Below are 66,781 nucleotides of genomic sequence, written 5' to 3'. Positions count from 1 at the left end.
ACTTGTTTGTGGTTATTTTAACAAACAGTTGAGTGAATGCATATGGTTGCCAATCTGTCTGAAAGATGTAAAGAACTGGAAAAAACACTTATAATTTGGGACTGATGATCAAGCGCTCTAGAAGTATTTTGTATAATAGCCTATCTCTTTGCTTGGGCTCCATTTTGGGCTCCATTTTGGGCTCCATTTTAGAACCCCCAAAAAAATTGGGCTACTTTTGGGCTACTTTTTGCATAAGCTTGGGCTCTTTTTTTATATTAACGTCTGGCAACCCTAGATACTTCCTTTTAGTGATTAGCAGTAAGCTAGCGTGCAGCGTATCTGCAAGTGAGAAGTAACCAAAAGATTGTTGCTGTGGTACTTCAATTTGGAGAAGTTAAAGGAAATAAGTTGTTAACTATACAAATTTGTTAAAGTGCTTTTGAGAAGTACGTTAGCCCAAGGCAGGCTTATAGTTTGGTTGGCTTTGGACTTTGCTAAAACAAGTTATAATGTCTGCATTGAATCTATGGCCACCTTTTGCTTATGGACTGTAGCATTCACTAGTAAAGCCTAACACGTTAATTTGGTGTGGGATATATCATATAGGTATCAACTGTGGCAACAATTTGTTGGTGTGACTATTGCACTTCAAACCAGTTAACAGTTTAGCAGTGGTGACTATTTTTAAACTTTTCTTTAGTCTTATAGTCTGCTCTATATTTTAGTCAGTCAGTGACAGTAGTCAATTAGTTTATAATAATGATGACATCGAAGGTATGTTGGTATTTGTTAAACCTTAGATGTCATGTCATGTAGGTAATAAATATTATTAGATGTCATGTAATGTAGGTAATAAATAGGCAGTGGCTATTTGACCGGCTCCGGTCTTTGAATCTGAAACACTATTTGACCGGTCATGACGTCACTACATAAGCACTTTTTTCTTTCAAAGCAAAAGACGATAAGCGCCTTAAGTTTTAAATTCAACACGTTTTCTTCAACTGAGTCCGTGGCGCATGCGTAACGTCTCGGGCTGCCATTCTAGAGGGATTGAGTTCGATACTATCCGGAAGCGTTCTTTTTTTTTTTTTTTTTTAACTATAAAAGGAAACAAACTGATATGAATGAATCAACAAGTGAATAAAAAAGTTTCAAAACGAATTAAAAAAGTTTTTTCTAGTCTTTATTTTTAACAAATTCCTTTCATTTCTTAGCACAAATTCTCTGAAAAAACCACACCTTCTAATAGGCTGTAAGATTACGTTTCGCTGAAGTCCGAAGTTAAAAATTAAATCCAGTCTCATTGTCGCACAACAATCAGTCAAGTTTCAAATCATCATCTCAACCAACGCTTCAAGACAACTTTCCACTTTACTACGCTACGCTGAAGAGGTCGGGAGATCGAAACACTGGCCTTTGTCCGTAGTTGCTTTTCATAATGTCTTTTTAGACATTCTTTTTGGGTCAATAATGTCTTTTTAGATATTACTTTTAAGGAAGTGGCTGCATTTACGGCGCCGTAAATACAGCCGCTCCATGCCTTTTTTCTAATCTTTACGTCGCTTTTAGTGCGCATGCGCGCTGTTGCTGAAAAAAGCTGGATATATAACTAAATTCAACTGTTTTTGCCAAGTGATTCAGTGGCGCATGCGGTCTGCGTCTGACTCCTGCTCGCAAGGATATGAGTTCGATACTTCCAAGAGGTGTGTTTTTTTTTTAAGTTAAATTCTCACTTGAAGTGACTCAATCGTTAGGCTGCGCATTTTTGTGGCCGTTTAGTTTGTTTTTAATTCTGAACATCACAACGAAAAAACAGTAGGCTATATGACAAACATAGCAGAGATCTAGAAAAAGGTAGAAGTGACAAAACGCGGACGTTATACCGTGCATGATACCAGATAGCCGAGTGGTGAGAACGTGGCGTTCGAAAGGACGCGGCTGTGTCTCGGTAAAGACACTTAATGGCAAGCCAAAATAAGGGGAACAGCTGACTCGAAGAGTAAATGTGTCACTTTGCTGCTTCCTGTTGTCTGTTGTATCGCATCTGTGATCGCAGTGTAGGCTACTGTATGTTATCGCAATGGGCGCAAATAAAAACACGATTATTATTATAAAGCAGGACAATCAGTTTAAAATATGGCGTCGTCGTCGTGTGAGCCTCTGGGGCCGAGGGTCTATCCTTTTACCACCCCAGATTCACGATGTTCCCGGACTACACTGGAAGGCTACTAGAGAGCAGCCAGTCTTTGGTTTCGTCATCCATGACACACAGACCTTCCGCTCCGTTAGGTGGCTTGAAGATGGAACAGTCATTGATGATGTGGTCTGCGGTCTGTTCCTCGGCACCACATTCACAGAAGGAGGAAGAGGCCATTCCCCATTGGTGCGTGGTTGAGCGGAAAAGCCTGACGTCCTGTCTTGGTAGTGTTAGGCCGATTGGGCGTGTGTCGGCGTCGGGGATGAACGAATAGAGTTTGGTGGCGCTTGACTTCCATTCAGAACTCCATTTATGGTAGGCTTATCATATTTTCATCGCCTAAAAAGAGGACACGTTTCGCCAGCAAGTAGAATTTTACGCTTGAAGACTCTTTTACATGTTTTAGATCATTACAGTATAGGACTACGAAGCAAAAGTTACCAAAAAAAAGCAAGAAAACAGATTGACTGAACGTTTAACTTATTTTTCTCATTTCTAGTGCTTCCTTGAGACAACAAATGATTTTATATTTTTAAAAGTCAGCAAAAGTGAAAAAAAATACCTAATTTTTAAACAGTTTCACTCAGACAGCAATGATCGCAAAAATGTGACAAATCAGGCACGACCTCCAGGTATCCAAGCCATAACTTTTTTCAACAAGGAATGGTCAGCCTTAACGAAATTGTTAAATTATTTGCAAGAAATATGATTTAAACAGTAGGCTGCACAAGTGCACATAACCGTTAAGATGCTAAAAACGGCGTGAACTAAAAAGTTGTTTCTACCCTTTTCTCGACCTTTGCTATGTTGACGTGTAGGCTATTGTTTTGATATGATGGTCAGAAATAAAAACAACTGAACTGTTGTTCCTTTCCTTGCAAAGCTGTAGGCCTATCCATGCCACGATTTCTTTTGCTGTAGGTTAGGTGTTATTACTGTTATACACATTGCACTTTTAGACATTCGTTTCGATTTGGTATAAGCAACAAACGAGCTAAACTCAGTTGGTAATCAACAACGTCTACAAGCGTTGTATCAATATAAAACGTATGAAGGTAAAAGAATAATTTTTGTGAAAGTCCCAGAAAGTGTGAGCATGGCCTTTAAAATGTCGTTTAATATCTTACAGTGAATCAGGCAATGAACGTTCAAAAACAGTTCCATAAAATGCGCCAATTTCTTGTAGAATTTATAAATCAGCAAGTTACATTGGTATACAAAATGTTTAGAAAACAAATAGCTTACAAGCCGTCGCTGAAACGTCATCAAGCAATGTAATTCCGTTGAAAATATAAGCATGAAAACCCAAACTGTCAAAAAAGAGGACATTTGAGCATTTTTTAGTGTACTCGGAGGACAATATATTTTTCTTGAAAAAAGAGGACAAATCCTCTTAAAAGAGGACGTATGGTAGTCCTAATTTATGGTCCGCCCAAGCAGCCGCAGAGACGTCTTGTTCTCAAATCTTTAGTTAGGCTACGTTACGATTCAATCGTTAGGCCTCGCATTTTTGTGGCCGTTCAGTTTATTTTGTTTTTAGTTCTGACCATCACAACGAAAAATCAGTTTAAAATATGGCACGGTCGTAAACACCTAAAAATTTTATGAATAAGTTCTAGAATTTTAAAGAAAAAAAACTCACTAGCCTTTTTTTTCTCTTCTAAATTTATAAAAAATTTATTAAGGTGTTACGACCGTGCCATATTTTAAACTGATTTTTCGTTGTGATGGTCAGAACTAAAAACAAACTAAACTGAACGGCCACAAAAATGCGAGGCCTAACGATTGAATCGTAACGTAGCCTAACTAAAGGTTTGAGAACAAGACGTCTCTGCGGCTGCTTGGGCGGACCATAAATGGAGTTCTGAATGGAAGTCAAGCGCCACCAAACTCTATTCGTTCATCCCCGACGCCGACACACGCCCAATCGGCCTAACACTACCAAGACAGAACGTCGGGCTTTTCCGCTCAACCATGCACCAATGGGGAATGGCCTCTTCCTCCTTCTGTGAATGTGGTGCCGAGGAACAGACCGCAGACCACATCATCAATGACTGTTCCATCGTCAAGCCACCTAACGGAGTGGAAGGTCTGCGTGTCATGGATGACGAAACCAAAGACTGGCTGCTCTCTAGTAGCCTTCCAGTGTAGTCCGGGAACATCGTGAATCTGGGGTGGTAAAAGGATAGACCCTCGGCCCCAGAGGCTCACACGACGACGACGCCATATTTTAAACTGATTGTCCTGCTTTATAATAATAATCGTGTTTTTATTTGCGCCCATTGCGATAACATACAGTAGCCTACACTGCGATCACAGATGCGATACAACAGACAACAGGAAGCAGCGAAGTGACACATTTACTCTTCGAGTCAGCTGTTCCCCTTATTTTGGCTTGCCATTAAGTGTCTTTACTGAGACACAGCCGCGTCCTTTCGAACGCCACGTTCTCACCACTCGGCTATCTGGTATCATGCACGGTATAACGTCCGTGTTTTGTCACTTCTACCTTTTTCTAGATCTCTGCTATGTTTGTCATGTACTGTTTTTTCGTTGTGATGTTCAGAATTAAAAACAAACTAAACGGCCACAAAAATGCGCAGCCTAATGATTGAGTCACTTCAAGTGAGAATTTAGCTTAAAAAAAAAAACACACCTCTTGGAAGTATCGAACTCATATCCTTGCGAGCAGGAGTCAAACGCAGACCGCATGCGCCACTGAATCACTTGGCAAAAACAGTTGAATTTAGTTATATATCCAGCTTTTTTCAGCAACAGCGCGCATGCGCACTAAAAGCGACGTAAAGATTAGAGAAAGGGCATGGAGCGGCTGTATTTACGGCGCCGTAAATGCAGCCACTTCCTACTTTTAAAGAAATAAAAAGGAGTCAAAAGGCATGTAAATTTCACTCTGTGTGGAGCTACATGTACTTGAGAGGTTAACTGTTATTCTTTTATTCACAAATTAAAAAAACTTAACTTTATTACTCACATTTGGAAAGATTTAAAAAAATGGGCTGTAGGCTACTCAAATTAAAAATTGACCACAAAAATGCACTTTGGGTCAAAATTTAGTTTAAAAAAAAAAAAAAAGAACGCTTCCGGATAGTATCGAACTCATTCCCTCTAGAATGACAGCCCGAGACGTTACATATGCGCCACGGACTCAGTTGAATAAAACGTGTTGAATTTAAAACTAACGCGCTTATCGTCTTTTGCTTTAAAAGAAAAAAGTGCTTATGTAGTGACGTCATGACCGGTCAAATAGTGTTTCAGATTCAAAGACCGGATTGATTGATTGATTGATTGATTTTATTTCGTTGTAGGCACTGGCGCCGACTTACGGGGTTACGGGGTGGCCACGCCACCCCGTAACCGCTGTGGCGGGGTGGCAGCCACCCCGTTTAGGTTACATTACTTACTGCTAATAAATGTAATTTGAACGGACGTTTAAATCTTTTTTTGATCATTGGTTTTCGCTTCAAGTCAAGTAGAGCAAGAGGTGAACCAATACAGTATTGCGAAGAAAATGATTGTTTTTGTCACAAGCATGATACTAGCGTAACATCAAGCAAGCTACGTGAAGATTACGCAACACGTGGCTACAAGTTTTTTTCCTTGTTGTTGTTGCGATCGTTTTATTTGTTACTTGTCATAAGTCATTGTTACATTTGTTGGGTTTACAATGGGATTTATTAATCAATAAAATACGATCTTTCCCTTGCCTCCCTCAAAAATCTTTTTTGAAAATTTTTAAACTGCTCATAATATCGCTATAAATTATGACAGCTGTAAAATACTTGGAAATAAAATTATCTCGATGATTGATAGCTCCACCCCCTAAGTCAGCGGTTCTTAAACTGGGGGGCGCGCCCCCCTTGGGGGGCGCGAGCGATGTCAAACTATGTGACTAAACGCATGTGACTAAGTGGATTTATTGCCAGGATAAAGCGAAAAAGTCCCAATGCCATTGGATCTCACTACGTGATTCACCGTGAGGCTCTGGCCTCCAGGACTCTACCAGCTGCAATGAAAGATAAGCTTACAGTAATCATACGAGCCGTCAACTTCGTCAAAACCAGTGCCTTCAATACGAGACTGTTTACCAAGCTGTGCAAGGATATGGATTCGTACCATAAGACTCTCCTCTTCCTTACATCTGTTCGTTGGTTATCGAAAGGTAATCAGTTAACCCGCGTGTATGAAATGAGAGATGAACTGATGCTATTTTTGGAAGCTCATGGGAAGCAAGATCTCTTTCTGCCATTTTCATCAGAGAAGTTTCAGCTGGAGTTGGCATACCTCGTGGACATTTTCGAGGCCCTCAATAACTTAAATCTGCTCTTGCAGGGCAGAAATACTAACCGGATTAATAGCTATGATTCCATTCGAGCATTTGTGGCAAAGCTGGGGTTGTGGCACCGCCGAATACAAATAGGAAATGCAGCTTCATTTACCAACCTAGATACTGCACTTGACAAAAAGCAACTTGAACTGAAAGGTGAGCTTAAGGCTGAAGTGGAGGCTCACCTTCAGCTTTTGAAACAAGAATTCGAACGCTATTTCCCAGACTTGGGTGACACCGACCTTCCAGAATGGAAGATGACAAGAAATCCCTTTTGTGCTAACGAGGACATTCTTCCCGACGGTTTGCAAGAGGAATTTTTGGAAATAAAGTTTAACTCCACTGCAAAAGACGATTATGAAGCAATGCCACTAACTGATTTTTGGGTTAAATATTTGCACATATACAAGGGAGTGGGTAGCGTGGCGATACGCACACTTCTTCCGTTTTCGTCCACTTATCTGTGCGAAAGTGGCTTTTCTACAATTTTGAACATAAAAACAAAACATCGAAACAAACTTATTGATTATGAAGCCGATCTGAAGTGTGCATTATCAGCTACAAAGCCTCGAATTAAACTTTTGGTTTCCGAAACACAATTACATCCCTCACATTGATGAAAGCTTAATATAAATTCCTGTAGTCATTACACTTTAATGTTTGCTAATTTTGTAGTTTGGTGGGGCGCAAGTTTGGATGGCACGTCAAAAGGGGGCGCGGCTCAAAAAGTTTAAGAACCCCTGCCCTAAATGAATACCAATTTTCAAATTTCATTAAAAAAATGCAATTTTCGAAACTTTTTGAGTTTTATTTAAAAAGTGCACTTAGTAAAGTACCAGTTTTAACGTTCTGCAAATTTACACGTTTACATGATTCTATTCGAGGAAAGCTACACCCCCTGCCAATTCCCAATAATAAAAGCAACCTTTTTCAATTACTCAACATTTTGCATTTTGAATTATTTTCCGATTTCAATTGGAGTGTACTCTCATCTACTTCATGCTTTAATTTCTACTTTGTTATCTACTTCATGCAGTAATATTGCGTCACCGTGTCAATGCGTGACAAACTGTGAGGCGGGAATTTATTGGTCTGACACAGGAGTTGCTTGTTACATTACATCATAGAAAAAATTACGAAAAGTCGTCCAGTAAAAGTTTTCGCCGACATTCCAGTTTTATTCAGCTTAAAGATGCCACTGAAAAAGCGTTCAAAATTGCAGCCCTCCATTGAGTCATTTTTTGTTGCGTCTACCGTCTAGTCAGGATTTCAGCCAGCATGAAAGTGACCAAACGCCTGAACGAAACGAAAGTGTGCCACTGCCAAAAGGCGTTAGCATTATCAGGGAGGTGGAAGAACCGAGCACGAGCAGGATAATCGCTGTTGAAGGGAGGAGCTATCAAAAATCGTGGGAGAGCGACTTCCCGTGGCTAGAATACGATAGATGCAAAGATAGAGCATTCTGTCCGATTTGCAACTATGTCGCAACTGCTTGATCTATTTGCAAGCAATGAAACAATTTCATTAATGCTTCCAACGTGGTCTGCATTGTGAAAATATACTTATCGTTGCCTTCCACCACCTGCGAGGCGATAGTTTAGTGCACTCAGGCGCCTAAAAACCTACTTGCGATCTACCATGACGCAACAGCGATTGAACCACGTCCTAATTGTAAATGTTTATCAAGCTGAAGCTTCACGGTTACAACTTGACCAGTTGATTAACAGTTGGATTGACAGAGCTGCTGTTCGCAAAAATACTTTTGCCAAGTGTTAAGTGTCAGAGCAGCAACGTAACAATAAAATTCACGACATACCTCCTGTGCTTTGTTTTAAAGTTGCTTTGTAAATTATCGAGCTACAAATCAGGTGTGAAATAACAATTGCATCTACGAAACACGCTTAGTAAAAATCAAACAAAAACATGCAGTTTGAAAGTTATTAGGTTGCCATATTGTGCTATCCGCCACCCCGTGCAAAAATAAAAGTCAGCGCCTATGGTTGTAGGTAAATATAATACAATAAATACAGCAATAAAAAAGGAATTTCCAGCAACGGGAATCTGCGAAGAGACCATGGGTCTTCGAGTCAAGCAGATACCCCAGATTCTAATAGAAGTTCTAAAATTGCGATAAGAATAATTCAATAACAAAAATTGAGACAAGGTGTTAGAAGATGGTCACAGAGAAATATATTTAGTAGTCTATCGGTAGCATAAAGGTAATACAAAATTAATCGTGCTAATATTTGGCGATGAGTGAATATTTGTGTTGTTTTTTAAAAGAATAAAATGACAATTTACGCAAGCTCGTTGGTAAGGAGTTCCAGACTTTCACTCCGGCGTATTTAATGCTGCGCTGGAGTCGGGATGAGGCGTAACGTGGGACAAAATAACAATCATTGGAAGAGTGTCTAGTAAGACGTGCATTATACATGAGTTTGGTTTTTTCAAAGTAGTGTACGAAAGGCAGAGGCAATACATCCGTATCAAATTTAAACATGAATTTAGCAATTTCGTGTTCGTACAAATCTTTAAGCTTGAGTATGTTAAGTTTCTTATAGAAAGGTGTGACATGATCAGACCACCTGCCACCTGCTACTATTCTGACAGCCTTATTTTGTAAGGTGCTAAGCTTGTTCATTTGTGTCTTGCAGCATGAACCCCAAATCGTTATCCCATATATGATATGAGAATGTACCAGTGCGTAGTATAATTGTAATAATGTTTTGTTTGGAAGAATGTATTTGAGTTTCGACAAAATTCCTACAGATATAGAAAGTTTCTTGTGGAGCATATTAATATGAGGTTCAAAATTTAGACCATTGTCAAAAATAATGCCAAGGTATTTGGCAAACTTAACTTGTTCGATCTGAACACAATTATAAAGTACATTGATATCTTCTGGGTAGCTGCATTTTTTAGGAGGGATTACAATGACATTTGATTTGGAAGGATTGATAACTAATTTATTGGCATTAATCCAGTTCTTGATGTTAAGTAATTCAGACGATATTTCCTTTTCTAAGTAGGTTGGATTAGGAGCGTTAATTACCAGGCAGGTATCGTCTGCAAAAAGTCTTGGAACAGAAGACGTGCAGTTTGGTAAGTCGTTTACGTACAATAAAAACAGTAATGGACCCAGCGTTGAACCCTGGGGTACACCGTGTGTTATGCATCTCTGTTCAGATTCCTGTTCATTAATCGCGACATACTGCATTCTGTCTTTTAGGTAGGAGGAGAATAATTCGTTTGCTGTACCTCGGATTCCATAGTGGTTGAGTTTGTATAGTAGAGTGGGATGGTATACCGTGTCAAAGGCTTTTTTGAGATCCAAGAGAACCAAACCTGTGTACAGGTTGCTTTTTACGTGTTCATAGGTGGCACTTATAATATCAGTAGCGGCATATGAAGTAGAGGAGCCAGACCGAAATCCAAATTGCGTAGGAGCAAGGACAGAATGTTTGTCTAGAAAGGAAGAGACCCTTTTACAGCTACCGCAAAATGACTTGAGACCTACCTTATTTTTAAAGAAAAACACAGGTTTATTTGTAATAACGCTTTTATTAAAAATAGTCACTTTTGTTAATATTTTGTCATATTGCCCTTGTTTTTGATAACCATTTGCAAGCGTTTGGGCATAGAGTCGCTTAAATTTCTAAAATAATCCGGTGTCATTTCCAGACACCACACTTTTTTCAGCTCTTCTTTAAGAGTATCCAGGTTAGGAGTTTTTTTTTTCGGCCATTGTTCTCTTCATTTTGTGCCAGCAATTTTTGATGGGATTTAAATCCGGGCAGTTGCCAGGCCATTCAAGAACATTTATTTGTTGGTGTTCAAGGAAGTTGTTACTTTTTTAGATTTGTGGCAGGGTGCACTATCATGCATGAACACCTCAGAGCCATGAATGTGGAAGAAATTGAGCATATGCTCCTCCAAAACTTGCATATAGAGATCAGCGTTCATTTTTGTGTTTTTTGGAAGAAAGTGCAGGCCTCCCCTTCCCTTCTCTCCAGAAAAACTTCCCCACACCATGACTGACTGTGGGTGTTAACAGTCGGAACCGTATATCGAGGATCAAAATGATCAGATGACCTTGGACGCCGAACCGTAGTAGACCCCATCTTAAAGACCTGGAAGTTGTTCTCATCAGAGAACATTACTTTTCTCCATTGCTCAGTGGTCCAATGGGCATATTTCTTGGCAAATGCTAGCTGTTGTTTTTTCATCCGCTCATTGATAAGAGGCTTTTTGACAGCTTTTTGACAGCTTTACGGCTCGGAAGATCCAAGTCCTTTTGGAGGCGGTGCTGAACTTCCTCTGAATTCTCATCACTACTTTATTCTAATAAAATGCCCAAAGCAATTCTACAGTAACATTGTCTTGCTAATAGCCCATTGTGTACGTATTATACATCATAATTGATTTGAGTGAAACAATTGCCTTTTATGCAATACACAATGGTTTAATACTTATTGCAATTAAAAACGTGTGAAAATGATCGAGGTCTCAAGTCATTTTGCGGTAGCTGTATATATGAGCTTTTCCAAAATTTTTTCGAAAGACGATAAAAGGGAGATAGGTCTATAATTATTTACCTCAAGTTTGTCTCCAGATTTGAAGACGGGTACAACTTTGGCAAGTTTAAATGTATCAGGGAAAATACCGAACTGAAAGGAATAGTTAATAAGATTTGAGAAGGGCAGGGCAATAATCACGGAGGCGATCTGTATGAAATATGCTGAAATGTCATCGTAGCCAGTTGCTTTGTTGGGTTTTAAATAGGGTGTTGCAAATTTTACAACCTATGTTGAAAATATGATTTTCTGACCGGAAATGGCGTGAAACGACACCAAAAAAAAAAATTTCGAAAAATTTTAAGGTTTAGGTGTCCCACGCTCACTCTGAAAATTTTGCGTTTTGCCGCAAATGAACCTATTTTCAAACGCATGCAATTTCTACATTTTACATCATAACCACACCATGTTGGGTATCATTTTGATCAGAATTTTATGGAAAACATCACTAAACTATCAAAAGTTAATTTTCTGCAAGAATGTAAAAATTGAAAATTTGGCCTGGCGTAACATTTTGACAAAAATCCATTCGAAAAAGGTGGAAAAATTGGAAAATTAGACACAAAATGTTTTGAAACATACGGTATACACAATACTACGATAGTCTTATCAGTTAAATGCCAAACAGTGTCAAAACTAAGTGTCAAAGCTCATTGGGCTTGTCAATCATCCTTGAAAATCACCATCTCATCCGAAACTTTGAAGCTATCCAACTCTTGTATCATAGGCCAATCTAATTGATATTTGCTGGTACACCTTCTCTTTTTCTTTGAAGTGTCAAAACTGTGTGATATCCGAACATATTAATGTGACATAAGCTCGTATTTTGTCATCAGTTTCTTTTATTTTGTCGTCTGACATTGTATCGTTACTGTCTTCAACCTTTTGGTTATTCAAACATCTGGTGATGTTGCCAATCAGCCTCTCATTCGCCATCTGGTTGTTTTTGAAGGACACCCAATCATTAGGCTGGCCTAGTGACAAACAAGGAGAGCACTGGCTTGTGACATCGAAAAAGGCAGCCAGGGGACGGTTGCTCCATAGTAAGTGCTTGATGTCCACAGATGTAGTTGAGATATTTGCTACATCTGCAGCTTTTACCAGAGGATGACATGAAAAACACGATAGGGCAACATTTTTTGGAGATAGCCATGTCATGCCGTGTTTTAAAAAGCATGGCTTTGCATGCTTAACTACATCAGGTTTTGACGACTTCATTAAATCGCGATTTAGTACAACTAAAGCAGGTCTTTCCACTGCACTTGCTCTGGCATAAATCGAAAAGAACATTGGGACATACACATCGAGTACAAACTGACAAATACATTCAAGTGCTCTTTTCTGATGATTTGTTAATTTATTTTTAAACAGATTAAAATTTATGATCCTTAAATAACCACTAGCTTTCGTTAGGCATCTGGCATGGTGAAGCTTTTCTTGCTTACGAAACAGCCTGGTCGTCTCTCGTGGACTTGGTGCTGCTGCCAGAAAGATTCTGAATTAAAGGCTCCAAGCATTCCTTCATCACTTTTTGTGACAAAGCACTTGGCTTGATGCTTGGTGGATGGAGATTAGATTCAGTTAAATCTTCTTTCTTGATCTCTGGTACAAGATTAAACACTGAATCTTTGACAAGTTTGTCAGGGGCTTTGGTGTCTCCATCAAACTCACTCATTTGCTCTCCTTGTTTGTCACTAGGCCAGCCTAATGATTGGGTGTCCTTCAAAAACAACCAGATGGCGAATGAGAGGCTGATTGGCAACATCACCAGGTGTTTGAATAACCGAAAGGTTGAAGACATTAACGATACAAGATACAATGTCAGACGACAAAATAAAAGAAACTGATGACAAAATACGAGCTTATGTCACATCAATGTGTTCGGATATCACACAGTTTTGACACTTCAAAGAAAAAGAGAAGGTGTACCAGCAAACATCAATTAGATTGGCCTATGATACAAGAGTTGGATAGCTTCAAAGTTTCGGATGAGATGGTGATTTTCAAGGATAATTGACAAGCTCAATGAGCTTTGACACTTAGTTTTGACGCTGTTTGGCATTTAACTGATAAGACTATTGCAGTATTGTGTATACCAGAGATGGGGAACCTTTTTAGTATTGCGGGCCACATAAAATGAGAAATAACATAGGCGGGCCACTAAAAATTTTGAAATTTTATTTACAGATAAAAAATGCAGCAAAGTAGACAATGATTTATTTAACTTTCACAGCTAGTGGGATGGCTGAAAGTTTTTATTTTTGGTGAGTCGTGTGACGTCTGCTGACACGGAAGATGTTGCAATTCTTTACTGCATCTCTTTGTTACTTTTTGTTAGATTCAATTTGGAAAAAAATTGCTCGCAACGGTAGGTGCTTCCGAACAGAGACACATGTAGCCTATCAAAGCATGTTTCCGCATGACTGGAAAATCATCAGCATTTATGTAGCGTTGATAAAAGTTGAGCAGTGAAATGTTTTGGTACATCGCTTTTAACGTATTGTCACTCTGGAGCTCTACTATTTCATGTTGGAAGTTACTAGGAACATCAGTTGCAATCACATTGAAAGAAGAGGCAAAAATATCTAACTCCATTTCTTTACTCTTTATGTCCAAAAATCTTGCATTAAATGTCTCCATAAGACTGACACATACATGGGCATATTTGGCTGTTGTAGAAGGCTTTTGCCCTTGCAAGGTAGGGAAATGTGCGGTGTTATTGTTTTCAAGTTGTACTTTCCACAGATGTAGTTTAGCTTCAAATGATTTCGCTTTTGCAAACAAGGAGCCCAATTTTGACGCGGGCCACATGGAACAGTCTCGTGGGCCGCAGGTTCCCCACCCCTGGTGTATACCGTATGTTTCAAAACATTGTGTCTAATTTTCCAATTTTTCCACCTTTTTTGAATGGATTTTTGTCAAAATATTACGCCATGCCAAATTTTCAATTTTTACATTCTTGCAGAAAATTAACTTTTGATAGTTTAGTGATGTTCTCCATAAAATTCTGATCAAAATGATGCCCAACATGGTGTCGTTATGATGTAAAATGTAGAAATTGCTTGCGTTTGAAAATATGTTCATTTGCGGCAAAACCAAAATTTTCGGGGTGAGCGTGGGACACCTAAAACATAAAATTTTTCAAAAAAATTTTTTTGGTGTCGTTTCACGCCATTTCCGGTCAGAAAATCATACTTCCAAAAAGAGATTCAAAAATTTTTTGAAAAACGCAACACCCTAGTTTTAAAGCTCGGATTTCTTTGAGTACCTCATCGCTAGGGTGGAGTGAAAAAAGTTTTTTGTTTAAATCGAAAAAAACGGGGTTCTTAAATCCCGACAAATGACCCAAAACTTCATTAAAAATTGACTTTAGGGGGTTGCCCCCATTTTCCAGCCGGCAACCCCCCAATTTATGCGGGCGAGGGGGTAAAATTGTCTATCTCGGTAACCACTGGTCGTAGAGTTATGATATATAGCTCAAAAGCTGCTAAAACATCATGTTTCTATCTGTCCTAAGAAGAAAGTTTGCTCTATTTACAATACAAAACGAGTTATAGCCAAAAAACCAAAATATACACACATTTTTGTTAAAATTCAGCATTTTTTCTGACAAATTGTGATCTGTCATAAGTTGTTTGAAAAAAAAATCTGATATGTTGCACAAGATATAGTAACACACTGATAATACCGAAGATTGGGCCCATAATCCAAAAATATTCACAACACAGTCCTTTTAACATCAGTCCAAAACATCATAATGAAGCACTCACATTAAGCATAATGTTAATTGCAGCAGTGCAAAAATATCACACGTGTTTGGTGATGAACTTGAAAGAACTCATATTCATTTAGCAAAAACAAGTTGCTTTGCCTGGTGTGACATGTTAGCGACATGGCCGAGCGGAACTGCTCGTGGTTTTCAATACTGCAGCGGCAAAGCACGAGTTTGATTACGGCTGAAGGCAGATTGTGTTTGACATATATTTGGGGGGCTGGAGACTCGAAGAGTGGTAAACTCATATCCCAGTCGCCTCCAAACTTAACGTTTTTTCATAATTTTGTTGATTTGTAATTCCTCAGTTGAAATATTTCAAGTGTGAGCTTTGCTAATCCTAAAAGGCTCTGTTTTTAAAATGACAATTCAGGCTTTCTGATGGCATGATAATCACAAAAAAAAATTGAATAGGTATGTCAATTGGATTAACACGGCTTATTTAAAATGCATTTTTGTGTCAAATTTTTTCATCAGTTTACGAGACTTAACTTTTTGGCGAATGAGTCCATCTCGTCTTTCAAATCCTGAAACTTGTGCTGATGCTTCTGTTACGAGCTTCACATGTCGTTCCACTGTTTGATTGTGGCATGGATAAAACAAAATCAGAGGCTTCTCGCGGCATTCTTCCAACTCTGCATCGGTTAAGTGCTCAATTGCTGGAGAAAGTTGTTGATAAGGTTCAATATCAACTAACTCGTGGTATGCTTTTGCTTCCAAGTTCAACTTTGGAACACAGAACAAACGAATTGGACTGCAGTTCAATGGGTTGGAACTGCTATGACTTTCAATGTCCATAAGTGAATTTGTTTCAGCGGCATGTTTGCGAATTGCAAGCACCTTGGTCACACCCTTATTTCGTATGTCTTCATTATCATCTCCCAGCATTGCAATCAAAATATTTTCGGGCTGTGCGAAATAACCGTTTCTTGTCACCACATTCAAAGCAATTTCCCGAACGTTTTGGTCAGAAAAATTCAAAACTCGTTGAATCAAGTTGAAAAAGTTTATGGATCCATTTGTTATATGGTTGTTTAGCTTGATTTCAAACCAAGTCGGAAAATATACTTCAAGGCAAAAACGAACCAGAATCTCCAGGTTCAAAGACAGTTCATCCATTGTCACATAATAACGTAAAATTCTGCATCCCAAAGTTAGCCATCTTGAATGCACAACTGGTCCAACCTCCAAATAAGCCAGATCATCATCAACGTTTCCTTCAATAATTGCCTAGCAAATTTGATAAGCATAGAACTGGTCCGTACTTAAGTCATTCACAACTTAGGATGGGAGCTTTGGAAAAGCCAAAAGTGGTGGCGAGAGCTCTTTGAATTGAGTAATTGGCCAACAGGATACAGTTCCATGTAGTTTTTTCCTATTGGACCCGCAAATGTGTCTGGGCCACTTGTAGCACCATCGAGACCTGCAAACACATGTCCCAAAGGCAATTCATTAGCTGTAGCCTATGTAGCAGACATACTGTCCATTAAAATGGCTTATTCAGCAACTCTTCCAGGCCTCGAATGCATCCGTTGTGTTTTCCTGTCATTGATACAGTGCCATCAGTACCAACAACTGCCAGTTTATTTTGCAATTCTGTACCTTGTAATGAATTGAATAGATGTTGAGCTATGGTTCTGCCCTTGCCATCTTCAGGTGAAAAGTGGGTGAGGTAATAACTCCCCGGCTCGCCAACTGCAGTATAGTGTTCTTCCAATTGAACAGATCTGTAGTGCTTTTCGTTTGGACCTTGCACAACCGTTTGTGTTGTATCTTTACGTCCATCAAAGTATAGACCATTCACTATACTGAAATTTTGTTGCTCTTCTTGCGTAGTTCCTCCCTGCATCTTTCACATTAGGTATTACCAGTGTGTTACTATATCTTGTACAACATATCAGGTTTTTTTTTCAAAAAACTTATGACAGATCACAATTTGTCAGAAAAAATGCTGAATTTTAACAAAAATGTGTGTATATTTTGGTTTTTTGGCTATAACTCGTTTTGTATCGTAAATAGAGCAAACTTTCTTCTTAGGACAGATAGAAACATGATGTTTTGGCAGCTTTTGAGCTATATATCATGACTCTACGACCAGTGGTTACCGAGATAGACAATTTTACCCCCTCGCGCACATAAATTGGGGGGTTGCCGGCTGGAAAATGAGGGCAACCCCCTAAAGTCAATTTTTAATGAAGTTTTAGGTCATTTGTCGGGATTTAAGAACCCCGTTTTTTTCAATTTAAACAAAAAACTTTTTTCACTCCACCCTACTCATCGCCAGTCGTTGGTTCAAGAAAAATAGAAGAAGGAACGTGGTTTGTAAGGTAGGATGTGAAGTTGTTATCGTTGGCAAGCGAAACGCTGTCAGAGATCTCTTTTCCAACGTTGCAGAAGAATTTATTGAATTGGTTCGCCATTTCGATGGGTTTGTTTGATGACACTCCATCAATATTAATGGAATTGATTGTTTGCTTTGATTTTTGTTTATTTGGCAGCAGTGAGTTAATGACTTCCCAAACTTTACGTGGGGAAGATTTGTTCAGTTCAATTTCCGAATGTATATAATTTTGCTTGGAAATGTATTTCAATTTAGTGAGCTTATTTGCGTATTTTTTGTACTCTAGCCTGTCTGTTTGATTCCCTTTCAGGTAGTGCGATTGGTACATTTTTTGCTTATTTTTAATTGAAGTAAACAACCCACTGGTAATCCACGGCTTCCTTTTTAACTTGCACATTTTCCTTGACATTTTTTTCAGTGGAGCGTATTTGTCAATTGCGTTTTTTAAAATCTGTAATAGTTCGCTATATTTATAATCCAGTTCCTGAGGTTGTAATGATTTAATACCCAACAGAAACGTGCCTAGTTGGGAGTTCAAGTCCTCAATGAAGGAAGCCGAATCAAGGTTACGCTTGTCTCTGTAGAAACGAGGTTTGTGTTGATGCGAGTTGTCAACATGGGAAATTATACAAAAAGTAGGGTAATGATCAGAGATGTCAGACTTAATTATTCCAGGTAATACGGAATGAGAAACATCGTTCGATAAAATGTGATCAATTAGTGTTGACGATTTATCAGTAACTCTTGTTGGCTGAGTAATTATAGGGCAAGTACCATTGCTGTTAAGCATATTTAGATAATTTGTGACCTGTGAAGGGAGAACGTCATTTAAAATATTGATATTGAAATCACCTAATATATAGTAGGTTTGATTCATTTTGTTTAAGTTACTTAGCACACTGTCCAGAGCATCAACAAAACGTTGGATATTGGTGTTTGGGTGACGGTATACTACGCCAATTTTCATGTTAGCGCTTGTTGTGGTGTTACTTATATTAACAAATAAGCTTTCACAGTCAACACAAGGCACTTCAAAAGGTTTCAAGGGTGTGATATTATATTTGTCTAATGCGTAAATCAAAACTCCACCTGCAGAATTAATGGAGTTAACGTATTTATACTCGTACCCAGGTAGAGTAATATTTGACAGAGGAGTGACTTTAATTCGAGTTTCAGTTATGCAAATAACATCAGGAAGTTTGTCGAAGTTAGCAAGAAAATCGTACAAAGAGTCTAATTTTTTTTGTAATGACCTGATATTTACATGAATAACAAATAATGATGCACTACGAATTGTCTCAAAAGTAGGAGAGTTGATGTTGTGGTATTCGCAGTTATTGAAGTTGCGAGTTAGTGACCGATTAAGAGAATCGCATAGATAGAACGCATTTTCTGCGTCTGAATCAAGAGCAGCAGCCCGACTCGAGGACACATGGGTCTCTGAAATGTCATTATTGGTACAGTTAATTACGAGATATGTGGATCAGCACAGTTTGACGCGGTAATCAGCACGCAGGGTTTATTCAAGATATGAAAAGCACGCAAAAGAATAGCATCACGTGGCATCGCGGAAGGCCAAATGTTGAATTGAATTATCACTAATAATCCACGCAGATGCATGAGTGAAAGACATTAGACAAATAACAAGCAAACAAATGATAAGGTTTTGTAAAAAATTAAATGTTACTATTAACAAAAATCAACACAGAGAGAGCAGAAGTTAATCACAGTTCGCAGGCAAGTATGCATAAGGCTATTCATGCCAGGGTAATGGAACATAAAGAAGTAGGCTATAGTACACATTCGTGTCTACAAAACTAGGTCGTTGAATGAAATGTCCGAAGTATTCAAGCCAGTCAAATAGCCAAATAGCCCGGAGCCGGTCAAATAGCCACTGCCTAATAAATATTATTCATTTGTTCAAATAATAATAATATTTATTTGCATCAGACAAAGCTGTCCATATCCAAAACAACGAAATAATACACAAACTGCAAACATCGAACAACAACAACGAAAAACAACGAATAATACACAAACTGCAAATGCACAAAATCTCACTAAATATGCTATCAACTGTTACAAGTTTACAGACAATGGTACGGTAGTGTTACAAGTTAGAAGAACTGAAAGTATTCAGAACGATAAAAACAATCAGATGACATGGCAGCCATCAAAACTAAATAATAGAATACATAGAATTATTATACTGAAGACGGTAATTTGATTTACGATGGCAGTCGGACCTCATCAAGGAGGCAACAATAGAGTTAGACGATACTTCACATCTTCCAACAAAAGAAAAAACATATTTCCGAAGGAATGCATCAAATGTTATGATGGTGCACAAGACTTGATGTTCATTGTTCACGTACGCTATAATGTTAAGGCAAATTGTGTAAAATTCTAAATTCTATTGTGTAAAAATTGTAAAGTGTAAAAATTGTATATAAAAGTGTAAAATTCTAAAATTGTGTAAAATTCTAAATAAAGCAGAAATCCTGTTATTAGCAGAATGAAAACTAAGTGGATTACCCATATACTTTTTAATTGTTTTATTTATGTAAAATCTGTCACTTGTCTCAAATAAAACAGTTTTTATACCAGAAAATGCTTCACACATAAAACCTAGGCAAGGTATTGATGTCATAGGTAATTCTGTAGTTTTAACGTACTAATCATTCTTATACTTTTAGTACTATTTATGTATAACTATATAATGCATTTGACCATTAATTCATAAAATGGTTAACACTTGCTATGTACCCGGATGTACAACTGGACAGCTGGATATAAATCAAGTAGCGAGGTTAAAACTTCTCTGTTCAAATTTCCCAATGATGTTGAACTGAGGAAAAATGGGTGCGAGCAATACCATGAAAAAATTGGAAGTTGATTGCTTGATTTTGATATTCCAACTTCTTGCTTTGAACACATTTTGGAACACTCATGCAAGCCATGTTTTTCTGACACATGCTCTCAGTAAGTCAAAAAGTATGTTTACAGTATTTTTTGTTAATCTAAGTAACTGAAGTTACTTTGTTTTATTTCTTTACAAAACTACGCAACAATTAAATATCGAACGTTTTCGACATCACAAGATGTCCTCTTCAGGAATAACATACATACAACTTCAGGAATAACATACATAAAGTTGTATGTATGTTATTCCTGAAGAGGACATCTTGTGATGTCGAAAACGTTCGATATTTAATTGTTGCGTAGTTTTGTGTTTTTGTAAATATAATAATCTTTAAATATGCTAAACTTGATAACGTTGCTCGGCTTCGTATGCCTATGGTTCAATATATATCTTGGTTAAATACACAAACCGTTTTATCGCATGAGATTCTTGAATACTAAACCATAACACAATTGGATAATCGCATGTATCATAAAAAATTTGACAATTGGACTATGCAATTATCCGGTTTTGTCTATTTTATATTGTAATCTAATATGCTTGTTTGCAATATAAAGAAATATGCTTGCTTATCAATTTTGCATGACTGTCATTTACATTAACTTCAGTGTTCTTGAAAGTTGCAATGTATTAACTCTTAAACATATGACACATTTTAAGACATTTTCCATGAATCAACTAGTCGAGGATTGGAATTTTATGCTGAGGATCACCCATCTTTTCTTGAAACCGCTCGATTTATCAAAATGGTGGAGAATTTGTGGAAAGTGATGTTTGTGAAACATCAGTTTAAAGGTTAGAGCAACTTCACATAAATATTATATAACATTTTGCTGCAAAGGCACACATGAAGAAGTATATTTGTTTATTCTTAATTGTTTAATTATTTGTGGAGACTGAAGCTTTCTGGCATGTTACCTCCAAGATTTGTATGACTGATTACAAAGAAAAAATATACATATTAGAACACATTATCTTCATAAAGTACTGTCATTACCCAAAGATTATGCTTATGCCGAAATTAGTTGAAGCTTCTTAGATAGATACTACATTTACTCAATGTTTCAGGTAATAAAATACAAGATGATGCTGTCTTTATTACTTCAACAAGAAGCTTTGCTAGCTGGAGCCAAATTGTCATCCTTAAATTTCCCAGCAATTACAGCAACAAAAGTTGCATTGTCAGTAACTTGGCTGGTTGATTTTTTTAGGATTGTGACATTAGATGACCTATCCACATCTGACATGAATGTGGCATACTATGTTGCTGGGTATATTGACAGAAGCATTTGTCCTCGTAGGAAATGTAATGCTTGCAAGGAACTTCTTGTTGCCGGTCAAGATGACACTTTAGTGGAAGAAAGCAATGAGTGTTGCAAGCTTCTTGCTTTAGCTGATCGTGGTGGTTTATCCAAGCCAACAGAACTATGTTTTATTGTAACCTCTCTTGCAGTGCACCATTATTATGCTGTGTTATTAGAGTGTTAGAGTGGAAAATTAAAAGGAATTTAAAAGGAGGACTGTTCACTATTGGAAATCAACGTAATATTTTTGTTTCCGCTCTCACGGAATGCGCAGTGTCTCAGTTTAATTACCTTCTTGTCATCGTATCTTTAAAGTGTGATTCTGGTCATGCAAGCTTTAAAATGATTGTAGAAACTGCTTTCAATTGTGTCGCAAAGAATGAACTTAACGTTTTGAAGACATTAAAAAAGATTTGGTTGCCAGTTCATCGCGAAAAATTCAAAAACTACCTTCAAAAAACTAACTGTAAGCAATCATTAAATATATATTGAGAAGAGGTTGCTTGGTTATAGAAGAACCATATTTATTATACATTGTGTAATTGTTTACTTATGTTATGTACATGACAATGTTTGATATGTGAATATTGTTTATAATGCTCTGGTATGTGAAATGTATGCAACATAGCTTTATATAGCCTGTAGCATACAATATGCATAGGCCTATGTCAGTTTATTAATAAATGTCATATAAGCGTTTTGATACATTTATTACTTTATTAGAACGTTGTTGCCATTCTTTAGTGACAATACATTCATATGTTCAAAATTGATGGTGCTGTTCGATGTGACTGCGTATCTACTTAAATTGTGCAGTGACCCTTCTAGTGTTGGCGGATAAGCGGAGTTTCGCGTCCCGTAATATAAAGTCCCTAGTTATGATGCAGATTGCAGAATGAGGAGTTTTACGGAAAGAGGAATTTACTAAAGCGGATAGGCCAGGCTTTGCCGCTTTGGCCGTGTTCGACTACTAAACGAAAAGTTTTATAAAAAATGTCCACTTACGAAATTGTATTTGTAGCCTACGCTACTGTATTGTTTCCTGTTATGTTTTTTCAACATTTATAGACTTAATGTTTTGCAACATTCCATTTTTCACTTGTGTGTGCATTGAAGCCATTAGTGAAGTCAGGTGAATTGATTTTGTTTCAATAGCGCCACAAAAAACAAACAATTCAATTTATTTTTCTTTGTCGGAAAACAACAGCAATGAAAAAATTACAAATAGTAAACGGGAACAAAACCAACAAAAACAAGCAGGTTAATAGATAAGTAAAAACAATGCATTGCAAGTTATAGCTGTTGGTTAGATCAACGAGATATAACACAATGAGTGGAAACTCCTCTTTTTGCTCCGTTTTACGTGTCGGCCGTCACGCTTCACTACAGACACTTGCGCAGTAGTTTAAACGGACATCACAAGAGTTTTAGATGGGATGTTCCTTCGATTTTATGTGCGTTGAGCTCTACCACTGAGCTATCTCACCGCCTAAGGTGCTTGGCTAATTAGTAATATAGTTTTGTACCATGGGTAAGGTGCTATCCACATTCCACATGTTAGGCTATTTTCAACCTATTATTTAACATTATGTTATTGTCAGAAGCCTAAAATTAAACTCTAGTGCAGCCCTAACAAAATTCGACTGAGTAAAGTTTGTTGCACAGTAGCCTTGATGTAAAATCACTGGTATTGCCCACAACACTAATTCGGCGCTCGCTAAAAGCGGCCACTCCATGAAAAGTACCTTATGAAAAATGACGTTCCATGAAAAAAACCGTAGTCTAAAGCAATGGGAAGGCGTAGCACTACAACATAAAGTACTTTCATTTACATTTTATTGTAAAACAACGAGCAATATTCCGTACATTAGTGTCTTTACTGTAACGCTTTACGCAGACTGATGTTGTTTTTCTGAACATCACCAATGACTTTGAGCTTTAAAATCTTCGTTTTTTGATAGGTACGAATTTTAAAATATAGCTTGCAAGTTGCAAATGTGGTTTACAATATATGACACAATGTCCCAGTCGTTGGTTAATAAATACAAACTGTTTATATCAATCTCCTTAAACACAGTCTGCATTGTATTACAAAAGCTGAAATGTTTTCGAAAATCCACTTCCAGCCTCAGCAAAATTTTTATCAGACTAGGACTTGGCTTCAGTAATGTTCCGTATTCGTCGTTTTGTAGTGTGTCAATCATAGATGAACCCGCTGTGCAACTGGTGTCACTTTCTAGTTTAGACAACATGCCTTGTTGTTCATCTGTGGCACTGCGCTTCAATTTTCGTAACACGTATCCCCCAATATATTCTATTATGTGTATTTCATCAGTTGTAAGCACCGTATTAGTCGTTTGTTGTTGTTGTGAAACTTTGCTATTTTCATCTCTGAAATGTAAATTTCAAAACGTTAATGTTTGTGTATTGAACATAGATGCTGGCAAGAGTATTTTGACATGATTGAAATAAATGTAAATCACTGTTGATAAGCTACATTGGTTAAACAAGCTATAGCATCGGTATAGAATGAAAATGCCACTATATGTTTGGTTTTTACCTCAAAAACACATCAAACAATTTTCTTGTTTGCTCCACTGCTTCCATACGTTGAAGTTTTCCGTGAAATAAACCTGGGATCACTTCAATTGCATCACAGCTAAACTTGTGAAAAAGTTCGCTCCCATTTGTGGTGGATTCGAATGCACGAATGTAATATTGAAGAGCTGCATCAGTGAAGTTATCAAGTGAACCACCAATTTGTAACCACATCTTCTGTACTGTTGATTCAGACACTAAAAAAATACAAAGTGTGTAATGAATACTACATGTAGTGGCGGATGTCCCGGTAGCACCTTTTGAAAGTGTACCACAATACGTTTCCTAAAAGGAAACTTGTCAACAAATTCCCAAATCAAAGACATCTTAACCAAAATAGAGGATTCAAACCAACGACCTCCAGTCTTCTGGCCAATAGCATACTCTCTACGCCATGTTGGTTGGTCGAAAACTCGATCTTAGCAACTATATTATTACTATCCTTTTCCCTAACCCTCTGATTGGTCCATTCCCTCTATACACCTATGTAATGGTACATTTTGGAAAATGCGTCCCGGTAGCTTATGTTTCCATTATATATTTGTGTAATGACGCTATTCAGTAGAATCAGGGCTCCCGAGAGGGGGTCAGGGGGACCAATGCCCCCTCTGCAAACGAAAACGCGATATATGATGTCTTAGTTGCAACCTGAAGGAGGTATGGGCCTCCGTTTCAAGAAATTAGGGGCCTCATTTTGCTATTTTGACGTCTGGAATGTGGTCTAACAATTTCCCCTTTTTACGTCGATTCGACGTAAGTAGGTGTTGAATAGATGCAATATTTGCGATATGTTTTAATTTGGCAGACTGGATATGCCTACCACAGCAATTGTTACACACAAGTGGCTGACTGCAGTCAGATTTTAACGTTGATCCGTCGTCGCCAGACGTAGAAACGATGTGTAAATGGACGATTCAGGCTATAAAGTTGTCTTGCCGGTCTACAGGCAGGTAATATGCGGAACTGTAGTACCATACCTTTTCTGGTGTTATTACATGTGTTTCCAGCGTGCTTTGACTTGACATGAAAACGCAATCCCCCGTTGGTTTTGTAAGTTTTCGGACATAAGTGACATCTGCAAAAATACCGGATAATATATCCAAACAATTTTATTCAGCTTTCAACACACAACTGCACAATTTGATTAGAGGTGCGAGGTCCTTTGAAACGCTTTCTTACCCAAATTCACGTTGCACTGTAGACGCGCTCGTTCTTCTTCTTCTTCGTTTGAACCTTCTTCGCCACTCCAAGGGTCGAGGGGCTCTGCCTTTTACCACCCTTGGGCAGTGGCGGCGACGCGGTCTAGATGTTTGGGCAGGTGTCGAGCAGCCATTCAATTGATTTGTCATCCAGTTCACGCAGACCACGCACACCATTTGGCGCATGGTAGATGGCGCAATTGAAATGGGAATACTTTGAAATTCTTCATCTTCGATTATTTCCACAAGATACTCGACGGTTAAATTATCAGAACTGTTTTCCATTGCACTGTTATAAAAAGCCAAACTTCTTCTAGCCCTGTTGGTTGTTTATAGCTGGATAAGATAAACTTTGATAACCATATAGCCTACAGTCAGTCGTTTTGTATCGTATTTCGTAGACCTTTGCTACCCTATACTAATTTAATATTGTTGTTAGCAAGAGCCTATGTATTTACCCTGCTTATTGACCCGTAACATCCTGATTAACCTACTTCAAAATTTCACACAATAATCTGAAAAGACAAGCGGTAACGAAAATAAACTTTTAAACCACCTAACAATAATACTATGGTCGGAACAGTCCAATTGCTTCGTGGTATTCGCCGTCACTTTAGCCTTGCTTTAGTGCATTCTTAGCACGCCGTACACCCGTACGGTCGCAGTCTGTAGCCTTCTATGTGCAAGCAGTGAACCATGAAACGAACGACGTAGAGAAACGAGAGAGATAAAAGAGAAACACTAAGAGAAGAGTGAGTTTCCACTCATTGTGTTATATCTCGTTGGTTAGATTATGGCGCAGTACCAACTTAAAAATGAACAAAATTTTGAATGAAATGCGTAGTTTCAAGTATTTTTCGATCATTGTAGATGCTACTTCAGATATTTCTCATCGAGAAAAAGTAATTCTCGTAGTCTGATGCAAATAAATAAATAAAAATAAAATAAGGTAGGCTATGTTAAACTACTCCAAGACGTAAAATATGATGCTGTTAAGCCTACTGATTTCTGTAGTTGTTATTGATATTTTAAATTTATAAAAAAAAATTATTGAGATGTTGCGACCGTGCCATACTTTAAACTGATTGTCCTGCTTTGGTATCATGCCCGTAATAACGTCCGTGTTTTGTCGCTTCTACCTGTTTCTGCTATGTTTGTCATATATTGTTTTTTCGTTGTGATGGTCAGAAATAAAAACAATCTGAACTGATATTGAAGAGTTTCTATTGTTTTAACTTGAAAAGTAGTGCTGCTGCCTTTGGCTAAGCATGTAGCCTACTGTATTTTTGCTTGGCCAACTTGCATATTGATCCAACATGTTTGGAAATGTAAAAGATGTTCAAACAAAACTACAGAAAGTAAATAGTCTTGCCTATCTTCTGCTTTTGGATGTCATTGCTTAAATTCAGTTAGAGTTCACTAAAAAAAAATATATTGATTGCTTTCAAAAAAACTTTCAAATATTTTTGTTGCTTTGAGAAATTTTTACGTAAACTGGTAGGCTACCTTCAAGGGTAGAGTTGAAAATGTAGTTTAAGGGCACTTAAATTTGTAAAGAATTGTTTACGATTTGACATGACTCAAAACCGATTGAACAATTGTGGATCAAATCAGACGGTGCAAAATCTTCTTCACCTGTACTAAAATTACCAGCTACAAGGGATAGCCTATTCTCAGTCTCAGCAGCCCTAGATGCCCAGTTGCCCACACTGCGAATCCAACATTCAGGACGACGATCTCCTGGACAAGAATTGCCCAACCACCAAAGTCAGAGGCGGATAAGGAGCAGCAAAGACTACTCATGTGACGGCATTATTAAACACTGGTTAAACGTTAAAGTGTCAAAGGCACCGCATATGAGATGTAGCCTACAAACCATACGATGCTAGGCCTACTACAATTTTTTCTAAAAATAGTGAGCAACAATGGCAATTTTGCTGCAAGTGTAGTCGAATGATTTTGTTAATTTCATATTGAACAAAGTTTGTTTTTTTCATATCGATACATTGTTAAAATCTAAATTTTAAACAAAAAATTTAACTTCACGCTGAGTAAAGTAGGCCAAGTTCAGCTAAAAACATATGATGCAGCGCATGATAAAATTCGTTGCTTTTATTTTTGCTAAAAAAATTTTTTTTGGGGCCCATTTTTCTTATTGTTTTCCGACCAGTCCTGACTTCTTTCGGAGGCTCTGGTCCAGAGCTTCCGACTGTCTCTTTTGCAAGATCACGGGCAGGATATTAAAAAAAAATGCCTGAATGAATTTTAAGAAGGTAGATAATTTAGGCCAGGGGTGACGAATCTTTTTGCGGTCGAGGTCCATTTGTCAATTACACACGAGTTATCGGGCCACACAACTTTTTAATCGTAACCTACTATGAAATCTTTTAGAAACGACTCAAGATATTAGCCTATTCACTAAAAGTAACAAACGGCAGATGAAAGTAATAAAACCCACACAGTTGAAATTATCTTACGCAAAATCGAAACATACAACAATAAAAAATAAAAACAGATCAACTTGAGGAAAAAGGATAGAGCAACAGTAGCCTACTTGCATAGGGCTATCATATGTCCTCTTTTAAGAGGATTTGTCCTCTTTTTTTGAAGAAAAATAAATTGTCCTACGAGGAGACTTTTTAGTAATTTCCAACCATTTCTGTGCCATTGCAACGTGTTGATTTATAGGTTTTCAAAAAAACATTGGCGTAGCCTACTATTTGATCTGTTGTTCTAAACAATTCTACACGTTCATTTAAACACTACATTGCTTTGCGATTGTCGTAGGTAGCCAAATGGTCAGCGATGAATCAGTGCCGGTCTTTGGAGTGTGCGAACTGTGCGATCGCACAGGGCCCGTAATTTACTCAGAAAATGCAGTAATTTTTGTCGTTTCCAATGGAAAAATTCAACAAGTGAATTCCACGAAGGAATTAGCAACAAGAAAACATAGAATAACAACACCTATTTCGTCCCTGAACATTTCGTACCCTGAAAAGATTGAGAAAAAAACAACTTTTAGCCGAAGTCGCTGATCGGAGTTGCCGCAAACATTTCAAAATTTCTCTCGATTTTTTCAGGGGGCGAAATAGGTCAAAATTCGACTTTGTTAACAGCGGACAAACATGTCCGGTCTGAGCAGCTATCTCGGCGGAAAAATTAGCTCTCATGGCGGACACACCATATTTAACTTCGATTGTCATGCTTAATCACTTTATGTTGATAATTCTTAACTCTGAAAGGCCTTCATCAGACCAGACCATTGAAAAGTCAAAGCGCCCTGTAGATGCCCAATACACAACATAACTGATCAACTTCCACCGAACAAGGTCGTGTGGCTTCTTGCGTCACAATGCTCTGGGCAGGAGTCGGGAAACTTCTGCACTAACGTTACTGTTTTCTGCTGTGCAAAGTTTCACTAGGCGTTTATCCTTAGGTTTATTTTTGCGTGTCATGTGAGCGAAAGTGATAGAGAGCAAGTACTGTAGGTTCATCGTATCCATTCTCACTTATAGAATTTTTCCTGGGCTTTTTCTTTCTTACTGTAATACCAAAACTTAGCCTACTCGTATAAATTAATTTTGTAACCAACCTTGCCTTATCAATATTACCCGGAGATCAAAGCCAGACATTGTGATGTAACACTTGAACTAAATTGCGCGGATTAGTGTAGAAGTAGGTAGGCTACTCCCATCCATTCTTAGCGAAGAATTCAGCGTGATTATGCTGATTCAATGTCATCAAACGTTGAAGCAACCTAAAAATCCAAGGCTTTTCTGCTTAAATGGAAGCTAAGGGATACAGTATTAACATTTTATAGATGCGCCCTAGAATGTGCTGGAAAATATACTCTCTCAACCAGGGGCTCTATCCACTTTTAGAATTCGGGGGGGTGATTTTTGGACAGTGGACTAAGATCGTCATAGTCATTTCAACTTCTGGGGGGCTGCGCCCCCCAGACCCCCCATTGCAGCATCAGCTTCTTTCTGATCGAAGCATAGGGTTTTCAAGTCGTTTCACAAAGTATGTTTCGGAAAGGGCCTTTTTGGGTAAGCAAACTGGTAGTCACTTAACAAGAAATATTTCTGGCACTGCAAATGAAAACTCGAACCAATCATAAACTACGTTTTTCGTGACGTGAAAAAGGGCGAAAAGAAGATGATACAAAGCAAATCAAGTGCTGGATTTTCTATCAGCTGTTTGTTTGTTTGTTTATTTGTTTTTCATATTTTTACCCTGCATTGCGAGAAAGCGGACTTGAGCGCTATGCATCGATGTACGCCTTCTGACGTACACCTGACCCACGCTGCAGCCGACGACAATGTCTGTTTCCGGTTGTCTACTCTACTTATGACTTAAATTTGGTACTACCCATTACTCGAAATCGATCACTGAGTAGAGGCAATTATACTCATAGTGAAGTTTCTTCCCCAGAGAAACAACAGCAAGTGCGGGGGGTGGAGTCGAACATGCAGGCTCTCGATTGCGAGCCCAACACGCTAACCACTCGGCCACTGCTGCCGACTAAGTTGGCAGCTGGTTGGCTTTTTAGGGGTTAGGGCTACAAAGTAGTCATTTCATTGACGTGGGTTCGATTCTCACAACTGCTATTGCTCTTTTTTCTTCTGTAATTACCAAATAAAGTTCAAAGTAAAGATTAACTCTCTGGCTAAGTGCGAGAAAGTCACAATTGGACGGTAGCCTGAGGGGGGTGATCACCCCCCTCACCCCCCCTTAGATAGAGCCCATGTCTCAACCATTGTTCGTGCTATGCAATCACGTCAGGGTTAGAAATGTTTAAGGATTCAACTTATTTCGTACCAGGGTTAGGGTACGAAATCGGGATGCGAATTGTTCAGGGGACGAAATAGGTTGCATCCAGACTCAACATAGACACATAACGTTTAAGTTATTTTGGCAGCCGATTGTAGCATCGAATAGACAGCGATAGACACGTGTTTCGCCCATGAGGCTGGGCTCATCAGTATCGCACCGTAGTGTTAAACTGTTTTATTTGCATCAACAGCGCACGGGTACAAATAATTGACACGACGAGAGAGCACAAACAAACATAGCCAGGTCGAAGACTTTAAGAAACCGGCCTGCCACACCCCGCGGCGGCGGGGAGCGGCGTGATTTATGGGGTGACGATGCACCCGGAGGGTTAAGTCCACCAGCTTAGGTCGCGAGGGCCAGGCTGGGGAGTCGAGGTACCTGTGGAGGGAGAGTGTGGATCGAAAAACTATATGGCCCGTCCGCAAATTTAGAATGGCGGAGCGGGCCAGGGAGACAGGCTCTTTCTGCATAGCCCAGAAAGAAGCCCTGCGACGAACCGGGCGACCCGTCGTGTGTGGACGCTGGAACCGGCAGTAATTGACCGCCGGGCAGCGCCCACGTCTCCTTCACGCGTCCTCGCGCAGGTACTTTGACTCTTATACCCGGTCTGCCAGTAGGCAGAGCGGATAAAATTGGGGTCTCCCACGAGGAAGAGAGTCGAACCATTTAAGGATAATTTGGCTCTCGTGGCAGACGAATATTCAATAAAAATGTGGAGCAGAGGCTCGATGAATCAATATACTGTAATCAAAAAAAAAAAAAAATATATATATATATAGGTGGGAGTGTAATTAATACTCACTGGAGAAGAGTAAGCTTTCATTCGGCGAGCACGGATGTGCACTGGCCAGACGTTGAGGCAGGTTCGCCCAGCTGGGTCGGGGAGGCTAGCGATCGAAACCAGAGGCACTGATAGGCTGCATTACCGGTAAAAATAGAAAATTGGGGTAGAAGTTTTGAGGCTGCATCGAGTTGATCAGGGGATCGTGTTGATCAATGCATTGAAAGCGGAGCGATGTTGATCCGAGCGGGCAAGAACAGCGTTACAAGGCGAAAGCAGCGTATGACAGTTCGAAACAATTGATTGATTAGTACATAGAGAATCTAGTGAGGATTGAAATTGCTTAATTGCTATTAAACCAGTCTCAAGTCACAATGTACATGAGGTATTTTATTTCCTTCCTTTTTACTTTAGAATGGTTGTTTTTGAAGAGACTGGAGTATCATATAAAAGAAATGGCGCAGGTTTATAGAAATAAGGTGATGACATAAGGTGATCAATTTTAAGCCAATATTGTTATAAGGTTATAACGTCTAAACGGTTTGCTGTCTTGCACGCCCGGATACTTACTGCAACGTTATTGGGGAATAAGTTTCTGATCGCTGATGTCGTCTTTTCTATGACGTAGCCCCTCCACAAGTGAGCCCGGCGTTCCAAGCTTTCCAGACGCGGAAGGATCCTTTGATTGAGAGGGAAGCCACTTTTCTAGCCACCTCTGCTACCCCACGAGTAGGAACGCCCAAGGCCGTCAGAGCTCGAGAGCTCATCGGGGCATAGCTCCCGAGGGAGCCTACGACGAACGGAAGTGACAGGACGTCCCTGCAAGGGCGCTTCCTGTCTTCCTTTATGTTGACACATAACTCGCCGTACTTGTCGTGTTTCCTGTCGGCGGCTTTTCGAAGAGAATCCGCGCCGTTGTCGAACGGACATGTGACGTCACATACGACCGTGACACCGTCAGGGCGTTGCAGGACGATGTCAGGACGCAGATCGGCACCGCCCGCTTCCACGTGCTGTGGAACCGTACTATCTATGGAAAGCCCGGGTTGCCATTCGGCAGGCACATGCCCCACGATCTCCCTTAATACCGAATTGTGTCGTTCCGTGATGACAGTCATCACGGTAGGGCAGTGATTCAATATGTGGGGGAGAGTCTCTTCCGCTTTCCCACACGCACGACACATGGAAGGTAGGTAACGGCGGCCATGGCTTGGTTTTGATTCAAGTGGCATTAGATTCAATCTAGCTTTGTACGCAAATACTCGGTCCGCGTGATCCAGGAGCTCCGGGTGCCGGGTCCAGGAATTTGAAAATCCGGACAGGCAGTGGGCACTGACCGTCTTGCCTTGGTCAGGTTTGGATTCCCACTGTCTCCTCCACCACAAGTCATTGTGTTGATGGAGGGTCGGCACCACTTTTTTCCTTATAGGAGGGGTGATTGTGGAGCTCCCCGCGGCCAACTCAAGGCCGCCATCCGGGCGGGCGGACCAACGTACGTTCAGGCGACGGGTGGCCGCCGGGACACGGCCCCACAGGCTCTCGCCTGTAGGGCACGGTTTAGGACGGGCGCCGTCAGGAGGGGGGTCACTATTCAGATAACTGGCCAGGTGGTCAGTCGTGGGATCTGGAGTGCCGAACCTCAGACAGGCATGACGCCTAAGCTGCCCGAGAGCGACGGCAGAGACAATGCTGTCAGGTGACGTCAGCATCTTGAAAGCATGAGCTAGCGAAAGCGTGTCACTTTCGCGACACAAGTTCGTGATGCCCAAACCTCCCAATGCAGGCTTACAGTAAAAGAACGCGCTGCAGGCCCACTTGGGAAGACGCCACGCCACCTTCAAACACCGCAAAACCAGTCGGTCAAGCTTCAGAAGCTCATACTGTCTAAAGCGCCGCACTCGCAGATGGTATGACGCGGACGGGAGAATGATGGAAGTGAGTGCCAGAAGTTTCTGGCTTGGGGTAAGAAAGGATTTCATCAATAAGGAAATGTGCTTCTCCAGAGTGGAGATGAAGGGTTGGGTTAGGGATGCGTCCGAGGCGTAACCGGTTCGAGCGCCGAGGTATTTATACGTCTCGCCTTTGGGGATGACTCGAATTTTCTCCCCGGCAAGGGAGAAAGGTTTCGGGTCGACCCGCAGACGGGACGCCGACACTTTCCCATAGGAAAGGGTGCCACACTTGCGTGGGTTGAACCGTAGCCCGGACCAGGAAGAGAAGGGTTCAGTAGCAGATAGAAGAGAGATCATCTGCTCGCGATCGGAAGAAACGAGACAGATGTCGTCCGCATAAGCCATACAACGCACTTTGATGTCGTCTTCTTTGGCAGGAAGGTTGTAGCCGCAATCCGTTTTGTCACGGACGCCCCTGAGGAGCACCTCGATGACCAAATTGAATAGCAGCCCAGACAACGGGCAGCCCTGACGGACTCCCCGCCCCACAGGGATACGGTCGGTTTCACCATTGCCGCAGCGGACGGTGCAGGTGTTGTCGACGTATATGTCGGAGATGCACTCAATAAGGTCTGTGGGGGCGTCGAAATGACGCAGGACCTCGGCTATGCATTCGTGCCGGACACTGCCAAAGGCGTTTCGAATGTCCAGAAACGCAACCGACACAGGCCTTTTGCGTGACTGTGCATCCGAGAGGATGGTGTCGAGCATGAACACATGCTCATAGACGCCCTCTGTGGGCATGAATCCCTTTTGCTCTCGGCTGATAACATTCCCCTCCACCGCCCATCGCTGCAGGCGCCGGGCCAATACGGCGGCGTAGATTTTATAAATGTTTCGGCAGATGGAGATGGGCCGCCAGTTGCTGACGTCGTGCAGGTCACCCTCAGGGTCTTTACATATGAGTGTGATCCTGCTGGTTCTCCACTGGTCCGGTACACGACGGTTGATCCGGCAGGTCTCGAAAAGGCTGGCCAAGAGTCCCCCTCTTGGATCCAGGGTCTTCCAGAAACCGTAGGACAATCCGTCAGAACCAGGGGCGGAACCGACATCAAGCGACTGGAGGACCGCCTCCACCTCCCGCGCCGTAATGGGACCTTCACCGTCATCGACGGGGAAGAGGTTCACACTATCATGCTCGTAACGGTGGGAGTTCATCCACTCGGGCATCTGCGAGCAACTCCCAGCTTCAGGAGCGGTCATGTCGCGTCGAAATCTCTCCTCAATTTCTTGAGGTGGGATTTCGCAACGACGGTCACTGTTTTTTCCTTCAACGATCCGGCGAACTGTTCCCTTCGCGTCCCGTGAGAAGGCGGCTCGCAACCCCACGCCCCTACAATATCGGGCTCCGTTCCCGCGCGAACCCCCGCCGTCCGACCGAGGAGAACCCCCGTTCGAACGACGGCGAGCCGCGCGAGCCCGGGCGCCACGATTGAAGCGTGGTTTGCGAGGACGTGTCCTCTTGGGCGGCGAAGTGCCAGCGGTCCACTCTTCCAATTCAATGCAGAACCGGTCGAAATTTATGCCACCCGCTAAAGTAAGGTTCACTAAACTGCAAAGAGCCCGCCTGGAGCTTTTCGTCTTACTTTCCCTGACTGGTTCAACAGGGTCTTGGATGGATCGTTGAATGTTGGGTGAGATGGACATCCCTGGGGTAGTCTGTGGGAGTCCGGAGTCAATCGTGGCTTGGTTGCATGTCATGGTGTCACTTCGGGGTTGAGTCAAGGTTTGGGAAGAGATAGTTGGCAGGAATTTAGAGTGGGTGGTTTGGGTAGGTGGGATAAAAGGTTGGGCTTCAGCAGACAGCGTCGAGGTACAAGGTTGTATAGGACAGATGGGAGCAGGATTAAAGGGTAAGGAGGAGTGAGATGAATAGCGCTGAAGAGAATTAGGAGAAAAGGTTTGCATGGGCGGCTTGGAGGAGCTGATGGGGTCCCCAGCTTCAGCTCCGGTGGTAGCCGTCAGAGGCAGAGAAGAAGAAGGGCGCGAAGCCGGCTTGGATAAACCGAGCGAGTCCACTGCCACGGCTCCGGTGGAGGTCGGCTTGCGCAGAGGTACATGTAGAAAATGGTTCGCGCTAACAGTAGGGCCATAACAGTCCGTGGTCGGGCTATCGGGCAAAGAATTGGAGGAAGAGGAAAAAGATTCACTGTTCGACGAGTCAGACGAGTCGGAAGAGTCCCCACTTTCCGACCCAGGTCCGGCCGAAGACAGATGAGGAAGAAACAACACATCTAGGTCAGGCAAGCTGTCAGTGTCAGCAGGGCTGAGCGAAGTCTTGCCTGGATGAGATAGAACAGTACGGAAAAGTTCAGGCATAAAGTCAGGTGGGGGGGGCAAAGTGGGAGTGCTGTCTAGGCCTTGGCGCCAGAAGACTTGAGAACGGATGACAGAAGAAGGGGGAAGAGGGGATGACCCCTCGACCGATGCGCCTGCAGTCGAGGGCCGGCGCCTTCCACGCCTGACAACAGAGGTGTAGGAAAGCCCAGGCTTGGTCATCATAGGGGGTCTGGTTTGGCTCTCCGAGGGTGTCGGGTCATTGCTCAGCCAGGGAAGGCAGGTTGGCAATTGAAGGCCCTCGGGGCAGGATCGCCAATGCTCTTGGGCCCCATCCAGCTTGTAAGCTCGAGGGAGAACACGGCAGCACCTGCTGCAGGTGATCAGGAACTCGGCGCGCGAACCATGAAATGCTCGAATATGGTCCTGATACGCCTGCACATCTCGGTAAGGTTGAGATGCCCTCCTGCAAGTGGAGAAAGGACAGAGAAGGGGGAATAGATTGGGGAGGGTGAGGCGAATAGGGCAGACGGACTGCAGTCTATTCGACCTCGGGAAGGGTGACTCGAAATGGGTGGGGTAGCCACGATGTGGTGCGGAATTGCGGATCGGACACTCGTCACCGTGACGAAGTGACGAGTTCGCAAAAAGCAGTGAGTCTACCGGGGAGGCTTCACCATCTGGGTTGAATGAGTGACCACTCACAGAAACCTGCTTCCTCGTCGGCGAGCCTAAGCTAGTGGACTGAGAAGATGGAAGGGAGAAACCAACACCGGCCAGGTTATCTCTAAAAGTCTTCAAACCTGCACTACTTGAAAAGCGAGACATAATTCAAATGAAATAATTATAAAAAGCTGGTTATTACAAAGATTTAAAGTTTACGGCGACGTTTCTAAATTTAGAGATTTAAAAGTGACGATATAAGAACTGGTAGCAGATTGTGATGAAATTGAATTTAAAAACCAACGATTTACTAAAGATTTGGCTGATAAAAAGCAATTTACGTTGATTTAACGTTACAGGATAATATTATAATGTAAAAATGTTAGTGACAGATAAATAAACTAAAAAAAAAAATTTTAATTACGAATTGGTGGGAGGAATAAGAGGAAAATGATAAAGCTTTAAGAGCAATTGAATGAATGTACAATTGTGACGTCAGTTCGTAAACTTTACTCCAGCTAGCAGAGTGACCCTGCGACGATTAATAAAATACAACAATTAAATATAATATAATACGCCAATAGTCGTTACAATTGATTGGAAATAAATCAGTTAAATGGTTTCGGATCAACGATTAAGGATTCAGAATAAAACAATTAAAAGCGACACGTAATTCAAGCTTAAAAAGAGAGAATATGGAATTGAATTTGGGGAGCACTGGCAACACTAGGTTTTTTTTTTTAAATTGATGCTAAAAAGCTATGAAGAAAATAATCAAAATGGGTGGAATTTGGGTAATTAAATGGGCAAAATAACTTATTTTTACAAAAATTTGAAGACACAACAGGCTGGTTATACAAATTAACTAAAATTATTGAAATTGGTAAAAATTGAGAGACAATATTGGTACAGAGAAGATCAAAAATTAGGCTAGGATTTTTTTTTTTTAAATATTGCAACTGTTTTTGTTTTTAAATTTACAAATCAAGGTGGAAATAAAATTAAAATAAAACACAAATAATTACGGTTTTTAAAGTCTTTTTGTCCTTTCTTCTTAAGCTAAAAATACTGTCTTCGGGGTAAAGATGGAGAGTAACAAGACCGGGCTGGAATTGCGAATCCCGGTGCTTGTTAAGGGTGGGAAAGGTTAACAAGGGTAGAGGTTGGGTACTGAAGTCTTTTCCGTTGATTGGGTAGGGGTTGATTATTAAGCTAGTCTTCTTGGTTGATTGCAGATGAATTTTTCTTGAGCTTTTTTTTTAGTCTTTAATTTTTCCGAATGGCTGAAGACTGTGTAGGCTACTTTTGTACTTGTACTGGCAATTTTCTTTATCCAAAACTGTCTACTTTCCTGGCCAAGTTTGTTTTGCTTAATCGGCGTAAGCCAAAGAGCCTATCCTTATTGATACAGCGCTTCAACCATGCATGACCGCCGCTTTACCAGTCAGTTTAACTCTTGTCTTTGTGGAAAGAAAGAGCCAACAAAACCAGCAGGTGCCAGGGGTAGGTCAATGTGAAGAAAGGCGTTCTTCCCGGCTATCAGCACAAGGCTGATTACTCACTAGCACAGCGAGCTGCAGTGACGCTTCGCTAACCAGAACGGTGTAGCTTCCACGCCAGCCATTGAGACCTCCAATTAAACGTTTAAGTTATTTTGGCAGCCGATTGTAGCATCGAATAGACAGCGATAGACACGTGTTTCGCCCATGAGGCTGGGCTCATCAGTATCGCACCGTATTCTTGCCACTTGAGTAATCGACCGCCGCTTTACCAGTCAGTTTAACTCTTGTCTTTGTGGAAAGAAAGAGCCAACAAAAGAAAGAAAGAAAGGCTGGCGTGGAAGCTACACCGTTCTGGTTAGCGAAGCGTCACTGCAGCTCGCTGTGCTAGTGAGTAATCAGCCTTGTGCTGATAGCCGGGAAGAACGCCTTTCTTCACATAGACACATAACTTTATTTCCGAAAAATGCCAAAGAAAACATGATCTTATCCGTTTGCTATGCCACCGGACAGCACCATTTTACAGTAATATTCATACCCAAATTTTTGTTGAACATGCTCTCAGAATGCCCCAAATTCAAAGCAATTTTTCAAATTTTTCTGGGGGAGACCCTCTGCCGCTAGGTGTCGCCTTTGGGGAACACACAGCCAGGCTTCGCCCGCCGACCGTCAAACCACTCCCCTTTCCCTTTCAAAATACCTAGCTACGCTACTGAATTGGATCATTGTCATTGGGGCCCGCAAAGCATATTCTGCACAGGGCCCGAAATATCCTAAGACCGGCACTGGATGAGTGCGAGTGGAGCTGCAAATCCACTTGTGAGGGAAATTCCTCATTTGAGGAGATTTGATCAACAAATTTATGAAAAAGAAAAAATGGGACAAACTAAAAAAAAATTGAGAAAATCAAAAAAATGAGTAAATCACAAAGAAATAAAACATTAAAAACGCAAAAACTTGCAAAAGAGTTTGACATGTTTACATTTTAAGCTTCTCACACTTTTAAAATAAATTATTGTTTTACCCAGATCTATTTATATTGATTCAGCGCTTGTAGGCTAAACGTTGCTGATTACCAACTTAATAGTTTGGCTAATTTGTCAAGTGAAGCAAATCGAAAAAATAATCCAAAGTGCACTAATATAGGCTATATATAATCTATTTCAAAATATATCGTAGCATGGATATGTGGGTGCAAATGTCGAATGAATTTTATCTGCTGTGATGTAGTCACAATGGTATAAGGAAGGAATCAGCCTTTTAGTTGAGTCTGTCCTTAGCATCTCATTAACAGCTGTATACAACTTCAATCATATTTCGTGCAAGTAATTTTATGATTTCGTTAAAGCTAATCCTTTTTTTCCGAAAAAAGTTAAGGCATGGCTACCTGCAGATACTGCTTAATTTGTCACATTTTTATCACATCATCCCATCACATTTTTATTTTGTCACACAAATCGGCTTGCGAAAAACAAATTTGTCTGTTTTTTTTTGCTTTAAATTGTACTGCATAGGCTACGCGTATAATTATCCAAATAGATGTAAAAGTTCTTCATGCGTAACATTCTATTCCACGTATTTTGCTCGCTGGCGAAACATGTCCTCTTTTTAGGCGATGAAAATATGGTAGGCCTATACTTGCACTGATAATGAAGATAATTTAATTTTCGAAACGTTTGCTTTCATATGAGTATGAGTATTCATATGAGCGTTTGCTTCCATTTCGACCATTATGCTCCGAAACAACAAATCAGTTAATGAAATTTCTTTTTCAAACAACAAACAAAAACCCATGCGAATCGTAGGCTACAGCTGAAGCTATCTAATGCAGCATTGAAACATCAAATATTAAAAAATAACATTGAAGCATTGAATTTTGTTGCTTAGTTGGATTTTTGGAAAGATTTTTGCTTGACTAAGCGTTCAATATTAAGTCGAACAGACGATGTGGCAACTCTCAACTGGAAAGGAAAGGTGTAGGCCTACCAGTGAAGGCATAAAACAGCTTTGAGATGTCTTTTGTCTTTAGTGCATGAGCGATAGTCAAATTGTTTTGCGGGCCGCTCAAAATTCTTTGACGGGCCGCATGCGGCCCGCGTGCCGCAGGTTTGTCACCTCTGATTTAGGCCTTGATTCCACAAATGAGAAACTAGAGACTCCAAACAAAACTTTTTTAACAAAACACTAGCCTACTTTCAGGACGGGGAAATAGGTAGTGAGTTTATCAAAGAAAGGCGTAGTTTTTCTTTAAATAGAATCGTCTCCAAAAAATATGCAACAGGTGCAGATGCATTATCTACAAAAGGAATGCATGATAGGCTATAGGTTATGCAGTATTTTTTCAGCTCCTCGCCCTTCTAAAAATTTCGGGTGCTATAAATCTTACTCCCAAGTTCAAAATAGCCTACACTTGGATTCTCGATCTTGTCAAAGTTTTTAGTAGGCTAGGCCGCTAGCAGTGCCGGTCATAGGGTATTTTGGGCCCTGTGCGGAATATGATTTGCGGGCCCCAATGACAATGATCCAATTCAGTAGCGTAGCTGGGTATTTTGAAAGGGGAGGGGGTGGTTTAAAGGTCGGCGAGCGAAACCCAGCGGCGGGGGTCTGGGGGGCCTCTCTAAGAAAATTTTGAAAAATTACTTTGAATTTGGAGCACTCTGAGAGCATGTTCAACAAAAATTTGGGTATGAATATTACTGTAAAATGGTGCTGTCTGGTGGCATAGCAAAAGGATAAAATCATGCTTTCTTTGGCATTTTTCGGAAATAATAGTGCAGCTGATAACCTCTCATAATCAAATCAATTGTGCAAATTATGACTAAAGCATGAAATTTTTACCAGTGTTAGCATATGCCATAAGGGTCATGTTAAGATTGGGAGATAAGTCAAATTTGATCTCTGATGACCTTTAGAGGTCAATGACCTCAAAGTATCAGAATATTGCTATTGGACGTCATTGGTTAATCTTAAAGGGGTGTATGATGTACAAACCATGCATACGTGTTAAAACTGTTAATAAAACTGTTAACACATTGTAAAATGTGTTAACAGTTTTATTATGAGTGTTGACTGTGTTAGTGTGTTGGTCATTATTATCAGAGTTGCCAGGTTGGCCCCTTTACGGCTAAACTTCACAAATTTGGCCCTTTTTGAAGTCGTTTGGCCAAAAAACTTGGGTTTGGCCTTTTGGCCTTTTTTGGCTTTTTTTCATATCGGTTTGGCTTCAAATTTTCTGTTTGTTTTTTTGCATTTAGCTTACTGTATTCTGAAAGATTGAAGCAACAATGGCAACACTTGTTTTTATTCTTTCAGTAGTGGTGATTGTTATTTGAAAAAAAGCCCGCACATGTGCATAGTGTGCAGGCAGCAAGGATGAAAGTGTTGCACTCTTGCTCTTGTAGCGATGGTTGTTAGTTTGCAGTGCCCACTAAGATCTACCATGAAACCGAGTGGTATTGGCTAATGGCTATACATCATTGAAAGAAGACCTCGTCCAGTTCAAGGGACTTCGTCACGTGCCAATGGAACTCGACGTCAACAGATTGGATGATGGCGATGGAATAGAAGCTAACTTGAGGAGACACAGTGCTCCGTGGCACAAGAAATGTCGCTTAAAGTTCAACAAAAAATATTTGACCAGCAGAATAGAGCAGAATCCGCTTCAGGACAACAATTTGGTACCGGTACTCCAACCCTGCGCAGCACACCATCAGCAGCTGCCCACAAGTTTCCACAGTCAACCGAGCCTATCTGTTTCCTTCTGCAATAAGCCAGCTTGTACAGCAGACTTGCACCAAGAAGCTACAATGGGAATTGACAAGATGTGCCACTGAATTGGAGGACACTGAACTGCTGGCCAAGCTGTCTGCTGGAGACATGTTTGCCATCGAAGCAAAATACCATCGCAAATGTCTCCGTGCATTATACAACAAAATCAAACCAGCATCACTCAAAGACGAGAACGATGCTCGATTGCTTGGCATAGCCTTTGCTGAGCTGGTGGTGTTCATGAAGGACATGTATGAAGATGAGGACAATGTCCCTGTATTGAAACTCTACCACGTGACTAACCTCTACATACAAGACCAGATTAGAGCAGCTGGGTGCCACGGTAACCAACAGGGCACACACAACCAGACTGAAGGATAGGCTTCTTTCTGCACTTCCTGATCTGAGAACGCATTCGCAGGGCCGAGACACACTTCTCTTGTTTGAGAAAGACATAGGTCTCTCTCCCGCCCTGATGAAGGCCTGTAATCATGACAGTGATGTGATGTACCTAGTAGCAGCACAGGTAGTCCGTAGAGAAATGTTTGAGACAAGATTCCCCTTTGACGGTGCGTTCCGAGCTGATTCTCAGATAAATTCTGTGACACCATCCCTCCTTGTTCTGGTTAACATGATCCTCAATGAGGCAAACATCAAGCACCAGACTCAGTTGGCCAACACAACCAACACAACTGCTGCACTTACACTGTCGCAGCTACTGGTGCTCAACAGTGTGAAGCACGCATGCTGCATGGCGTCAACCTCAGTGCGCCACAACCGCGAGAGAGAAACTCCATTCCCACTCTACCTGACCTTCAAGATTCACTTTGTGATCAGGAGCAGAGGACTTATCGACACACTCTTCGGCCTAGAGATGTGTGTTTCGTATGATAGATTACTACTGCTGACTGCTAAAGCTGCTGTAGGCCTACGCGAAGAGTATTGGTGGTTGAGGACAGTGACATCAGCTCTAGAGAAGCAATCCACAGAGGAATGGGTGTCATGGTCTGCCTACATGGTCTGCGGCGCTGTTCTAGAGGTTCTCTTGCTGGTGTACATTCGATCGCTTTGTGAAGGAAACTTTTTGAGCTCTATGTGCAACCCTGACACAGATCATGCCCTGGATGTTCGCTTTAGATCACATTCACTATTCTAGGTAGCTTTCTGTACACATCCGTGATATGATAAACCTCATTGACAAGCACCCAGATTTCCTTGCAGAACTCAAGTCTGAAAACTTTGTGGTACACAAGAGAGTATATGAACACAGTTTTTGCACCTTACATCTTCACTCAACTGGAAAAGGTCCAAAGACTGGACCTCGTCTGGAATGTATATCTGCCTGAAGGCGACGACCAGACAGAAGAGGGGTAAGGCATCAGGAAAAGAGTGGCTCCCTTTACCGTTATGTCTAAGAACTGGAAGGGTTTCCTTCGTGTTGACCAAAACAAGACTGAACACTTTGGTTTCTTGTCACGAGAGACCATTCGTCTTCCAATTGCTGATGGCAAGGAAATGTATGCGACCTGTGGAATTGATGTCCTGTGCTCTCCTGCCAAATTCGACTTGACCAACCTCTCCTCATGTTCTCAGGAGGAGGCGGATACATGCATGCTTCTACGTGGAAGATGCTGTCCAAAAGGGGATGAGGAAGGTGACCATACGCACTGACCATACGCACCTACTGATGTTGTATTACTGGCTGTGACTTCCTTCAACCACATTAACCCTGACGAGCTGTGGATAGCTCTTGGTACTGGGTCCAGCTTCAGGTACATAACTGTTCACCATTTGGCTGCCTCCATGAACCCCAGAAGATGTGCTACTCTCCCGGTCTTTCATGCCCTTATAGGGTGCGACACTGTGTCTGCATTTGCTGACAGAGGGAAGAAGACTGCCTGGGAGATTTGGACAGTTTTCCCAGAGGTGACTGATGCTTTCAAAGAACTACTACGCATGCGAAGTGATGTCAGTGAGGAGTCAATGTCACTGCTGGAGCGCTTCGTTGTGCTGATGTATGACCGCACTAGCGACATCATGCATGGAAGTGAACGACGCTTGGAGACAGCTCTTCGCACACAAGTCGAGGGTTCTAGAAAACATCCCTCCTACGCAAGCAGCATTCCAGCAACACATCAAGCGGGCTTCTTTTCAGGCCAACTGCTGGAACCAAACTCTGGTCCTAAATCCCAAGTTTCCAAGCCCATCTGATTGGAGCTGGAAAAAGGAGGCTTCTGGGTGGCAGCCTCTCTGGACGACACTTCCAGAGGCATCAAAATCTCGCCAAGAACTGATCCACTGTAACTACAAGAAGAGGTGTACCGGCAACTGCAAGTGCACCAAGGCTGCATTGAAGTGCCCTGCATTATGTGCATGTGCGGGAGACTGCTAGCTGCGATGACACACCTCGACATTTATGCGGCAATATGGATAATTCGTCTGTATTTCATTACCGATATGTACTATTCATGTGTATGAGGCCCCGCATGGCCTCACTGTAGCCTACTTCAAGCTTTTATAGCCTCTGTCTACAGTAATGTACATTAAACATTACACAGCAGCAAATTATCTTAACATGTCTTTCAAAAAATTCCCGAGACAAACAAACTGCACCAGAATCGTGAAAAACTGTAATTTAGGTCATTGACCTCTCAAGGTCATCAGAGGTCAACTTAGGCTACTTCCCGATCTTAAAATGAACTTTATGATATTATGTCCTAACGCTGGTAAAAATATCATGCTTTAATAATTATCATAACATGTCTTTCAAATAATTCCCGAGACAGACGCTGCACCAGAATCTTGAAAAACTGTAGTTTAGGTCATTGACCTTTCAAGGTCATCAGAGGTCAAATTTGACTTACCTCCCAATCTTAAAATGAACCTTACGGTATGTACTAACACTGGTGAAAATTTCATGCTTTAGTCATAATTTGCACAATGGTTCTGATAACCCGCTGCACTATAAAGCTATGTCTCTATGTTGAGTCTGGATGCAACCTATTTCGTCCCCTGAAAAGTTCGTACCCCGATTTCGTACCCTGAAATCGGAGTAATAAAACCAAATTTTGACCTATTTCGTCCCCTGAAAAGATCGAGAGAAATTTTGTGCTAATTCCTTTGTTGAATATTTCAATTGGAAATGACAAAAATTACTGCATTTTCTGAGTAAATTGCAAGCCCCCTAATTTGCGGGCCCTGTGCGATCGCACGGTTTGCACACCCCAAAGACCGGCACTGCCGCTAGGGTATGTAGATTACCGTATTCGGTTAATTTTCTCCGCTTGTAGGGAAAAGGAATACCTGTGTCGCATCCGCAGTAGGCTACCGTTGAGAGGGGGTCCAGACTCCAAAGGATACTTTTTGACCCAGACCTGGGATGAATTTAGGAGCCTTAATCTTTCCAAGAAACCCGGAAGTTAAAAGAAATCACAGCGTATTTTGGATATTGTGTTTTTCTTAGAACTGTCTTGATTTCGGCCATTTGTAGGCCTACCGGCCGAGCCAACGGCTCTGTCTGTCCACATACCGTACTCTACTTGGACGACGCTTCCAGGCATGATTCAAAATAAAATACTTGCCACTTTTGTTGGCCTATATATTTGTGCTTAGAAATCTTCTTAGGCTAAAACCAAATACTAATACCGAAAATGATTTTTGCGTCCGTCCTCGTTTTGTACGCGTCTTAAATACAGTAGTAAAGCGATTTTGGTTGATTTGCTTTTTGAGCGAAAACGTCTTGCATGAAAATTCGTTGCTAAAACTGGCAGTTCAAATGAGTAGGCTACAATTTTCATAGAGGAAGAAAAAGGGCTAAAATGAATAAGCATGAAAGCAATGTTTTGCACTGAAAAAATAATGGCACGCATTTTTGCTAATATATGCCGACCAGTCTTAATTTCTCTCAGAGGCCATGATTGGTGGTAGGTTATGGATCTTTATCTTTGGAATGAAAAAAGTCTTGATAGGTTATTTCTGGTAGTTTTGCATACTTGTAGATGCTTTTGACGTAGGGCCGGTTACCGAGATTGACAGAGTGAAGTTTCCGATTGTTGAAGTGTGGTTGCCGTAGAATTATTCCATCCATTAGGTGCCGCTGAATGGAGAGCAGTCCTTAGAATGCGGTTGTTCAAGCGTGCACCCCGAGGATCGAACCAGCACCGCTTGATCTCGAAGCTTCTTCGTTCACGAAGTCACGCGCTAACCAACCGAGCTATTGGGGCGGACACATTAAGTTTACGATTAGCCTATGTTCTTGAAATGCGTTGCTCAAGCGCACTCCTCGAGAATAGAACCAACTACGACGCCAATACGCCATTCCTTTAAAACTACGTTATTTATTGCTGAAGTATTCCCACAACATAATTTGCCCAGAGGTCCACAACAGACACGATTTTCTCCGTACGACAGCTTCAAGAGAAGTGCCGTGAGCAGCAGAGGCCGTTATACATCGCCTTTATTGACCTGACGAAGGCTTTTGACCTTGTCAGCAGGAGAGGCCTGTTTCAGCAGAAGATTGACTGTCCCCACAGCTGCTTAGCATCATCATCTCCTTCCACAAGGACATGCAGGGTGTGGTCAGCTACGACGGAGAGACCTCTGAACCCTTCGCAATTCGGTCTGGTGTGAAACAAGGATGTGTCCTTGCGCCGACTTTGTTTGGGATTTTCTTCTCTCTGTTGCTGAACTTTGCATTCGGTCACTCCACACAAGGAGTCCACCTACACACCCGCAGTGATGGGAAACTGTTCAACCTGGCCCGACTGAGAGCCAAGACAAAGGTTCGTACAGTGCTGATTAGAGAACTGTTGTTTGCCAACGACGCAGCACTGTCAGCACACGTCGAGCACGAGCTGCAGCAGTTGCTCAACCAGTTTGCACCGGCCTGTAGGGAATTTGCACTGACCATTAGTATTAAGAAAACAGTAGTCATGGGCCAAGATGTCCCCAAGCCACCTGTCATCACCATAGGACCAAAAGTGCTCGAAGTGACAGACCACTTCACCTACCTTGATTCAACGGTCACCAGCAACCTGTCCTTAGATAAGGAAATCGACAGACGGATAGCCAGGGCTGCAGGAGTGATGACTCAACTCGGGGCGAGAGTGTTGGACAATAATCTTTTGACACTTAACACAAAACTCAAAGTGTACCGTGCGTGTGTTCTTAGTACACTGCTGTACGGTAGTGAGTCTTGGACCACTTATGCCAGACAAGAAAACCGCCTTGAAAATTTTCACCTTCGTTGCTTGAGGCGCATTCTTGGTATTTCCCGGAAGGACAAAATACCCAACACCACTGTTCTGGAACCTTCTTGCTCTCTGAGCATGCACCTTCTCCTCTGCCAGCGACGTCTACGCTGGTTGGGGCATGTATCCAGAATGAAGGATGGGCGCATTCCAAAGGACATTCTGTACAGTGAACTTGCCACAGGGAAACGCCCAGTAGGACGACCTGCACTGCGTTACAGAGACGTTTGCAAACGAGACCTGAAGCTAACTGACATAGACCCTGCCAGCTGGGAACTGATTGCAGCAAACCGCAACAGATGGCGCTACGAAGTCAGTGCGGGTCTAGCAAAGGGTCAGTCGAGGCGGAGGAAGCAACTAGAGCAAAGAAGACAAAGAAGAAAAGAGAGACAGCAGCCTCAGAACTCCTCTGATTTCATATGTCCAAACTGTGGACGAGACTGCCACGCCAGGATTGGACTTCAGAGCCACATGAGAAGCTGCCGAACCCAGAGTGTTACCATCATCTGAAAAGATGCCTACTAGGCTACTATTCCCACAACAAAATTTGCAAGAAAGATTCTTTAAAAAAAAACAGTGTAACCTAATACAGAACATTCTGAATCAACGATGGCTCGAGAATTTAAAGGAAGTTTAGCCTTGCAGTAGGCTAACTGTATTTATCATACCCCTACCTTGCTTTCACCGAAAACTAAAATTAATCTATCGTAAAGCTTAATGATGTTGCAATTTAATGTAGCCTAACATGTTTTTGCGTGGTAAAATGTTAACCTCAAACTTTCATTAAAGTTTCTCTGTTTTTCCATAGCACCATAATTCTTCTGCCGTCACGTAGACCGCTACTGTAGGCTACAGACCAAACGACGAACTTTGAGCAACAACATATTCAAGATAAAGTAAATCAATAAAGGCAGTATTTATACGTAGTTTACAAGAAATATGAACTGTTTGCATGCACGGCACTGTACAAGTGAAGACACAAGTGTCTGCAAACTTTTAAACAAAGTCGACGGATTCTGCGCACTTGTGGCGACAAACTTTTTTGAGTCAGTTTTCACCACTCCATGCAAAACGTCGTAAAGGCAGGATCTCAAAGGCTGATACAAAACACCAAAACTTTGTCAAAGTCGTTACAGTTAACTGCAGGACACCTTTTGTTTTGAAACTTGATAAACTTTGCAAACAAAGTTCTTGTCATTGAAATTATTCAGTTAGGCCCAATTTTCTTTGATGTTCTTGAAGTGGTCAGACTATGGCTACAAGTTGGACTCGATTTTTATTACGTTTGTGTTGTTGACGGCAAGCAAACTCATGGTGATGTTCCGTTTTCTTGAAATTTGAAAATATCCCTGGTAACAACAGAAAACGTTGAGCTACTTCACAGACATAAAATATATTGAATGGATAGACTGCATGTCGTTTGTTGTATCATAAACTAGTCTGCAACACTCATCCGTCTTCCAGATGAATCAAAAGAGCCCACAACCTTACAAAGAACAAAGAAAATAAGTAGTAAACAACATGTTTGTAGATGATTTAATTTTCGTGCGCGGACATTTTGCCGAAAGGACATTCTGCCGAAAGACATATTGCCGAAAGGACATTTTGCCGAAAGGACTAATTGTTTGTGAATGATATTTATGCGTTATTAGGTTATGATAATACATATAGTATGTTTGTATAATTCAGGCAATTAGTCCTTTAGGCAAAATGAGATTCGGCAAAATGTCCTTTCGGCAAAATGTCTTTCGGCAAAATGTCCTTCGGCAAAATGTCCTTTCGGCAAAATGTCCGGGTACCTTAATTTTGCATAGGTACTCTACTGCGGAATCCGCCAATACTCGTTGGCAAGACCAAAAAACAATTATTCTAAATCTTCGCGACCCAAACATTTCAGAAGCGTATAATTTTGCGTAAAATACTTTGCAATTTAATATCAATTTCAATATAGTCGTCCTCGCTTATTAAGATCACATCGGAATCTGACGACTTTGGGCTGATTAAGCGGGGGACAGTTTTCCGCCACTTCTATACATTCAGGAATTCCGAAATGGACCAAAATTGGGCTTAATAAGCAGGGACTACTGTACTGCCATTGAAAGTATAAATTTTATTGTACAAAATTGTATGAAACTTTTAACTTAGCACATGAAAGAGTACATGATTGTATCTGTTTTGCCAAACAAGTTATATTAATAGTAAGCTTATACTGTTTTCCGACCCAGAGTGGATGGTCTCGTCTTGCGACACAAATTTGGGTCGCAACCAACTATTTGCGTACCTCTGCCCTGCTGTTATTATGCAATACATATATACTACAGAAATGGCAAACCTTTTTTTAACACCCACCAACATCTTACGTATCCAGCAAATCTTTTCAGTAATAACTAATGACGTCCTATGTAATAATATCAGTAATAACGTGTCAGTAATTTTTAAAAATACTAAACCATGTAGGCTTATTGATTAAATCAATAAACTAATAAATAATTATCGATACTGTATTAGGCTATAAAGGTTAGCCCAGTGGTTCCCAATTTATGGGTCGTGACTCGTGACCCAAAGTTGGCTTGTCAGAAAAAAGTTCTGGGTCGCTTGTTTTTTTCAAACTAGAAAAATGTTTAGTATAAAGTAGCTGTTTGTATAATATATTGCAATAAAGCAAAATTCTACAACAAGCCTCTAAGCTCCTATGTTTTTTCTAGAACCAATCATAGACTACCAGAGCTCCTTCCGCCGGTCAAATCTTTGCGCTCGGCAGCAAAAATGAAAAATCCGTTTAAAATTTGTGTTTTTAAAAATCTGTTAGACTGTTGGTTAATGTCGTGTTTTACAAATGAACAAGGCTCCGAAACATATATGCAGTTGCAGCTTATTTAAATGCACTGCTTTTCAAGTAAGCCTAGGTGTAGAGGTGGTCTTCGAGTTTTTATTGGTCGACTCTCAGCCTTTTTGCGAAATATTTTTTGTCGGCCTGCGAGAGTCTTGTTCCTTGTTCAAATCGGAATGGCCCGTTTCGGTGAGTCCGATTCGGTGAGTCCGATCCCTTAAAGGGGAATTTTTTTAATTTTTTTTTAAATTATTGGATACCGTAGCCTAATTATCATTGTCGTTTTAGGGTTTGGGGTTAGGGGTTAGGGTTAAGGGTTAGAGGTTAGGAACTCACTGAATCGGACTCACCGAATCGGACTCACCGAATCGGACTCACCGAATAGTAGCAGACCCGTTCAAATACCCACAGATCGAGTGGAGAAATGTTGGCTTGTGTATTGTGTAAGCTGGCGACCAAACACGGCCCACTGGCGCGGTGGTTTTGGAGGCCATTCAACGACTTCTCGGCGGCAAAGGCGCCTGGAGCTTATAGGCTTGCTATACTTAAAGCGAAGCTGCGTTTATTGATCTTTATTTTGCAAGTACCTCCTTTAATTCTTACTTCATGTTGCTTCTGGTTGATCTAAAACGCTATCAACACTTAACGTTGCCAATTGCCATCATGTTTTGTCATGTTATGTTTTGTTTTGTTTTTTTCTTGACGCCTTCAAAGTAAGATATCAGGTTATGCTTGTGTCGCAAAATTTTCTAAGCTTCCTTTTTTAGAAATTTTGATCGTTTCGAGAAAAGGATTGGAACCACTGGTCTAGCCTATTCCGCAACGCCTGGTATAAACTGTAGGCCTACTGTATTTTGTACATATGCTACTACCGTAGTTATGTAAACTAGGTTGCTTGTGTTCAGCGTTTTTTTGCACACAGAATGCCATTCAAGGTAACATTCAATGCATTCTTTATATCATTGCTAGAGATATATTGTACAGTAGAGTTTAGAAAAATGTGACATTCACCCATACCTACTTCTAAGGCGCAGTGATAACCATTTTGTGCAGTGATAACCCAAAGTTGTTGTGCAGTGATAAACTACAAAATGCGCAGTGATAAAATAAGTGTTTTTGGCCGAATGGTAAACCACGCATACAAAACACAAAGCAGATTTCTTTTGAGTTGTCAGTTTTTATTTTTGTTTTAAAAAACCAATCAGTGTAAAATAAATTCCGTTTATAGTTATTTGATCTATAGTGTAATAATGTCTGTCTGGGCTGCTTTCAGGTCATTTACGCAATGACCAGCTTAGTGACCGAGTGGTTTCGCCTCCAGCTCTGATGCTGGTAGATGTGAGATCGATTCCAGGTCACGTTAAACCGAAGGCTTCTTAAACGATACCGATTGTGTTCTTTCTTGCATAGCGCAGTGAGAATAAGTCGGGTAATAAACCTGATATGAAATTAAAAACGAGCCCTATCGTTAAAAGACCTTAGCTGTTGTAGAGCGACAATAAATAAAACCATAACATTATCATTATTTACGCAGTGAACATGAGTATTCGCAGTAAGTCATGAGACCACTTGCAAACAATCGCTAAGTGCGTCAAACTATCAGTGACTGCTTGTACATGTACATTGTATATCAACATGAATATGCCACCGTTCTCTGAATATAACCCAAGACCTACTATTTTGAGGTGGATGGACGATAAAGATCGCAAAGTTTAAAAAAAAGCCAAAAGCAGGGAAGCAAGAGTGGTTTGCAAACGTTTTTCATAATAATGACAAAAGTGCGATTTCAGAGGAAACAAAAAACAATTCAATGCAAACTTTGATAAAGTTAACCCCCTCTTTCCTACGTAAGATAATATACAATGACATAACATTGACATAACATCGGTTTCTTGATAACTAACATATAGTTCTCCTGCTGTAAACCTCCTTTGTGTTTTTCAGAGTTGTTCTTGATGTGACATCAAAAGAGTTTTTCAATTAAACCAATCAAGCACTGTGACTGGCTTCAAAAAATTAAATTTTAAATTTTCTTATCAACATGCAACTTGATTGATTATCGTATCGCCTCTCCTAAATGTCACAAAAAATTAAATTTTGCACAGTAGGCTACCGCGGTAGCCTAAATGAAACTGTGATGCACAGCCAGAAAAACTAAGAGTGAGATACAACTACTGGAAAAGTCGCTTTTCCATTTGCAATTTCATAGTTTTTTATGTCATTTGGCGTTATGTAACTGTATTCTAAGAAAAAGTGCAGTGATAAAATTTCCTTAAAATTAAGTATGCATTGATCATGATTATCTGTTTACGTCGAAGAATATAGGCTTTTTTGGTCGCAGATTTTATTTCTTTTGCACTACTTATTTACGCCATCGTTTTCTTCATAGAATTGATTTTACTGTTAACTCTGTGTGTAGCTACATATGCAAAGTAATAGCCAAATATTTTAAAATAACAACGATCCTTGTCAACTGCTACATAATTAATGTTATTCTGGTATTGCTTGGTTGATATTATTAGATCTTCCATCGAGATAGCGTATGGTATACTGTATAATGTATATATCGGCTACATTTTTTTTCAAACGTAAAGATTTACACGTCTCTCACCAACATTCTCTAAAGTCTAAAAGCTTATGTTCTCTTAACTTGAATCATGAAACGCAAAGATCATCGACTTTAGGTTACCGGTACTACAGAAAAGAGTCACGAAGAGTTTTTATCAAACAAATCAGTGGGCTTTATAAGCAAGGTTATACTTGTCATTTCAGAGTATAAAATTATAGTGATGGCTTGGAAATGATTATGAAAAAACTCGAACAAAATCCGATAGATTGATATCCTGAGAAGGAAAACTATTCTCTTGAAAATGACTTGAAAATTAATTCATTTATTAGGTTTAAAATAAATGCTGAAACTAATAAAAAAGCCTGAAAAACGTGTAAATTTTATTAAATCCGTTACAAAGATTTTTAGAATTGTTTTGGTTGCAATATTCGCATTGATTGACTCTTCTGCAATGGCTGTCTCCCTCTCATTATTACACGCGCTTAGCCTACTTAAAACAATATTCGTGTTTCTAATTTATCAAAGTTTTGTAGACGATGGCAACACTTCTCCGAATAATAGTTTCGTCGTAAGTAATCACTTACAACTTGAGGATTTTTCCTTTCTTTTTTGCAAGGGAATTTCCTTTTGGCTTGTTCAAATTGCAAACTAAACTGTCCACTGGTGCAACCATAAACAATTGGATGCAAAGCGCTGTTTACATAAGCCATTGTGGTATTGAACCTATGCACATGAGCACATACCTAAAAAGATCAACAAACCATTAACATTTCATAACTTTTATAAAAACTGGTTATTTTCATGACCACAAAATTATTTGCTTTAGAGGAATATTTTTCACCTTGTGATTAGAGATTGTTTTAAAAATATTTCAAAATCTCTAACCTAGAAATAATGACGACCGAACTTCTATAGGATCATAGCAAAAAAAAGTTGTGAAAAAGGAGGCGTTCTTCCTTAATTGAATAAATGATTTATTTACTTTTCTAAAAAATATAATGCCACAGTTTACTGTATTCATGCTGCTTTTGGTTTTAAGATTTTTAAAACGTAGGTTACACAAAACAATAAATATTATGAAGCAACACTACAAAAAGTGTTCATTGGCATAAACATAAGCTGAAAGATTTATAGCAAATATTATTGTTCCTTTTTTACAACTTTCAACGGTCTGTTAAACCTTTATTGAAGTCTTTATAGAAGTTTCTAAATATCGTTTTTGATATCCGCCAAATATTGTATAAAATATTTTAGTGTAAAAGTATCAAACAAGGGTATATAAGCTACTGACTGCAACGTACAAGCAGAAGGTAATAGGCCTATAGGCAATACAGTGCTGGCAGAAGGTGACTGAAAATAAAATTACATTGAACCAAAAAATTCTTTTCTAGAAAATGACGTTGCCTGCTTACCACAAGATGATCACGTAAAGTAGATTAACTGACCCACGCACTTACCGAGCTATGTGATACTGGAATCCCAATCAGTTTGTAAACTTGCCATACGTAGTATGGTGCATAACAAACTGCATACGACATGACCAATATCATAGCCATTCGTGTTACTTTTCGCTTAATTATCCGATTTAATCGCCCTTTAGCATTGACTACCCCAGATGGGTGTCTCACTCTTCGGATTATAGCGCAATAGCAACATACTGCAATACAAAATATTTATAGTAACATTACGGTTAAACAGCGCTATAGGCTGTTGTATTTCAAATAAAAAATTGTAATATTATAATTACGAACGATAATTATTAGCTATCACCAACAAAAATCACTTTTAATTTTATCAAACTAAGCCGATGAACACTTTCTATTAAAAAAAGACTAATTTTAGTAGTAGGAGATTCTTTTAAATATGCCTTGTAAAAAGGAAAGCCATACAATTGGCTGCATTGGGCAGAGCATGCCAACAAAAGAAAATCTATTTAAGACATTAATGTTTATTGTGAAACATAACAATAACAACAAAGCAATAAAAGAAATAAAAATGCAAGATTAAAGTTGAAATAGAAAATATGTAGGACAGAAGTAATCCTTTTGTTGTTGACTTTTTTGATGTTAATATGTTTTATGCCTGGTCAGGGGCGTTGAGAGAATAATTTGAGCCCGGTAACAATGAGAACTTCGGGCCCTAAATCAAGTCACTTAAAAAAACTTATTTTATCGAAAGGATAGGCCTACGTGGTAGTTTTTCAAGATCTCGGCCCCCTTAGAAAGGTTACGGGCCCTTAAAACCATTTCGAGCCCGAGTCCAAAAGTACCCTTGGACCCCTTCTTAACGCCATTGTGCCTGGTGCAAGATGAATCCGTTTTTTTTTTAAAGAAACTGAAGATGTTGAAATGGAGAATTATTTTTAGTGCGGTGCATCTTGATATAGATCACCGTATCGTTTGCCAAACAGACGTGTAGGCTACATATGATATAAAACGATCAGTTGGATTAAGCAGGAAACTATTTTAATTAAAAGTTCCTTTTCTGTTTATGCAAACTGTATGAACAGGAGATCTCCATGGGGGCCCTGGGGAATTGATAACATCTGTCTGGCCATCTCCTGGTTTTTACAAACAAAACAGAGGCGAAGCCTCTGACGCAAAGCCAATAACTAAATAAAGTTAAGAAATGGTGCCCAGTTCAGTTAGACAAACAAATTAATCAATTGAGAAGATATTCATCCTTGAGCCAATAGGCCTAAAATCCTTTTTCTAAAGCAGAATTGTGCCAATAACATTTTAAAAATTTCCATCACTAATGTACAGGCTAGGTTATGATCGTCATAGTGATGGTATGCAACGTAAAGTTTCCGTTTCCAGTTGAAATGTCGTTGTAAACAAATCCTTTTATTTATACGTTGGCTGTTGTGTGAGGTTTCAGATATGACAAAGCTCTAATCTGTTGCGAACCTTTTTCCTTACGAGCAGCTGCATTTTTAATCAAATCATAATATACTGTATTTGTTTTCTATTGAAGCCTATATAAAGTATTTCTATAAAAATTTGTGTCTCGAAAGTTTTTCATTAACTTTTATGTCAAAAGAAAGTGATTAGAAACTTTTAGTTTCGCAAACCTCAATGATCTTGGTGCGTTAATGCGAGAAGATATTAAGTTTATGCTGTCTTTGTTCGTCAGACAAAAATGTTTCTTCCAGTGCATTTGTTTGGCATCCTAGCAGCAACAAGAATATGTGAATGTTTGCTAAAAGTTTGTTTTGAAGACGAGTAAAAGGATTTGCTGCGATACTACAAAATGCAAATAGGGTTTCATTTTTGTTGTTGTTCTCAATGACATAATTGACTTGAGGCTGCCAAATATGTTGGTAGTGGGTATTCTCAGTGGGTTTTTGTAGTCGAAATCGGTAAAAGCACCGCTCTTATAGTTCATATACGGTGAAGAACAACAAGACTTTCAACTTTAGTTTCACTTTGTGACAATCCCTTTTTATCAAATTCTCTGTCAATCAACCTCGAAGTTGTGACTTTGATTGGTAGGGTAACATTTTGTGGTAGAAAAACGTAATAAATTTATATAGCTTACCGGTACTTCATACAAAAATGCAGAAAAAAATTGCATATACCTACTGTAGGCCTGACAGAAAAACAACAAGCAAACATCGCATATAAAAATTTCTAGAAACAGCAAGGCCTACAAGTTTCTGCAAGCCTATAAGTTTCTGCAGGTCTACAAGTTGGTTGGTTTTGAATCTTTATCCTCGGACTGACAAAGCCTTGATAGGTTATTTCTGGTAATTTCGCATACTTGTAGAGACTCTTGACGCAGGGCCGGTTACCAAGATAACTTTTAAACATGTTTTAAAATTGTAAACATGTTTTAAACAAGTTTTAAACATGTAGAAGATGACTGTTCAAAACAGTAAATACATATCAGTAGAGTACAGAATAGCCTATTTGTTTCAATTTTTCTAGAATTTGGTCTACGTTTAAACCAGTCGACTCTTGTATTTTGATAAACGATTGCTGTGGAACGGAATAGAAAGAAATTAATTTCCTTGACACTGACGCCAACAATTAATGCTATTATTGAGTTAAATGTCTTGGTACTTACCAATTACAACAAATGGAATAAAGAAACTATAAAAAAAGTTGCAAATAGTCCATAATGAATATATTGCAGATTTGTTATGATATTTGCATACCTCTCCTGTTAATTCTGCAAAAAACAATTCTGCAAAACAAAACATAAAAACTTTAAAGCTATGCCATCAGACTGCATACTGTGAATAAACTTATTTGCATTATACTTATCATAAAATGGCACTCAATCGTGGATGAATTTACGCATAAGTATACAGTAAGTAATCAACTTAAAAAGATGTTTTGCTGTGCCTAAACTACAAAGCTTGCTATATTGCGGGTGCAGGGATAGCTCAATTTTATGCTGTTACAGTTGAAAGTTTTGTTCAATTGGTGATGAGGCGGAAACGTGCATAGAAAGAAGTCTAAAAATTTGTTTTCTCTTTGATCGGCAAGCTGAAGGATTGAACCATCAGTTTATTAGACTACTTTTTGTCTGGATGGCCGCAGGATAGGTCTACCAGTAGAACTGTAACAAACTCTTTTCTTAAAGCCACATTTTGAGAGTTTGTCGAAAACAATTCAAGGCTAACAATCGATCACCTTAGTTTGGTTGCAATTGCAAAGTAAAATCTGATTGCCTCCTCGATGATTAATGCTTGAAAGCTTCTTTTATTGACAGTCCAAAAGTCCTAAACTATTTTAGGTGCTGTAAAACGACTGTCAAACCTCGTTTCTATGTTAGTATGAATAATTAATCCATATCATATAAATAGATTTAAAAGATACTGCACTGAGCTATCTATAGTTTGAGACATTAAAACAGGAGTTTGAAACTTTAAATATCTTGGTCTGTCCACTGGTATGCTCTTCAGTTGCCTTTTTGATAGTGGTGAATGTTGCCTTGTTAGGGCACAGACAAATAAAAATATGGTTTAATCTGGTGTCTATTATCTCGTACCCGTTTGGTGTGTTCTGATGATCAGTTGTTTCAGAAAGAATTCAAGAAATTAAAAAATATGTTTTAGTTAAATGGATATCCTTCTCATTTTTTCAATAAAGTCTTAAACACCTTCATGGCTGATAAACCAAAGGACACTCCTGAAGAAGTAGATTTCAGGTATTTTATTAGTATACCCTTTTTAGGAAAAGATTTATTAAGTTTTGCAAAAAATCTAGCTACACTTATAAAAAAGAAATTTTCATGTGACATTCATCCTGTATTCATTTAAAGTGCACCAATATTTTCAACTGAAGTCGCCTACCTCCTTTGCTCTTTTTTTGAATGTTGTGTATAAGTTTAGTTGTTTGCGTGACGCAAACCAGACATATATTGGTATGACAACCAGACATTTGTTGACAAGGAATGGGGAGCACTTAAATCCAAGCACAACCAAAAATGCAATTAAAGAGCACATCGCCTCTTGTGTAACGTGCTCTGACAATGTCTCGAACGACCAACTTGAAATCATCTCTCGAAGTAGACCTGAATTTCAGACTAAGATCATGGAAGACTTAGAATCAAACATAATAATCTGTCTCTCAACAGACAGTTATTCGCCTGTGGCTCATTGTTTCTTTCGGTGTGTTCTAATTGTTTGTCACATGTCTGTACTTTACACCTCATGTGGACTGTTTGCCGCAGCACAATTTACTCGCAATCATTCTTGTATCACTTGTTCAGTTTGTGCTTTTCAGTCCGGAGTGCCGTTAAAGTGCATAATCAGATTTATCTTATAATTTTTCATTTTATGTGTATTGCAGATTTAAATAATTCCTCATAAGGACACACGTACGCGTCGAAAACGTTTGAGTTGATTTTTTAATTATGTTGTATCTTTTTTGTAACAAAATCTAACAATAAACCCGCTAAAGTTACTTCGTTTTTTTTTTGTCTATGTTAAGTCGTCTGCAAGATTCGCGTGTTTTTTTTTTAGTTTTTTTTAAGGGAACGTGGTGATCTTTGGCGGAACTTTGACGTTTTGTTTTGTTTAGACGCGATCACCGCTCTTGATAAACGGCGATAGTACGTATTTCGTTCAGTTTGCATCATTTAACTCAGGTCTGAAAAAATGTGCTGACACATCAGCTATAGTATAACTAAAAAAGGGCACTTAGTTTTAAGCCGGTGTGAACCCTTCATTAATATTCAACGACATCTGATACTATCTCTGCGACTGTCTTTGCTAAAAGCTACAGTAGCAAGAAAGTTTATGTAAAGCTCTACGAAATATAATAAAAGTTTTTGATTTCACGGACAATTTTCTGCTCGGAGTAAAGTAAACATCATAAATTTTTCAATTGGGATAAAGGCATATCTTTTAATGGCGTGAACAGACTCAATTTCATGGAAAACATTCTCATGTGTCATATGGACAGAATTGTAGTCAGAAAACTTTAAGTTGAAAGATGAATTTTAAAGTGTTTATAACATTTACACAGCTCAAGTGAAATTGAAGTTATCTATTTCAATAAATGGAGGCCCAATATTTTTTTGCGTGAATACGTTTAAGGGTATGGCATAATAGTTGGAAAAACCAAACAATACGAGTTGATAGTTCCCAAACACCCCGCCTATATCAAGATGAGATCTACGTCTATAAATGTATGGTGAATTTATTTTGAGCATCTAATTAATTTATCTTCTGTACGATACTATGGCCTCGCTTTGAATTTGTTCTTGCCTGACTTGACCAATGGATATTCAGCTATAAACCTTGTACCGAAGAATTGATTTTACCTCTTTTGATGTCTTCTTAACTAACTTTCATGCTTGAAATGCCTCATAATTCTGTTTAAGCAAATTCACAATTTTTAAAGGGACATTCATACAAAAAAGAAAGTATAAAAACCTTTAGTTTGGTTAGCACTTGAGTTAAAGAAGGTCGATACATCGATTTGTAGTCCACCAGAAAACCTGGGATCACATGTCGTACCATTTGCATTGGAATGGACAGCTAAAGGAAGGGCCCCAGCGAAAGACAGCGACCTAAACATTGAAAACGTTTCAATATTGAGTCAATGTCACCTACTGAAATTTCTTAGCTTTGTCAAATTTAAAACAATTTCTTCACATTCTTTAGCAGTTTTGTTTTTGCATAAACACTGAAAATATACATGCAGTGGGGCTGAGGTGAATTAATGATAGACAGCTGTTTCGTTATTTCAAACTGAACAAGCGTAGTTATTGTATTGTTGTCAGAAATGATTGAAATCGAGCAGTAACCACAGCAAAAGCTGTAAATTATAATGACAAGAAAGCAGGAATGGCATTTAAAATAATGCAATAAGCCTTCTAAATAACGTTAGTGCAATTTAATTAAAGAGCATAAAACAGAAACGCAATAAATTCTGACCGTTGTTGTGAGATCGGAGGAGTCGTTTAGCGATTTATATGCAAAAAAAATGTAGATTGAACAACGTTAAAAAAAGCAAAATTGAACAAAAAAAACAGTCTTCTGTACAAATCAAAAACCAATCCACAAATTACTGACTAGTTGCTCCATTGCCACTTGTTAATCTTTTTGTAACCTAGTACACAAGACTGAGCTTTTTAAATCGTTTCAACCTTGCAAGACGTGAAATGACAAGTTGTGGTCCGCAGCGTTTTCTGTTGTCAAAAACGTATTCAGAAAGTTGTTTTTATCACTGTTAACGCAGTCAACACACAGGCAATAAACAGTATTGAAACTTACCATACAAAGAAACAGGCGAACATCGAGGCACGCCCGGACCGTAAATGACTTGCTGATAGAGCTCTGTTAACTGCAAGGTACCGGTCGATGCTCATAACCATGAGAAACAAAGCCACGACCTTCAAATAAATAGTTTTGTTTTTAACTTTGTAACAATTGTAGCATCGAAAACTATAAAAATGGAGCTGGAGATGTGATGAGAAAATAACCGTTACGAATAAGGTTACATAAAACCTGTAAAGAGCTTCAAAAACATGTTTTCTATTTTATCTCTTCTTCACCATTAATTCCATGAATTTCTTCCCTGTGTTGTCTTCCTGATGGCTGCAATGGCTTTACGCCGATCTTCAATTGTTTATTGAACTCATTTTTATGAGTTAGCAACGTAATGTTATCTAAAGATTGTTGTCGATGTAACAGAGTTACAAGAGTTACCGCAGTCCAGTAGTTATCAGGGTTGACAGAGAATAATTAATTTACTTATTAATCGCAGTTGATGTTGACGAAGTCTTATTGACTTGCCGCTTTAGCTCCCGTTCATATTGATCTCACAAAACTGTTGTAGTTAAAAAAGTAACATTTACTACTTGAGTATGAATTGCTGCGGCAAACACAAAAGTATTTTGTCTTTATCTTGTGGTTTGAGGTTTTGGTTCCCTTTCCATACATTTGTTGCCAAACTAATCACACCAAGGTAAGAGCATTTGCTCAGGTTTGCTAAGCAAGATTGCCCACTAAATTATTTACGATTTTGTGCAAGTTTCTCTAAACTGTGCGGCACACAGTTTGTAATTTAAAGGCAATTGCAATTCTACTGTACGTGTATGCAAATGCCAGGTTACCTGTCATGCACACTTACTGTAAGTAGTTAAGAAGATTACAGGTTGTGCAACACGCCATTAATGTGAGTGAAAACTGAACCTGAGTCGCAAATCGAAATGAATAAAACACCCATGCTTTTCATAGTTTATCAAAAGACCATTTTTCCAGTTTATGCTGCAAAGCAAAACTGTGATTGCAATCGCACGTTATTATTTTATTCAGACGAAAGAGATTCGAAAAAGGTTTTATAAACGGAGGGTTTAAAACAGCTTCAAACAAGAATATCGCAAATATTTCTTGTCGTTTCAAAGAAAAATTCGGTGTTTTGGCTTTGTGGTTAGAATGTCGGCCTTTAAATCAGCATGTATGAATTCAATACCCTGTCGGATTATGCCAACTTTTAAAAATATTACTGAATCTTAGGTTATTCCTGCTTAGCACTCAGAGAAGAAATGCATTCAGAATAAGAATGCACTCGGCTGCGTTTTTATACGGCTACACTGACACTGTCTGTTTTGTAGAGCAGAGAGCAATGCATATCCGCAATCAATACATTGCAGTTTAAAAACACACATTATTGCATATTATTGAATATGTGATACGTCAGTGATTCAAATGTTTTGATACACCAGTCTTTAACTTAAAACTAATTTGATCAAATTAAAAAAGAAATCATTTTTAAACTTACCGAAAAGTTTAAATGGGTGACAAACGTTACAATCTGACAAAAAACATCTCCAAGTGTCCACTGGAGAAGAACATTTTGAATAAGTTTAAAAGGTATATTTATCAAAAAGACAAAGTTGGAGATCGACAAATGCGTCACATAAGTTGTTGAAGAAGACTCCTGAAAAGCACAATAAGGCATTTAACTTAATAACTTGAAAAAAGAAACCGGATAGCCCACGGTACGTAACACTATTTTCTGACGTTGCTGTTTCTTTATTGTGAAACAAAAATTTCTTGTTTCGCGCACACGGTTACTTGAATATGAAATTTGAATGTCTGCAGACGTTGAATCAATGCAAAAAACGACTGATTTGCTGTTTGGGAAAAGACAAAACTTTGATCAATTGAAGAGAAAATGCGTTGATTAATTATATTACTTTCAAGGTTTATATAAAACAAGATTTATTCAAAACTGTACGATAGCATCTTTAGAAACTTTACTCTGAACAAATCACGCGTTACCTGATTAGTATTGCCCAGAAGCGTAACACAAATCACAACAAAATTGGCCACTATTCCAATTACAACTATAATTGCTTGAATGCAAGTTGTAACCAACACAACGGTGGGTATGTTGTATTGGTGCTCTTCGAAAAACTCTTGGAATGATTGTGCATCAAAACTTGAGTCAGCAACATCTTTTACTGCAGTTTCATTATTACCTCCCTCCAAACGAATTCCATTTGTGGCAACAATAGTTGAGTCCAAGATAGCAGTAACACTCATTTTTCCTTTGATAGGAAATTAAGTATACTGTATAATACCTATCAAGTTTACAACTGTGCTCTGAAACTGCAAGTGAACCCATTTAATGATCTTGACTTAAATTTGTTGCACCTAAAAACAACTATTTTAGACGTTATTTAGCTGAGCTAAATTGGAATATAATATAAAACTAAACCATAAAATCAAGTAAAAAAAGGTATGTCGATATTCCTGTCACCTAACTTCTCCATGATGACGCAAACACAGCTGATTATGACCTTTTTGTAACACTTCAATCAATCACGAGTGCCGTTGAAAGCAGGTGCCTTTCCCACATTGTGGTAATGAGCTGGATTAAAACAAAAGAATAGATAGTCAGTTTGCAATCAGTCAATCACGCATAACAAACTACAGCCACTTTTCAAGAGTTGCATGTGCTGGATTGTATGCTTAAAATGTTCACGTTCCAAACAACAAATACAATATTTGATGTAGCCTACTATGTACCAAATACAACATTTAAATATTCAGCATTTATGGCTGAAAGTATTGAAAAAACATCATGCTAATGAACTGTTGCTCAAAGTTCCAGAAAGTTTTCTGCTAGGGTTTTCAAATTTTCAACAATAATTTTGTTGTCTTTTTGATCAGTTTCCATAATATGTTTGTTAGACAAAATACTATGCGTAATAGCCTATAACAAATCACTCAGAATTAATATCTCTATCTTGCCAACCAGATACGTTTTCAACAACGAAAATTCTATTTTCTGCAAGAAAAAACAATTTTTTGTACATCATTAACAAATTTGCTTCGGTTGGCATCTGAAAGCATAGAATATTACCAAAATAATTTGTAAGCCTACCTTGAAACTCTAAAGCTGAAGTGTTGTTTTAAAATCAACTTCTACCTGATTGTTTGCTTTGGTAAACCTCTCCAAGTAACCACTATCAAAGATTGTTGTTAATCTCAATTTTATAGCAAAGATATGAAAATTTCGTTTTGAAATCCGGTTTATTTTTTTACTTGACGTCGACTCCAACAAATATAAAAAGAAACAATATTAGTCTAAGTTACAGAATATCTTGCCAAACTACGTTGGCTAGCATTGTAAGTAGAGAGGATTTAAAATATTTTAACACAACGCGTAACAAGTAGTCTTTGATTGCTTTGCCTGAACCAGGTATTGACGGCCGCAGATGAATACTTCGAAATCCAAGTAGGCCTATTCCTTTTATATGATCTACATTTCTACAGTGTATGTTTCTGTTTTGTTAATAAATTGTTTCAGAGTCGTCTTTGTTTGCCAGATGCCGTGTGATGTTCCAGTTTTTGCTTACTTGGTACGTGGCCGAGATTAAAATCTGGTTTGATTTACTTGATGCAAAACTGGGGGGTTGCTTATATTTTTCTGGAAGAAATTTTCGAGGGATTTTTACCGATTACGTAACATATATGCCCCCTTAAAAATATGTTATTCTAGTAATTAGTGTACAATGATACAAGCCTTATCACGTTGTTTTGTTGTTAACATAAGAATCTGGGTATGCTGCTGTTTTAGACGAGAATACCTCTAGCCCAGGGGTTCTCAACCTTTTTTGTCTCGTTTACCCCTTGCCGAATCAAAACGAAAAATTTACCCCCACCGTTTTGGCGGCCCCTTTGTGATGTCATCGTGTCTGTTTTGGTTTTGAATCTTTATCCTCGAACTGACAAAGCCTTGATAGCAGTGGCGTATCCTAGTTGATTTTCGTAGGCATGCAATGGAAAGAGGGTCATAGCCAGTGTGGGGGGGTCTGGGGGCATGCCCCCCCAGGAAAATTTTGCAAATTTGCTTTAGGTTTTACAGTTTTTCTTGCAATCTGAGCCTTACTTAGCTGATAATTGTTTGAGCTGTTTTGCAAAAAATGAGGTTTGGAACGCACCTTGAATCCAATGTCTTAATTTTATATCTTTATCCTGCATTGCAGGAAAGCGGACTTGAAGCGCTATGCAGCGGTACGTGTATGGCCTTCAGCATACACCCGACTCGTTTTCTTGATGATCTTTTAAACTACTGTGCTTACGTCTCAAGTATATCATTTGTTTGTTTGTTTATCTTTATCCTGCATTGCGGGAAAGAGGACTTGAGCGCTATGCATCGGTGCACGCCTTCCGACTTACACCTGACCCACGCTGCAGCCGACTGCAATGTCTGTTTCCGGTTGTCTACTTATGACTTAAATTTGGTACTACCCATTACTCGAAATCGATCACTGGGTAGAGGCAATTATCGTAAAGTTTCTTGCCCAGAGAAACAACAGCCAGTGCGGGTGGCTGGAGTCGAACATGCAGGCTCTCAACTGCGAGCCCAACGCGCTAACCACTCGGCCACTGCTGCCGACTCAACATACTATCTACAGTAGAAAACTGCAAGGACTTAAACTATGAGGACCAAAAGAAAAAAGGCCAAACAAATGCCAATCGGAAAACTAAAGAAGATCAAGCGTCCAAACAAAAATAGTCCAGCCAAGCACTTTTTAAAAACCCTGAATTTCTGAAATTTGGCCTTAAAAAAAACAATCTGGCAACCCTGTTTCGAGATCGTGAGTTTTGCTCTGCATCAAGACGGACTATAGACAATGGCACTATGACGTCACTATCTGCCCCCAGTTTTAACAATCCCATTGTACGTTGTCATGGCCTCTATATAGTCCGTCTTGCTCTGCATGCAATTTCAAATCTGCATGCCTTGGTTCCATTTGCGCCACGCTGTTGTAAAAGAGCGGCGAATAGGCAAATTGTATTATCAACGCATGCTGAGCTCGTCTCACCATGCAGAGTTGCCAGGGTCAGCAAAGTTTCCAATTTTTGAAAACGAACAGTTGTTTCGAATATTGAAATTAAGACAGCGAGGTGGTTCTGCTATTAACATTTTCAATTTCTACGCATAAATTCGTTCTTTCTGAAAGATTTCTGATTTCATTAGTTTTTCCCGCGCTTTTATAACAGTTTTTCCCGCGCTTTTATAAAGTAAACAGCAAAGATTTTGCTCTCCAGGTCTAAATATATAAATTGGACTCAAGAAAAACTAAGACCTGGAGAATAACTAAATTCGGACAAAATAAGAAAGGTATTTAATTGTGATCATTTCAGTAGCAAAACTTTCGAAATTGAAAAAGAACTCGTAGAAAGAGGTCACTATAAAGAAACCTTGATTTAGGCAAGCTAGAAGCTATCAGTGAATTTGGCAGCCATTCTGTTAGTTGCATTTTCTGAGTTGGATTGCTCAGAGTTAATTGAACTTTGAAGAAAAGTAACAAGAAATCTTTTCGGACGTCTTCATATTTTACCTAACCGTTGTCAACCTTCATTCTCACCCAGAACAAGAGAAAACCCTGTCCAGGTTTGGTGCTGTAACCATTGACTCAGAAAAAGGTTGTTTATGACCTACCAAATCAATTTTCTAAAGGATTAAATCTGGACTTTTTCATTGTCGGCCTACTGTATGTTACAACTCTGCCTTTTCTTTAATTTTCTTTTGTTGGCCAATAGTTTGTAGTTCACCACTAACTTTTTATTGTAAATTTCTACTTAAATAACACTAACTTGGTACGTACGGTAGAAGGCTGATATTTTAACTTCCTTGTTAAACTTGTTTATTATGACGTATTAATAGTGATTTTGTTTCTAAGTTTTTTCTCACACTACTTCGACTTGATTTGCTGTACGTTCTATTTAGTCTTAATTAATTGCAAGTTCTTGCATTAAATTGTCTCTTTTGTCACCCATAGCCTAAGTAATTTCTCAGTTCTGTTATATTGATTATAAGATATAAATGCAGGTGTTGGTGGTTTATTTACTTATTTGTTTTGTTGTACAATCATTCCGTTATCTTTTGTATCCTATATCATTGGTTGTTTGTTTGTCTATTGGAAACATTTTCTTTCTTGCAATGTCTGCTGACTACGTAAATTCTTACTCAAAAAACTCCCTCTCTAGTAACAAAACATATTCTCATGACCAGAACACATTTACTACGCCTGCAAATTTTGCCACTGAAAACACGTCAAAGAAAACCATCGTCACCACCTCTGAGTATGCAGACGTTGCTGAAATACGTACAAAACTAAAGCATGGATCAAAAAAAAAATTCTCAATATTTCACTTCAACATGGTTAGCTTAATAAAAAACAAATTTAAATTAGAAGAATTAATGACTCAGTTGGATTTTAAACCTAATATAATGTGCATAACGGAAACAAAATTAAAAATGGAAAATCCATTAGTTAATATTGCTGAATACAAATTCATACAAGCTGATTCTCCAACCACTGCTGGTGGCGTTGGAATGTACCTTCATAACTCAATCATTTACTCTGAAAGACAAGATCTACAATTTATAATCGAAGACTGTGAAAACATGTGGATAGAGCTGTCTCATACCAATTCTAAAAAAATTATTATAGGCGTTGTATACAGACATCCATCTTACAGAAATTATGAAGTTTTCTTGGATAAATTCAGTGATACTTTACACATGATTCAAAAAGAACATTGTGACTTCTTCGTTTTGGGTGATTTCAACATTGATTTAGCCAAATCTAATAAAGAATCCAAAATTTCTTCTTATTTGCAAGCTGTAACTGCTTTGGGATGCTCAAACTTGATTAATGTGCCTACCAGAATTACCGAAAGTTCGTCAACATTACTTGATCACATTTATACTAATAACAGTGAAAGTGCACAAACTAATGTATTGACTTATGATATATCTGATCACTTACCAACATTTTTATTAATCAAAACTGTACCACGCAAAATGAAAAAACGTCCGTATTTGACAAGAAAAATTGAAGAAAATAAAATTGATGCTTTTTTGAGTGAACTTTCAGATCAACTTGAAAACCTAAAATTAACCACAAGCTATAAAAATATTAACGACAGCACTAATAAATTGATACTTATTTTGCAAACACTAATCAACTCTCATTTCCCATTAAAAAAACTCAGTAGGAAAAAGTCTGGATTGTACAACAAGCCATGGATCACAAAAGGAATTCTGGTTTCAATCAAACACCAAAATAAATTATTCAAACTTTGCTACAAAAAAAATTGTCCTGAAAAAGTATCTTTTTACAAGAAATATAGAAAC

General features: G+C 39.4%; 2 protein-coding genes across 4 annotated transcripts; one reads left to right on the top strand and one right to left on the bottom strand.

Annotated features, from left to right (window-relative positions):
- Nucleotides 1–19,918: 19,918 nt before the first annotated feature.
- Nucleotides 19,919–22,511, top strand: LOC145777514 (uncharacterized). Of its 3 annotated transcripts, none has more exons than XM_082588906.1 (3): nucleotides 19,919–20,193; nucleotides 20,795–20,929; nucleotides 21,436–22,511. In XM_082588906.1, exons 1-3 carry the CDS (start codon nucleotides 20,070–20,072, stop codon nucleotides 21,486–21,488), a joined length of 312 nt encoding a protein of 103 aa, XP_082445032.1. In that variant the 5' UTR covers nucleotides 19,919–20,069; the 3' UTR covers nucleotides 21,489–22,511. The 3 variants fall into 3 exon arrangements, with proteins under 3 accessions (XP_082445032.1, XP_082445033.1, XP_082445031.1); XM_082588907.1 differs by having other exon boundaries at nucleotides 21,346–22,511; XM_082588905.1 differs by having other exon boundaries at nucleotides 21,203–22,511.
- A 24,644-nt stretch (nucleotides 22,512–47,155) lies between these two features.
- Nucleotides 47,156–61,668, bottom strand: LOC145776731 (somatostatin receptor type 2-like). The gene is made up of 8 exons (XM_082587960.1): nucleotides 61,405–61,668; nucleotides 60,902–61,060; nucleotides 59,392–59,510; nucleotides 58,549–58,685; nucleotides 55,728–55,847; nucleotides 53,117–53,316; nucleotides 52,244–52,402; nucleotides 47,156–47,609 (listed from the first exon to the last, which is right to left on the bottom strand). Exons 1-8 carry the CDS (start codon nucleotides 61,666–61,668, stop codon nucleotides 47,517–47,519), a joined length of 1,251 nt encoding a protein of 416 aa, XP_082444086.1. The 3' UTR covers nucleotides 47,156–47,516.
- Nucleotides 61,669–66,781: the final 5,113 nt, after the last annotated feature.

Source organism: Aplidium turbinatum, chromosome 9 (assembly GCF_918807975.1).
Source record: "Aplidium turbinatum chromosome 9, kaAplTurb1.1, whole genome shotgun sequence".
Taxonomy (NCBI): Eukaryota; Metazoa; Chordata; class Ascidiacea; order Aplousobranchia; family Polyclinidae; genus Aplidium; species Aplidium turbinatum.
The sequence above is the reverse complement of the archived record's forward strand: the minus strand, read 5'-3'. Positions and strand labels throughout refer to the sequence as shown.

Bases quoted from the DNA above. Each gene is read 5' to 3' on its own strand.
- LOC145777514 (XM_082588905.1), top strand. From the start codon at position 20,070: ATGGGTGCGAGCAATACCATGAAAAAATTGGAAGTTGATTGCTTGATT. The intron at 20,194-20,794 runs GTAAGTCAAAAA...ACACATTTTAAG, and splicing joins TTTTCTGACACATGCTCTCA to ACATTTTCCATGAATCAACT. The intron at 20,930-21,202 runs GTTAGAGCAACT...TCAATGTTTCAG, and splicing joins TGTGAAACATCAGTTTAAAG to GTAATAAAATACAAGATGAT.
- LOC145776731 (XM_082587960.1), bottom strand. From the start codon at position 61,668: ATGAGTGTTACTGCTATCTTGGACTCAACTATTGTTGCCACAAATGGA. The intron at 53,317-55,727 runs GTAAGTACCAAG...TTTGTATTGCAG, and splicing joins TATTCCATTTGTTGTAATTG to TATGTTGCTATTGCGCTATA. The intron at 47,610-52,243 runs GTAAGTGATTAC...TGTTGTTACCAG, and splicing joins AAAGGAAAAATCCTCAAGTT to GGATATTTTCAAATTTCAAG.